Source organism: Arachis ipaensis, chromosome B4 (genome assembly GCF_059453495.1).
Source record: "Arachis ipaensis isolate K30076 ecotype BB chromosome B4, ASM5945349v1, whole genome shotgun sequence".
Classification (NCBI taxonomy): Eukaryota; Viridiplantae; Streptophyta; class Magnoliopsida; order Fabales; family Fabaceae; genus Arachis; species Arachis ipaensis.
Genome location: NC_142439.1, coordinates 14,253,420 through 14,314,367, shown reverse-complemented (window position 1 = coordinate 14,314,367; position 60,948 = coordinate 14,253,420). Strand labels below are relative to the sequence as shown.

General features: G+C 36.5%; 3 protein-coding genes across 4 annotated transcripts; all 3 read right to left on the bottom strand.

The window, feature by feature from the left end:
• Positions 1–11,642: 11,642 nt before the first annotated feature.
• On the bottom strand, positions 11,643–13,951 carry LOC107636052 (ferritin-like catalase Nec2). Its single transcript, XM_016339588.3, has 3 exons — positions 13,629–13,951; positions 12,608–12,839; positions 11,643–12,021 (listed from the first exon to the last, which is right to left on the bottom strand). The coding sequence occupies exons 1-3, from the start codon at positions 13,949–13,951 to the stop codon at positions 11,644–11,646; spliced, it is 933 nt and encodes a 310-aa protein (XP_016195074.1). The 3' UTR covers position 11,643.
• A 3,345-nt stretch (positions 13,952–17,296) lies between these two features.
• On the bottom strand, positions 17,297–20,416 carry LOC107638876 (protein REGULATOR OF FATTY ACID COMPOSITION 3, chloroplastic). The gene is made up of 5 exons (XM_016342276.3): positions 20,070–20,416; positions 19,291–19,345; positions 19,131–19,187; positions 18,764–18,841; positions 17,297–17,957 (listed from the first exon to the last, which is right to left on the bottom strand). The coding sequence occupies exons 1-5, from the start codon at positions 20,310–20,312 to the stop codon at positions 17,485–17,487; spliced, it is 906 nt and encodes a 301-aa protein (XP_016197762.1). The 5' UTR covers positions 20,313–20,416; the 3' UTR covers positions 17,297–17,484.
• A 1,174-nt stretch (positions 20,417–21,590) lies between these two features.
• LOC107638877 (Chaperone DnaJ-domain superfamily protein) lies at positions 21,591–26,938 on the bottom strand. Of its 2 annotated transcripts, none has more exons than XM_088483046.1 (10): positions 26,609–26,938; positions 25,424–26,328; positions 24,557–24,686; positions 23,956–24,404; positions 23,662–23,742; positions 23,476–23,574; positions 22,950–23,108; positions 22,673–22,759; positions 22,476–22,547; positions 21,591–22,150 (listed from the first exon to the last, which is right to left on the bottom strand). In XM_088483046.1, the coding sequence occupies exons 2-10, from the start codon at positions 26,240–26,242 to the stop codon at positions 21,821–21,823; spliced, it is 2,226 nt and encodes a 741-aa protein (XP_088339172.1). In that variant the 5' UTR covers positions 26,243–26,328; positions 26,609–26,938; the 3' UTR covers positions 21,591–21,820. The 2 variants fall into 2 exon arrangements, with proteins under 2 accessions (XP_088339172.1, XP_088339173.1); XM_088483047.1 differs by having other exon boundaries at positions 25,424–26,462; positions 26,609–26,925.
• Between the last annotated feature and the right edge of the window lie 34,010 nt (positions 26,939–60,948).

Sequence of the window (60,948 nt, the reverse complement as noted above, 5' to 3'; positions counted from 1 at the left end):
TTTGCATGTCTCTTGTTTAGCTTCCCTTGACCCTTCAAGTGTTTGAGGGATTCATGGTCAGTATGTACCACAAATTCTTTAGGTAGCAAATAATGCTGCCACACTTCTAAAGCTCGCACCAAGGCATATAGCTCCTTATCATAAGTTGAGTAGTTGAGACGGGATCCATTCAACTTCTCACTAAAATAGGCGATTGCTTGCTTTTCCTGCATTAAAACAGCACCTATACCAATTCCGGAAGCATCACATTCGATTTCAAAAGTTTTAGAAAAATCCGGTAAAATAAGAATGGGGGCAGAACACAATAATTCTTTCAAGGTGTTAAAGGCAATTTCTTGTTCGTGATCCCATTTAAAGTTAACATGTTTCTTGATGATTTCAGTTAAAGGTGCAGCAATAGTAGAAAAATCTTTAACAAACCTCCGATAAAAACCCGCAAGACCATGAAAACTTCTAACATCAGAGATACTCTGAGGTGTGGGCCATTCTCTAATAGCCTTCACCTTCGCGTCATCTACCTCAATCCCTGTAGAACTTATCACAAAACCTAGGAATACGACTTTACTCAGACAGAACGAGCACTTTTGGAGATTAGCATACAATTTTTCCTTTCTAAGTACCTCTAAAACAGATTGAACATGCAAAATATGATCATCAAGGCATTTACCAGTTAAGGAAGATAAGGAAATTAAAAAAAAAAGATAGATAAAGGGTTTTTCCTACTAGACCTCTAAGAAACCTGTTCTTAGCAACCTAGGTCACCGGAAGGGGCTCCCTACTAGACCTTCAAAGAACTTGTCCTTGACAACCTAGATCAGAGGGATGAAAATTGAATCACTCAATCTTCTCCATGCAATCAGCGAAGCAAATCACTCACCTCACTCAATCACACTTAAAAAAACGTGCATAAAGCACTAAGAAAATTTTATTCATCAAAGTTATTCCAAATGGTCTCACCAGAGGTGTTTAAATAGGATCCTAACAAACTAACTAAAAGATAAGATAACTAATTTAAATCAGATTTGATCTTATTAGATTAGATCAGATTTGATTTAAAATTTTAAAATCCTAAAGATATGATAACTAATTTAAATCAGATTTGATCTTATTAGATTAGATCAGATTTGATTTAAATTTAAAATCCCTAAAAATACTACTAAGCAAATCAGGAGTAATTCAAATCTTTCAACAAACTCTAACAACAAAACAAACTAACATAAATGCCTAAAAATTCGAAAATTAATAATAAATTATGTCTCTAATTGAATTTGAAAAGTATTATTGGGCTTCTTGCTGTCCTGACTTAGCCCAATGGGCTTTATGAGTTGTCGCCCTTTCAGCACCACTGTTTTTGAGACAGACTCTTGGTCTTCTAGATGTCCAAGACTGGCATGGCACAATTCTTCTAGAATTCAGATCCTTGAATATGACAAGATTATCATTCCGTCCCTTAGCTCTAAGATTACGAAAATGTCCTCCTGACCACATATCAGGTACGGAATGTAGAGGTGGAGGACAAATGTGAAGTCGTGCCATTCTTCGCAATAGAGAGCGAGAAGAGTTTTCTATTTTACGACATAAACTCCAAATTAAATAATTAACATCTTTATCCTATCCAAGTACTATATATTTTCTTATATCTTAATATAACAAAATAAAAAATAACAAAATATTGATTTCATTGTCATATCAAAATAAGACTATTCAAAAGGTTCATACGATTTTTTAATCAAAATAAAACCATTTATAATACGATTTTTTTTTATATTTTATCACTCTATTTTTATTATTAAATCTGTATTTAACATTGTATGTGGTCTGAAATTTTAGTTTTAACTGAAATTTTAATTTTAATTTTATTTTTTTCACATATGTTTGGTTTTTATATAGTTTGCTATTTTTTTTATACTACAGCAAGTGTTAGACCCAACACAATATACATGAGACACATTTTACATTCTTTTTCTCTTTTCACCTACCATATCATATACAATAAAACACTAAACACTAACTATATAATTATTTTTTCACCCACCAAGATCCTACACAACAAAATATTTTATTTTATGTTTATTTTTTTACACTACCCACGCCGTATACGTGAAACAAAGCCTGAATCCTCATTTACATGAGATAATTAAGTTTAAAATACAATTTTATTGTTCCTTATTTGATATAGTACAATAATTACACTTTAAATAAAAAAATATCAGTATATTATTATATATAAGAAACTGTCTGATATAATAAAGAGAGAATAATAAAATTATAGTTTAAACTTAATTATCTTAATTAAATGATGATTAAGGATTCATTTCACATAAATTGGTAGTTTAAAAAAATTTATATAACGTAAAAATATTTTGTTGTATAGAATATGGTTGGTGAAAAAATTATTGTATGATTAGTGTTTAATGTTTTACTGCGTATAATATAGTTGGTGAAAATAGAAAATAAATATAAAATGTGTGTCATCTATTTTTTGGTTGGGGTCTAAAACTTGCTGTGTTATTAAAAAACATTGCAAATTATACAAAAACAAAACCATATGTAAAAAAAATAGAACTAAAACTAAAATTTCATACCACATCCAATGTTAAACACAAACTTAACACTAAAAATTGTTACTGAGTGTTTTATATAATTTAGGTAACGTGCCCAAAAATTAATATATTGAATGTTCAACAAAAAATCATTTTAGTATATTTTTGTCTTGACTAGTAAAAAAATTTTTGGCTCATACGTCACGGTTATTACACAGATCTTATATATATTTTTAATGTATTGATTGTAGGTTGAATGGAAGAAGAAATACAACGCACAAATCTCCTTAAATTGTTTATGACAGAAGACAATGACAAAGATGCATTTATATTTTAATATTCTTAATTATTACGAATTTTATAGTTTTTTTTTATATAATCTTGACACAGGACATGAATACAACAATTTATAATTGACAGATAAATAATATATAAAATTAAATTTTTTTAATTTTTTTATATTTAAGTTATAATTTATTGATATAGAATTATACATTATATTTCTGTTAATTAACTCAGACATGAACTTTTGGTGTCTCCAGCTTCAACTTCAAAAATAGACTATATTATTAATGAATCGATCCATAAGCCAAACTCATCCTTAATTAGGATATATATTATGAATGAATTTCATATATTTATAAATCGAAGATACTCATCTCGATTTGTCTTTACTTCTACTAATTTAAATCATATTGATTCAATTTAGCACCAAAAAAACTAAATCGAATTTGGTCAATTCAATTTACATAAATTTTTGCAAGAAATTTGTGCATGGGACATGCACTCGTAACTTTTTTTATTTGGGACTTTTCGATAACACTAAATCCTACTTGATTTATTAATATTATTTATCCAAAAAAATATTCTGTCTTTTAAGCTTAAGCTTAAGCTTAAAATAATATTTTTATTTTCTTTTATTCTTTTAAATTTTTTCCTGCTTATAATCATTTAACATCCAACTCAAAAGTAAGGTAAACTCAAATAAAAATAAAAAAATGAAAAAGATATTTAACCCAAACAGAATTTTAATTTTTTTTTTCCCGCTTTCTTCTTAATTATGGAGCACTACAATTACATAAACAAACTTCTTCTTTTTCTCTTAATAAAACTCCCTTAAAACTCCATATAATTTTAGAACACAAAATCACGTATTAATTTAATTAAGTCATTTATCTAAATTGATTCTTAAATATGTGTTGGTTCCTTTCTTTTATTTAGTTCTACCTTTCTTATTTTCTGAATTAACATTTATTTATTCAATTCCTTTACCCTTTGACGTGCAATTTGTTAAAAGTAATACCATATCATTTAAAGAAATAATTTAGCAATGGAAATGATGTTCTAAATCGACAATCATTCATAAAAGTATTTGTAATTAATTTAAAAAAATACGGTAAAAATTTAAAAATATCAACAACAAAATTAGATTCTTATTTTAAACTATTATTTCCTTACCTTTAACATTTGTTCATTTATTATTTTGTTAATAAATTTTTTGCTAAAAAAATGTGTTAATATAAAAAAATTATAATATTAAATGATTAATTCATTCAAAAGTAAATCTAAAGAATCAACAACAAAATGAATTTATTATTTTTCCAATTTTTTTTGTTTACTGTTATAGAATGTCATGAAAAAAAAAAACCAACTATATATATGACATCAAATTTTTTAAATTTGCATGATAATACAGTAATTTATTTCATGTTAATCGTGTATAAAAATTAATTATTAATTTAAAAAAATTTAAATACCAAATCATATGCTTAATAAAAATATATTTTGTCATTATAAAGTATTTAAAATATATTTTTAAAACAAATCAACTAAACATATTTTTAATATTTTCTATATCTGAAAATCTATCTTCTTTTTTAAAAAATTGTTAAAAATTTTATACTGTGAAAACTGAAAAGTTAAACATAAAATTTGTTTTTGTTAAAATAAAAAAAAAATCAAAAAAGAAAAATAAAACAATTCGCAACCAAATGCTTTCAAAACCTCCATTCCACACGTGCTTTTCATTGCTGCCTCCAATTAAACAAACTGTCTTTATCTCACCTGCAATGAAAGAGCAGAATTTACATTCCATGATTTTCCATACATTGAACAATAGTTTGCTTGTACACCACATGACTAAATCTTCTTTATATTTATAATCATTATCCTATTTTAGCAGGACACATCACGCCATTCCTGCAGAAGATGAAATCTACACAAAATTTGTTACCTGTCACCTACAATAGAGAGATTGCTTTCGGCGTGAAGCCAGTCATCAATAATAAAATTCGCTGCTACATCTGCGTTGATGTATCTACACACAACTCGGACTAGGAGGCGCGAATGGAATAATACTGAAACGTAGGGGTGTACATGAGCTGGATCACACCGGGTTTGACTTAACTCAGATCCGACTCGAAATATAGACCGGGCCTAATTTTTAGACCCTAATCCGATTCTAGACCCGATGAAACCTACGCACCTTTGGGTCGGGTGAAAATTGGATAAAAACCAGGTGAAAATTGAATTTTTAGCATGTAAAAATCACCTAATCTCCAACCAATATTTCACAATTCACATAGTAAAATTCACTTAAAAAATATAACAAGAACCAACCATTCTCTAAAATTAAAGCATAACCATAATCAATACTAATATTGTCTAATAGCACCAAATATTTAAATAAATACAAATAACACAATATTATGCATTAGTCTAAAGTCTTATGCAATTTAAACATAAAACATTAACTTATAATCTTATAATGACTAATAACACAAAATGTTAAGGTTTACAATATTTAAATTTCACATATGAATAGCCATCATCCATCACTAATAACACAAAATATTAATTGTGTATAATGACCGGGCCACCGGATCGAATTCGGGTGACCCGAGCTATGGCCCAAACCCGACCCGAAATAATGACCGGGTCTATTTTTGAGACCCTTACCCAACCTTAGACCCGATAAAATCATACTAAATTAACTCCTAAAGTATTCGGAACCGAACCAAATCTTCAGACCGAGCCGAACCATATACACCCCTACTGAAATGCAAGTTCCGTTTGATCCCATCCATGACACATCAATGGCCACGATCTAACTATAAAATCTAATGATGGAAGACACTTCCAGACGTTTCCGATTTTTTTTATCCTCACTCTTGACCACGCGTTGGCACAAAGGGTTTGTACAAATACATTCTAATCCTAAGATTTTTTAAAAATATTGTAACCCTGTGGTGTGTGCCTCTTGGTCCCACCACCATATATGTGAAGGGTAAATTATTGAAGTTTTTGAAACTTAATTAAAAAAAAAGTGAAAATAAAATAAATAGTATCTTATTTTTTAACATTTATTTTGTATTTTTATTTTTTAATAATTTTTTACCTTCAAACATCTTATAAAAACAATGAAAATGCTAATTGCACTTATGCATTAAATAACATGTCCACCGTTTATCACTCCTAATTGGTTATGCAGTTAGTAGGACCATCGTTTACCTTCCATTTATTCCGAATTACATTATTTTTTTTGTATGATATTTTGATTGAATTTACGTTATAATAATATTTCACTCATATTCTAATTATTTTTTGTAAATTTAATTTTGATTAAAAATAAAATTATGTTAATACGACTTATGTTTAGTAATTTTTATATTAAAATAGATGATAATAAATTAAATATTATTTAAATTATATTACTGAAAATTACTTTTACAAGACAAAATACTAAAAAAAAATATAAATTTAAAGAATTAATTTATCTTATCTTATCATATTAATTTAGATTTTTTAAATAAATTTTATTAACCAACTTTATAATAACAATTAATATTTACTTGTTAAATTAACAAATACATATTCTAATAGACAAAATATCAAAAACAAAAAACATATATGAATAATATATCAAAATATACTTTATTAAATTATATTATCTATAATTTTTTTATTATTCTTAGTTTTCTTTTATTTAGTATTCTTTTATACTGTAGATTTTTATTACTTATAATTCTATTATTATTTATAATTAATTTTTTATTTATTTAGTATTCTTTTTTATTTATTCGCTAACCCCTCCATTATTCATAACTATATCGATCTATTATTACAACCACTAACACATGCTTATAAGAAACCAAGTTATACCAATCAAAACCACATGGGAGATCAGGTTCAAAACTCCAGAAAGGGCAAAACTCCAGAAAACTCAACTCATCGTTCCTTGGTTAACGGGAGATCAGGTTCTTGTCTATCCTTGCTCTGCAATTTACTAGCGCCACCACATAAGCTACCTTGACGATCTCAGCCATCCACATATTTAATTCAATATCTACACGGTTTAGAATCATGTCATACCAGTATATCAAAAAAGTACACTGATACATTGGAAAATCTTCCTATGTCATAATCTATATAGTATATAGTATTGTAAAATAGTTTTGACTTCTCAATAGTTACAATAATCTTGAATCTACTACTTCCTCCAAAAAAAAAAAGTAATATAAGATAAATTTTTTTAAAACAATATGATACACAAATACACAATCTTCTTCTATAACGATATTCCTCGTTTCACAATTCCCTAATAATACACTTTTCGTTTATTACTTTAATGTTCAAAACAATGTGGTACTTTCTGTTTAAAAGTGTGTTGAAAATAAATTATGATTATAATATTCTTAATTAGTTATTGATTTTTGCCTTCCCCCCCTAAAGTTTGATGAAAATAAAACATACAATATGTAATTATAATTTTGGGATCAAGAATATTAATATATAAGAAAATATGTTAGAACTATAAGAATATCAAATTTGACATTGAAGGTAAAGTTATGATAGGTTCAATTTGTCAAAGAGGGAGTTGAATGGATCAAATATAATATTTATTAAATTTCTGCTATCTGTAATTAAACTTTCATAATATTTACGCATATTACAGAAAATCTAATATAATGGTCTCAAGCATTTCTTCTCTTTTCTAATTTATCCCGTGATACTAAGAAAGACAAATTAACAAGACGCAAATAACAGAATTTGAATGTTATGCAATAGATATATAATGCGTTAAGAAGATAGAAGAAGAATAGTAAACGACTAATAATATTTATGGTTAATATGTATCTTCAGTCCCCGCAATGTAAAATTTGTCATGAATATCAAAATGAGGAATACTAGGGGTCAGTAATTTTGGTATTTTGTAATTATCAATTGGTCGTCAATAATATTTTTAATGGTGTGAAATTACATCCAATGATAAAAAATCACTTACTTTTCTTTTGATGGTTAAGTGTTGGCCAAAAAACATAAAAATTACTGATTCTCTAAACTTTTCCTTTATGAAAATAAGCTATAAATACCAACGTCATAAACTCATCAAGATAAAAATGATTGCAGCAAAATTATAAGCCAAGCACAATGCAAAATCGACAAGACCAGAGCATATATTATAACATCCGAATTTTTGAAAATTAAATAGTGAGTTATTCATGATTTATTATTTTATAAAAAATTATTCTCCTAAAAATAATTAAATTAAATTGTATGATATTTTGAGTTTAAAATTTATTAAAATTTTTAAATTATTTTTTATTGTAATAAGATATTTCAAACAAATATATATATACTATTATTATTATTATTATTATTATTATATAAAGTTCTTTAGTTACATTAAGTAAAGTTCCTTAGCTACATTATATTATATATATATATATATATATATATATATATATATATATATATATATATATATATATATATATATATATTAGTTGGCGGAAAGCCATTAAGAAAATGGTAAATAAACAAAAAGAAACAAATGAGACTTATGTATGCATTGACACACAATCATTTTCATCTCATTAGTCATCATCATCCAGCTTTAGCTAAGCTCATTTGCATGCACGATGAGCAATAGAAGAAGAAAGAGTGACCGAGAGAGAAAGAGAGAGAACCGTAACCACCAAAACTTTCGGTTTCGATTTCTTGAAATTCGTAACTCCAATTAAAAATTTAATCTGGTAAAATTGTTCGTATCCTCTTTTTTTACGTATTGGTGTCATTTTTTATCAGTAGAAGTCGACAATAACGTAGTTTTTCTGTCCTTTGTGTTCGGCCAACTGAAATTCTAGGAGGCACAGATGATTTTTTACGCTTTTTTCTTCAGCAGCTCAGTTAAAAAATTTCTCCGGAACTTTCGTTGATTTTAATTTCATACGGAGGTAGGAAATTTCATTTTTAAAATTATAAGTTTTTAATTTAAGAATGCCAAAATATTTATTGAGTAATTACAAATAATTTACACGTATTTTATGTGTCTAATTGATGAAATTAGTTGTAATTGTGAGTGTTGGTCAATTTGATATTGTTTGTTAAATTGAAATATGAATTGAGTTTATGAATTGGGTTTGAATTGAGACTGTGTTTGATGTTGGAATTTAAGGTTATGAAAGTGGATGGTAACTGATTTTGGTATTAGTATGATGGTGAATAGATACTGAAGAAGGACTGGTAAAAATATGCGAGAAGGTGATTTTGGTTAGTATTAAATGTTAAACAAGTATGGTCGGAGGGATTTGTAAAGTTTGAATGAAAAAATGAATTTTCTTAAATTTCAAAAGCAAAAGATTTGAAACAAGCTAATTTTATTGAAATTGAAAGAGGCTTAACTTTAAAGAAAATGATTTGATTCTATTTGATATTTTGAACGGCATGAATATTGAAACTAATTTGTTACTTGGAAATGTTTTATAAAGGGTTTGAAAGGTGGTTAGGTTGGAACCCTTGAAGGGTGGCAAAGCCCGAATTTTAGAAGAAATGCTGCCGAAATTTTATAAAATTTGAGGTTTTATTTGAAAAGTTATTTTATAAGATTTGGTTTTGGAAAATTAAATTATTTGAGATTTATTTAGTTGAAAAAAGGTGTATTCTATTTTTAAACTCGATTTATTAAAAAAAACATAATGTTTTAAATCCAATTTTGTAAGGAGAGATTTTGTTTTAAGGGTTGTTTTGAGCTCGGTCTTTTAAGAAAAGGAATCTCTGCCACAGAAGAGCAGAGAACAAGGATTTAAAGAATATATTAACTTAAATAGATTGTCTGCCACAGGAGAGTAGATGTGACATTGTTTGGGCCTTAGTGCCAAATATAAAGTGGGGACGCCCACACACTGAGAACTATTTTTTAGATGTACGCTTATTGATTTGGAAAGTCACATTGTATGCGGCCTAGCCGTACGACTTATAAGCACACTGTATGCATCTAAAAAGCCATATCTAGGACTTGTGCCCGGATAATGTCGGGAGCGGGTAGGCAACTGACACATGAGCTCATGGCCTGCGTTAAGGATAGACATGCATCATGTTGTTTGCACATTTGCATTTGATTGCACTTGCTTGTCTTATTTTTTTGTGATTGTGCTGTTTGTCTTGTTGTGACTTGCTTGTACATTGAATTATTGAATCTCTTGCTTGTACTATTTATTTGTGAATGTATTAAAGTGATTACAAATTGACATTTGACTGAGGATTAACTATGTGGTTGAGAGACGGGTAATGTGACTAGTTTTATATTTAAAATTTGTTGTGAGTTTAGATATTTTAAAAAGAGGTAATTAGTTAGCTAAAGTAGAACCAAGAGTATTTTCAAAAGGTTTGATAAAAATATAGTTTTATTGAGTAAAGTTAATTATTTGCACTTTATTTCATTACTTTTACGGCATTTCCATTCCCTACTAAGAACGTGTGGTTTGTTCTCACCCCAAAATCTTCCACCCTTTCAGTGACACAGGTTCGAAGACTCAGCTTGAAGTTGCGGACGGTTATTAGTTTTATTTGAGTTAAGTTATGAGTTGAGTTGCTTTCATAGAATTCCTTCGCCTTTGTTATTTTATATTTTATTTTATACAGAGTGATAGGAATGGTATTCGAGTTTAATATTAAATTTATTTGTATAGCGCTTATTATTATTAATGAATATTAGTGTTTGAAGATCTCTTGATATGTGATTTTAGTTAGTAAAAATAAGATTTTTTTTTCTTCTGATTTTTTTCTCAAAAACTAAAACGCGATATCGACGTAAAGGCTCAATAGCAAATTTATAATAAAAAAAATCAGATCTGTAATGCCTTACTTTTGGTACGATCATGACGTGTTAAAAATTAGGGTATTACATATATATCATCTATTAAAAATCTTAACGGCTTTTGCTTTATATAGTGTCCTCTCAACTCTGATCTCATCCTAGCTTATGTTGCTTAAACCTTATGTCCCAGCTTGTTACAAGCATATTATATTTTTGTGATACATTACATAGCATATTAAGAGGAGGTTGTTTGACAGAAAATTATATTTATCATATTGTTGATTTAAAATTATACATTTTCCTTTGTAAAGTAACATAATAATATAGTTATTATTGAACATTTTCTACATAAATCTTTTCACAAAAATATTAATAAGTGTATATAAAAATCAGCTATCATCATAATTAATCATTATATATTTATATATAAATACATCTAATATTTAATTTTTTTAATATATATTTTATATTCTAATATATATTTTATATTAATAATTAATTTTTTATAGTTAATTTTTATATATACTTAACATTGATTAATTTTTCAATCCTTTTCACCACCATGTTTCTGTTTTGAAATTAAATTTTAAAATAATAAAAAAAATACAAGGGAATCATAAAACTAATTAATTAAGGAAAAAGGAAAAGTTTAATTACCTACTAAATTTATAGGATATATCATATATGTATAGAATATGTTTTCAAATCATATGATCTTTTTTATATTCAAATTTTCTAATAACCCGGTACATATAATATAACATGCAACCAATAATTGTTCAACAAAATATAGCATTGTTGATTATTTTATGGTGAAAACTTAGGTGCAGTCAACTTCATGTGAAGTTGATAATTGAAAGCCGTTAGATAAAAATTTAGTCAAATTAGTTAACAACTTTCAACAATCAGCTTCACGTGAAGCTGACTGGAGCTGAGTTTTCAGCTTATTTTATTCATTAGATGATTATAACTATTTATAACATATAGATATCGTGATTAGCATCAAAGAAGCCGAAAAGAATCAGCTAGAACACCAGAAGCTCCATTAGGGAAGAAACCACCAGGAACACTTTCATTTCCGGTGCCATAAACTATCCTCAACAATGCTTGTGGAGATCTATCATATGAAAGAGAATCATTGTTAGCAGAAAGAACATTGCCAGTGACTCTGCCCTCAGCACCTTGCTCAATAGGTACAACAAGGCCTTCATCTTTCACACCTTCCTTCCCTAACCGGTTCCGAAGATCCGAGATTCGATTCGTAAACTCTGCCACACTCACTCCATCATATGGCGTTACTATCTCGTCTCGCCGTTCGTATAGCAGCGTTCGGATAATCGCATCTTGCCCGGCGTCTATACTTAGAATTCTTGCACCAAGCTGCACTTGCATTGCACCATCAAATACTGTCAATTAGGTCTGTAAATATATTTGATTATTTTAGGCTTCAGAGTTTATAATTTTTTTTTTATTATTAGGTTTAATTCTTAACCATTAGATTAAGTTCTTACTTTGTTTCTAACTTTGAATCGTATTATTTTTATGAAATGATATTTTATTTTGTCGTATTTTAATTTTTTATTAAAATTAATTTTTTTTAAATATCCTTTTTTATTATAAGTTTTTTAGATAACGGTATAAATCATAATTATAATAAGGTGAAAATTCAGATGCAATTAACTTCATGTGATGAAGTTGATAGTTGAAAGCCGTTAAATGATTTAAATAATTTGACTAAATTTTTATCTAATGGCTCTCAGTTATCAATTTTACGTGAAGTTACTGCACCTAAATTTTTACCAATAATAATAATAATAATAATAATAATAATAAAAGAAAAATAGTAATTTTAGAAAAATAATTCAATTTTGACTAGAAAATAAAAAAATATATATTAAATATTAAAAACAAAGTTAAAATTTAAGTGTTTAACATTAAAATAATACTTTATAGTTATTACTATTACCGTTTTGGCGGCTGGAGTTAGGAGCAGTGCATTGGCATTAACTAAGCCAGTAAGACCAATATATGGAAAAAAATAAGATGCAAGCAAAAAGTTTGTGTCATTGGCATAGGGATCAAATGGAGGCACAAGTTGTCTTCCAAAGGCATTATCCATGAATTCTGCAAAAGTTGCTGAGCTTATATTCACCAATGGCCTTGCGATCCCACCATTGATCACTGTCCTCTTTATTGCCCTGCAACCAAAATTAATGTTACCAAAGTTATATATAATATTATGTGTATATTAAAATGATAGTATTAGATATCTAAAATTATATAATTATTCTAGAGATAATTAATGAATATTAAATAAATTAATTTTAAAATACTTGAATTGATTTTATTATCTCCAAAATATTATTATAAATTGAATAGGTATTAAATCAATAAAATGAAAAATTTAAAGTTTAAAAGTTCAACTAAAATTAAATTAGATATAATAAAATAATATATTTATATATAAATTATATATTTTTTTAAATTTATATTTTATTATTTTAAATTATTAATAATTAAATGAATTTAACTAATGAACTGATTTTTTTAATCTGTTTTTAATTTTTTTTTATCCAATTTGTTCCTAATTTATTTTTTATTTGAACCAATCTGATTTGTTAACTGATTTAGGTTAATTCGATTCGGTTCGATTCCCATCATGATAATCAAAAATCAGTTATACATATTAAATATTTGTTAAAATATAAAATATATATTAAAATTATATAGAATGAAATAGATTTAATTATTTTATTGATTTTAATTTTATTAAATTTTTAATTAAATTTTTATATTTTTTTAATTAAGTCTTTGTATTATATTTAATTTTGTAATAAATTATTTTTTATATTAAAAATATTAAAATTAACAGAATATTTCTTTTAAAATATATACAGTCAAATATCTAATTATAAATTTAATAAAAATATAAAGACTAACAGAATAATTAAGTGATACAAGATATTGATTGTTACGAGAGAACGAACCTTATACGTCCAACGTATTGGTAACCAATCTGGGAGAAAATATCCTTAACAAGGGGACTAAGATTGGCCACACTGGCACCAATAGGAGAGGGTCCACCATCTACTAAATTTGGAGCAACCTCGTCTAATCCAAAACCCAATGCTCCATGCAATAAGTACTCAGCAGTGCAGTAATCAAAATTCAAAGCAAATGCAAAAAGAAGATCTTCAGTTGATGCAATAATTGTGACTGATCTCACAAGAACTGCATTAGGAGAATAAGAGAGGAGCACTAGTAGTAGAGCAAAGAGTTTGGTGGATTTTGAAATAATCTTAACAGCCATGTTTTTCTTTTTAGAATATTTCTTTTTTGTTGATGTTGCATGCATGCATGTACCTCTCTATATATAACAATGAATGAAATGTCACGTGGCAAAATGCATGTTGCTTTTAGGGTAATTGAGTTTGAGGGACTAAACGAGTAGTCTTATATTATTCTTTTTTCTGAACTTCTGGTTGGGGTAGCTTTGAAAGATTAACTTGGATTTGTGCCTAGTTAGTTTATTTCGTACCTAGAGAGTGAAGCAATGATGAATAGTACCAAATACAAGAAAATTTCTTCGGTCTTCTAAGAGAAAATAAATACTCTTAGCTATACATAGTGTTTTAGTATATATAATTAGCTAGGCTATGTACATGGTACAAGGAAATTCTTAATTATCTAATTTATATACATGGGATAAAATATTGAGAATAAATTTTTTAATTTCGACCTATAATTAATTAATATTTTTTTTTCCTTTTACAATGGTCGTACCAATAATATTGGATCATCCATTATATGTGCGTGTATCGATAATTTTGCAAATAAATATAAAAAAAATTTTGTCTCTATGAAATTTTTATATCTAAATTATCTAAAATCTAGGGATAATAATATGGCAACTACTCCCATGAAGATGCCAAAAACATCTTCTCATGATGATCTTTATTTAAAAAGTGTAACTTATTTGTTTAGTAACACTTTGAATAAAAGTAACACTTTTACTTCAAATAAAAATTAAACCCTATAATCTATCATCCAATGATTAAAATAAAATATCTTCACATGATAACAATCATAAAATTTTCATTGGAGTACCCACCTAATAATATACCCAACCTACAAGTATCTATATACCCAACCTACAAGTATCTATCCATTTAGCAGTGCCTACTTGGATGGGAATTAAACTCTCTGATCTCTACAAGAAAAGGGAGTTTGAGTGCTGCTTAAAGTGGCAATAGGATGGATTTTTGTCCGTACTGATTCTGGTCCGCCTTCCAATAATTCGTATAAAATTTATTCTATTTTTATTTGTAAAAGGTTGAATTTTAATTTGTTTCTGTGAATATTCGTTCCGTCCTTACCTATTCTTATAATTATTAAAATCTAATAAATTAAATTAAATTTTAAAAATTATATAATTATCATCACATACATAATATAAATTTAGGTAAAAATTTAAATATGATATAATATTATTATTTTACTAATTATTTTACATATATTATATATATTATATATATTATATATATACAAAAACCAGTAGGAACAAGTATTACCTAAATCCAACCCCACCCCGTCTCACCCAAAATTTGGTGTGGCAGAAAATTTGCCCCGCACCAGAATAAGTAAGAACAGAGTAGGTATCTGTGAGTTCGAGTAGTGTTGATACCTCTAATGCTGCTCTCGTCAAATCTGTCTTTACCCATCCTATATTACATCTAATAAAAAAATATTTTATTATATATTTTGTATAATGATTAATTTTTATGTACATATAATATGATTGATAGTTAATATATCTAAATATTTAAAATACAATCCTATGTGTTTAATATATATATATATATATATATATATATATATATATATATATATATAATTTTTAATACAATTTTTTTTTGTATTTTTAAATATAGTTATAGGTATATAAAAATAAAATAAAAAACTTCTCTCTTCAATAAATTGTAGAAAAAGGTTTGAGTTAGCTAAAATTCGGCCCAACCCTAGTCTAGCGAGCATAATTATTTGTAATTTTTTACATGTCTATTTTAATTTTGTTTAACTTTGAAAATAATACTTGTTTGAATATTTTTAATTGCAAAATAATATAAAAATCCTTTTTTTTATCTCATTCCACCTATTAATTAATCAATTAAACCATGAAATATTAAAACATTCTCGGTTTACTTTATCAAGAATAATACGTGCAAACTAAAAATTAATTAACCATCATATATTTGTGTATCAATATATATATTTGTGTATCAATATATAATATATAATAAGATTTAATGGTGTTGTTTGATTTATATCGTCGACCACATCTGAGATAAGACTTTATTGTTATTATTTTTGTTGTATTTATGATAAATATATTTGTTGTTTAATTTATTTTTAGATAAATTTTATCTAATCTTCTCTAAAATAATATATAACTTATCTTCTATAACATGTCAACTTCTAATTGGATAATATTTTAATCTAATAACTAACTATATTTATAACTTGAATTACTTTAATTTAATTAATATTAATATTTTAACTATAATAAAGTTATTTTGTAATTAAGTTATTATTTAAAATAGATAGTTATATAATCTTTTAAAATATTAATAATCAAAACTTAATCTTTCATGTATTGTGCAATCAAAGAACACTCATCATTATTATGTATCTTCGGTCTCCACCACCAATACACATATCGATATGCAGAAAGTACTAAGCCATCCAACTTCCTACACTAAACTAGAAGACAGTATTGACACTATTGTTCCAATTTTACTTCCTCAAAATTGTGTATCAAAGTTTTGATCTTAAAGTGTTTCAATTTTCTGTATTAGAATAAAAAAAAATTTATATTAGTTTTAGAAAAAAGCATACACTTCAGCCTTGTTATTTTAATATTTTATAATGATACTCTATGATAGTTAAATAATAAATATTCATGAGTCATTATATATAATTGAATTGTAGCATCAACCATAGTCATCAGAACGATGGACATAAAATAAAATTTTCGTTAAAGGCTGAGAAAAGGCAAAAACAGAATGAGAGGGAAGGAGATTTTGAGGACAGCAGCGTTGCTTGTGTCGCGACGGAGATGCTTTCGAGGACGGCGACAGCATGATAGGGACGGAACACCCAATGAAGTGGTGATGCTTGGAAGACGCAATGATAATAAAGAATGAGAAGGAATAAAACTTATTATAAAGAGAGACAGTTAGAGTACCGGATTTGGAGAATGAAGTTTTTTATTTTTTTTTATTTTTTCTATATTTGGAGATGAAAATAAGCTCTGGTTATTAATATTTTAAGAAATTATATAATTATTCATTTTAAATAATAACTTTATTATAAAATGATTTTACAATTGTTAAGATATTAATTCTAATTAAATTAAAGTAATTTAAGTTACAAGTATAGTTAGTTATCTTATTAAAATAACATTCAATTAGAAATTAATACATCATAAAAGATAAATTATATGTTATTTTAGAGAGAGTTAAATAAAATTCACCTTATTTTTAATATGTATTTTATATTTTATTATATATTTTACATGTAGCTGATTTGATAGCAAATTTTTGTTGGAAATGTAGCGTGGTTGTTACTTTATTCTATCTCTTTGATTGAATCCAGATTAAACCAAGGAAAATAGATAAATATAAAACAATGAGACAACTATTAATAGTGGGCAACTCCAATCCTATAAAACAATTAAACAAAGTCCTAGTTACTTGGATCTATATATGCTTAATTAGAGCTACAAAGTATAGAATTGCTCTGCATTTTTTCCTATGTAACAAAATAAAGGTAACATACTAACATCTACCTAGCTACGTTCCCAGCCCTCAATTTTCTATCTGGCTGAATCATATTTGCTGATGTATCATTTCTATGATCTCTACCATCATCATCATCATAATCATCATCATCATCCACAATGATAATTTCGCCATCATCATCATCTTCACCATCCCAATCATCATCGAAATCCTCATCATATTCTGTTTCATATCCTTCATCATCATAATCATCATCTGCACCGGCGCGCAGAGTATGGAACTCGGGAGGAGGAGGACAATCTTCAGTGATCGCCTCGTCCCTCTTGATCACAAGATGCCTAATAACTCTTTCATCTTGGTCCAACATTGTCTTGAACTCGTTGATATATTTCGCGTCCAACTCAAAGTTCATCAAAATGTAGTGTGCATTTTTAGCTTTCTTTATTTTGTAAGCCAGCCTTCTCATACCCCAATCACTAAATCTCCACACTGTGCCTTTCTTTTCCCTCAAAAAGTCTGCAAATGTTTGCGAACATGTCCAGAAAACAATCACAATGAAAGAAAAAAGAAAAGAAAAGAATCCTTAATAAAACAATTTCACACTATCATCCAATTTCAATTGCTGACATGTTCCATAACTCCATTTCTATATAACAATCCATCATAACATGCAATAAGTCCTATTATTTCTATTGGATGGTAGTCTTCGAAGAAAATATACTTTTGCTAATCACTGTTAGCAACCATAAACTTTAAACTCAGCTAAATATAGCAGAAAACTTTTCCGAATTCTTACAAGAACCACTGTTACATCTAGCATCTTTGGAAGAATCCAATTAACAATTTACTTGTTTATGAATTCACACAGATTACATTTTACTACCCTCAGTTCCTTGGAGCATATAGAACTCCCAATATTCCCCAAAAGCGGATAAAGTATATTTAGTGGTTTTTTTTCCCTTTCTTTTTCCTTCTCATAACAATGTCTTCCTACTGAATAAATACGAACAAAGAAATCAAAACCTAGCATGTCTACCAAGGATTACGATTTGTTAAGTAACTTGGGTTTCAGCAAAATACGGTTAAAAACCATATCTATAGAGTTAATTAGACGGATCAATTACATAAAAACCTAGCCAAATCGGAGATCTTTTTGCGGCAGTCACAGACCAGCTGCTTCGGTCTAGCCACAGTTCAGCCATTTTTCAAATAGCTAGAGTAGGAAATGACCCCCTCAAACGGAAAACTATTGAAGTAATTCTACAGGCATTCAGGGAACATGAATGGCTAAAAATATACACACATGTAAAGGAAAATATTACCTTGAATTTTCTCGTTGACAGCTGCAACTTGTTCGTTGTGCTTTTCATGAATCAAGTAAACAATCTCATAATGGCGCACTGCACAGACAAAGAAGCAAGGCATTGTAAGGTAGAACATTTTACTTTCTCCATGAGAACTAGACAAACATTGGCAAAAAGCTCTTTCATTTTCCCACTTACTCGTGTAAAACAGATAATTTAGCAACCAGCTGTGTTCAATTACTTCGATAGATACAAATACATATGAAATTTTGACTATCTTTATAGAACAGGAAATTGATCAACCAAAAGAAATTCCATTTTCTTTGCCTTTAACTAAAAAGGACTTATAATTCTACCTAATAGAAAGGTAAACAAATCAACATACTTTGATCAACACTCGTATCGCTATCCAGCTCAAGCATAAGCGCTTCAAAAAGTTGTCCTGGAAAAAAAAATAAATGAAAAAAGGAAAAACAAATCATCTGAGAACAGTAATCCATAAGACAGAATAGAACCGAATGAATAGCAGAAACACAACCACTCACTTTCTTCAGCATCTTCGAACTCCGGCAGAACCTTGCCATCTTCCTGGATTGATTTCTGAAAATAGATAAAAACACAACATCCATACCAATGAGAAATTCCATCTCACAAAGAACAAATACCAACTCTAAAAAACTAAACAGAATAATATATACAAAACATGGAAATGATGCAACATAATCCTTCCTGAATCTCCGTATATAGATTCTAAACAAGTAACAACTGAACCGAATAATATAGGCAAAGCAGGGAAAGGATGCAACATATTCCTTCCGAGTCTCCCCAAAAGCTTGTCATGCTACACACCTAAACAATACTCCCAGAATTCTCCACCAAAAAGCAAGGTCATAGTTGGAAGAAACTAAATAGTATATAGTATAACTGTATAATTAATGATTCATCCAAGAGTCAATCCTCAATAATCATATCATACAATCTAGCAAGTTCTAAAGTTGGCAAAATTTCTTGCTCTCCAGCAATTCTTCCTATAAAAGAGAGTAGGAAAAGTAATCCATTTCCTTACCTTCTATCATGATTGAAATTCTTCCTTTTGAACAAAACAGAAAACAGATAAGAATTTTGCTTTTACAATAGAAAGAAATGACTTTCAAACACTAGAAGTGCACAGTAATAATAGAACCAAAGCAATTTATACCGCTACAAGCTTAAGGTGAACAAATATCCAAAAGAGTATCTTGTTCTGAACACAAGAAAATCCACAGAAAAACGAGAAAGAAGAAAAACAATTAAACAAACAGTTGGTGTGCGTAAAAAAGCTCACTTTTTTAAGGAGTACTGCTTCTGGGAAGAAGCCAGTGGACTCGCTGGGGTTGGAAACAAAGCTATGGCTGTCGTCTTTATTCTCTTTCTTGTGGGCACTCACAACCAGTGATGTAGATTTTCTTCTGGGCTTGGTTCGAATTGAAAATGGTAGAAAAGAAGAAGAAAAGGAAGGGTACCCATTTGCGGAGATGAAGAAATGGTGATTGGTGTTGTGAATGAGTGTAAGGGTGTTGTGAATCATGAGTGTGGGTTTTGGGAGAAGTGTTAGAACAAGATAAGAGGAACAAGAAGCTGCAGTTGCAGTTGTAGTTGTTCAAGTTTCTAAACAAAGAGTATGTTTTATTTACTGAAAAAATGATTTTATCGAATATATTAGTTACCTATTTTTTTTTTTTTAAATAGTAAAATAAAAATTTAAAAACTTACGTGAAAATATTTGTTGTTGTCTACACGAGAAACTAAAGTTTTTTATAATTCAATATTGCATTAAAAAATTTTAAAGGTTAAACTACATTTAAAATAATTTCACATATGATTATAGATTTTTAAGAGAGTAAATTCTTAAAATAAACAATGAGATGGTAAGATATTCACAAACCCATCCATAGGAACATGACAAATGTGAGCATGAGATGGCAAATTTTTTTTTGACAGAGAGATGGCAAATTGTTGACCGAGTCATTTTAATTTTATAACCATGTTAACTCACTTTGATGCTAACATTTTATATTAACAAAAGTAAAAATCATTTGCTATTTTTGAAAACTTGTTTTTCATTTCAACCACAAAATCATTTTTTACTATATTGCGAGATTTATTTTACATATACTTTGATCTATTTTACATATTTAAAAAAGTATTTCAAACCTACTTAATAGTATATCTCATTATTTATTTAAAGGTTCTTATTTTGGTAATCTCTTTATTAATGTCCTAAATTAGTTTCTAACTATATCTGTTTCGAATAAATTAGTCATTTAAAAAATTAATTTGATTTAGCAAAGTGATCAATTCACTTATCCATTTAAATAAATGTTGAAAAAAACAAGTGTTGAAAACTCGAATCCCACTTTATACAACCCATTAGCCAATGGCGTATCCTTATAGTATTTAAAATGTGACAAATTAATCTTTAATTTTCTAAATTTTCTAAATTTTGCCATAAACCATTTTTAAAATTGTCAAAAACTAATTTGCCAACAAAAATTGTTAAATAGTAGAGACCAATTTGAAGTATTACTCTTTTTTATTGCTCCTTTTAATTGAATGAGGTAAACTTTTACAATAAGATCGAGTTAGTTCATATTTAGACAAAGCCAAACGAAGATCTTTAAAAGAAGTTTGCCAAATAAAATCTAGGTTCATAGTCATAGTCTTATAGAAGCTCTTTAGAACTCAAATGACTGCTTTGAAAGAAATCATCCGAGTATGTGACATTTTCATCTAATTGCTTACAAGGCTCGTTGTTAATGGCTTGATCCCTGCTCTCAAATTTTTCATACTGAATTCCAAAATCAAGGGACGGAAAGCTTACTTTACTAGTATACCAAAAAATTATTTAGTCAAATAAAAATAGCTTGGAGATATGACACTATACAATGGGATCCAACTCTATTTGGGGGGCTTCATTAACAGATTATAACTACTCAGAAAACTTACATGCTTTTTCTTTATATAAGACTTCACATGTGCTCACTGTGATACAGCCATAATGATGAGGAAAAAAAACATGACCTTGTTAATTAGTTATCACCATTGCTTTTTCCCCTTTTTCTTTCTCTTGCTACTGCTGCCGCTTGCACCGGCACTACCATTGCCCTGGTTTTTCGTCCCGTTTCCAGGTTTGGAAGAGGGACTCTCCGCTGCAGCAGTGCCGTTGAAATTGTCGAATACACCAGCCTGTACGGCATTCTGCAACCACTCAAAGAATTCTTCCTCGGTCATGGTTTCTTCCATGTTAGGTGGCACTCGCGCACCTCTTTGACCTGAACTTGTTCCTTTGCCGGAATTGTGCTTGGTCATTAAACTAGTGTTGACGTGAAAACTTGGCTTGTGAGTATTTGCTGGACATCTCATACCCTGCAATTAAAGCGTCCAGGGTTAAAGCCTTATGGATCTTTAATCTCAGTAACCAAAACAAGGATCAAGGTGCAAGCTATGAACGGGGAGCAACCAAATATTAATGGTATTACGGAGATGACATATCACTATTTTACATACAATTCAACGCTAATCACATAAATCTTGTAATAATATGTTGTCCTAGATCAGTACACATATCAGAACAGTTCAATGCTGCAATATTTGCACAATCAGAGGCTTTTTCTTTGAAACCACCATTGGTATCTTATGTGAATAAATCCTTTCTACAAGCAAGTCCTAATAAAAAAAGGAACTTGATTACCTGACAGATATACCATTCAGTGGCATTATATATCCTGCTATCAGCACATACATATGCAGCAGGGGTATCAACCTAAAGATAAAACAATTCAAATTGTTAAGAAAAACAATGTTTCTTATGGTAAGTAATGCTCACAAAATGTGGAATTCAAATACAAGTTATAAGGTATCTCCACAGTCAGGAAAATGAATCTATACCTTCTGCAATAAGCCGAAAAGAAATGGTTGGGAAGATTGTTCCACCCATCCATCACCATCCTTTGCTTGATGGAAGTCTTGGCAATCCTTAAAAAAAAGAAAAAAGAAAACCCATAGGAAAATGTTAGTGCCATGCTAGGTAGAAGAATACTGTCTCAATAGTCAATAGGGAAAGCACGCCGACAGAATGTTGGCAATCTCTTGCAAAGATGTAAAGACTGCCAATTTATTTATTCTATGTAGGGTTTAAGGATTAAAGAAAAGATAGAGGAAACACCTGGCACCATCTAGCTCGAGACTTTTGTTTCTTAGTGTGTATCCAAACATGAAAGCCACCACATCTTTTGCAGGCTATCCGCCTCGAATCACCAAATGGGTCCTCACCATTTGCATCTGATCGTGCCAATCCTGAAGCAAAGAATCCGTGCCTACCATTCTGGAACATCAGTTGAAACCACAGCTAATGTTAGACAAGAGAATAATAACAATAATAATAAAAGACTATTGTCTATTAGGTTCAATAAATGGTCTGCAACATCAGAGTGTGTGCATGTGCACGCACACACTGCATATTTTGTTTTATCTGTAAGCCATAACAATAGAAACAAGATTATAAAAAAATTTATAACAATTGGCTGTTAAATGGGGCAATAAAATATAAACAAAATAGTTGCGGTTCTTATTCCCCCCAATACTCGTGAACTTTGATCCTGACCATGATGTCTTAAGAGTGATAAGAATAAGATAGAATTTCTCTGTAGTTTCCTCAGTACTCAAATATCTGTAAAAGGCATAAATCATACCTTTTGAGAATCATTATGAAATCTGCGAAATACACTCAAAAGCTCTTCTCTCCTTAACTCGTCATCGTATGCTTTTCGCTTCAAGGAATCCATAAGAATCTGAAAAATCATTATATACATAGAGCATCTTAGGGTTGGATTTTTCTTTTATGATTTGCAGGGTGAGCAAAAGCATAAAAAGTTTACCTCGTATGCATTCTGAAGTTTCTTGAAAGCTTCTGCAGCCTTTTCATTACCCATATTTTTGTCGGGATGAACCAACATTGCCTGATAACCAGTGAAAACAGGCTATTAGAAATAGCGAGAATTATCAAGTAACAATTAGTGATATTGAAGGAAATTTGACTTGCATAAGCAACTAAATATCCAACCAAACTCCAATAGCACAAAAGCTTAGACTCATTCAAAAAATATAAAAGAAAAGAAAAAAAAGAAGATTAAAAAAACAAATTTATAGATAGTTGTGATGAGAATGACAACCTTCTTCCTATATTCCCGTTTCAGTACTGAAACATCTATATTTTGATACCGCGTGAAACCCAATGCTGAATAGTGATCAGAGCAGTTCAACAATCGGACAACTTCATCTTCAGACGTCAAATCAGAATCCACTCCACTAGTTGAAGGGTCTCCTGCATTACGATCAGTAAATGGTCCAGGCCCATTTTCAGAGGAGGAAGGCTGTGTTGTCTCATCATTAGAGAAACCTGATTGAGCATGCATGCCAGCTCTTTGTTCAAAAGGATTGGACCTACTCTGTTGTTCGATGTTTTTCTTGAGGAAGTATATCAACACATCACTCGAGATAAAAGCTAAATTAAAAGCCAATAGCAAACGAAGCCACCCAACGTACAACCAAGCACAATAGACAGAATACGAGGTCATGATAAATAGTGCCAGACGTTCATGACTTAACATAAATGCCAATCCTGAATTTCAAATAGAGTCAAAGGCTTAGCAAGTTTGGCAAGAATTATATCAACATTTTCAATGCATATCTATTCTTTTGTAATATGATCCCTTGTAGAGGATAAGATAGATAGAAGACGTTCAAAGCAACAGACACAGGAAAAATAATCACCTCCGAGGATGACGAAAAATGTCGTGGTCCAAAAGCTACCATAAAACCACAAGAACACAACCCCAATGATTGCAACTACCAAAACTGCGAGGGTGAGCCCAACAAAAAATCCAATTAAGGCAGCTAGACCCTGATCAATAACAAATCCAGTCAGCTAGAATAAGGGGGAAACAAATATAAAACCTAATTTAAGAATGGGAGAGAATTAACATCGAATAAATACACAAAGCATCGAATGATAAAGGATTGTGAGGAGGTACATATAGTCACTGCTAAATTAAGTGTAACATTTAGGGAGGGTTCAAATTTTGAAAGTCAAATAATTTCCAAGACAATTGCAGTTCACAATAATTCAACCTATGTAAAAACAAAACCATCTTCTGGAAATGGTTTTCAGCTCACGTGAACATTTATTCATTGAGTAGAACAATACCATTCGGATTTTTCGTTTTCTTCTTTCTTTCTATTTTAATTTATTTCTTGCTGGATAATCACTTGCATATCTGAACAAAAAATTGCAATAAGAAGAAGTATATATTGGAAGTTGGAAACAGCATCCAATATGTGCAAGATTAACATAGTAAAATAAAATTAGTCAGGAATATAATTATAAAGCTATAGATGCAAGATAATGTAACAGTTTCCAAATCATACCTCTGATTAACCACCAGTGAACACTAGAATGCTGATGTTACATTGTCATAAGGGTAAAAACAGAAATTTATAACGGTTCAACAATATGACTAAGAAGATAAGATTGACTTGGTCGTATAATCAATTAATCATAACAGTTTCAATTGCAAAGATTTTCTCACTAGACAAACTGTAATTAAATAAGAAGAAATGACAATTGTGACTGGGCCTTACCAGGACAACAAGAAACTTGAGCATCCCTATCATACTAATCACAGAGAATACGCTGCACCATATAACAGAGAAGAAGGACGTTGTCCCCATACGTACAAATGAATCGAAACCCCTTATCGCACAATCCAGCCAAAACACCGATAACAGAAGCATTATGTTCCCAAGATGCATGAGCCATTTTAACAAAACAGGATACGCCTTCTTAATTTTCATTCTGAGATTATCACAGGTTTTAAGAGTGACATTTGCAAAGGATAAAAACAGTGGCTTCTGCCGGGTTAGCCATCCAGTAACTGCTGTAAAAATGGATAACACCGACAACCTTATACGCCTAATGATCACACGATCAGCAAGCTCAGAATTTTCCACCAAACTTTTCACTTTCAAACCATCAAGTAAACAGCTCAATCTACTCTTCATACTCTGTTGACCTAGATCACTCCCCGGCAAGGTCCCATTTTCCTCCTGTATTGGCACATCATGATTCAATCTTCCCCCACCTGAATCATTCCCTGAAGACATAGATTCCTCCATATCATGCTTTACGAATTCCTCTTGCTTCTCTTTCCTCAAAGACTTCTCATAATTTTGCTCACTGCTAATGTCATCACAAGCAGAAGCAACCTCACTTCCACTCTGCGAAAAATGGCTCGGGCTGTCGCCATTTGCTAATTCTTCCCCAGGATAAACCTTCACCTGAGTCCCTCCTTTGGCATGACCTTTCATACCTTCCCCAGGATAAACCTTTGGAAGAACACCCCCAGAAACCCCCTTTTTGTTTGCCAATCCATTCTTCTGCTGATTACCCTTCCGAGCCATTAAGCTATATTAAAACCTTGAGGAATCACCCAAAAGCTAGGGCTCAAGTTAAGCCATTTCAAACTCCATGTGCAGTCCTAAAACACCTGATTAGTTATGCAAAAATGAATGGTTACGCCCGAAATTAACGCATAGAGCCTATACCGCAAGAAAAATCGAAAATTCGATAGCTCATGCGATCAAAACCCTAAAAAGTCCCAAATTCAGCAAAAACCCAGTTCTTGATTTCATCAATTAGCAAGGACCACATAAAAAAATCCAAAGAAAAGAAAAAAATCAAAAGAAGCGTGAAAAAATAGTGAAGTATATATCGAATAACAGGAATAGAAATAGGGAAAGAGCTTGAGATCATAGAAAAGAACGAACCTTGAAGCGCGCTGCAAGACGATGATGAGACAGCAGAAGGAACAAAAAAGGGAAAAAAGAGGGGCAAGCAAGGGAGAGAAAGAGGGGAATTCGGAGCATAGAGAAACCCTAATTGGGGATGTAGAAATGAAGAAGGAAGGGGGAAAAAGAGTGTGTCTGAGACAGTGTGTGTGTGTAGGTGCGTCTGAGATAAAGAAAGAGAGGAAGAGAATATTAGGCGTTGGTGTTGGTGTTTGTGTTTAGCAGAGAGAGAGAGAGAGAGAAGGAGGCAGTAACGAAGTTGCGTTGTTGCGTTTCGAGCAAAATTGGATCCTGTCGTTCTACCCATTCTTTTATTGTAAGAGGTTTTTCCCTTTCTTTTTTTTTTCCCTCTTATTTTTAAGAAAAAATATTTACCCAGGAGCTCATTTTCAGCTCTCATCCACTCACAAAGTCACAATCTCACATGTCACATGTCAAATCTTTAATTAAAATTTAATAATTATATTATTTATACATCAAAATTAACTACCAAAATCTAGAATCAAAATAGCATAAGATTGTCATATGGCAGCAAGAACACAGATCTAATTCAAAGGTGGAAATTAATTTATTACAATCTAAATTAGAGGAATTTCGTTTAGTAGGAATTCATAGAGGCGACATCATTTCAGAAATAGAGGACAAACTTGAAAAAGCATTGCAAAATGAGAAATCTTATTGGAAAAATAAGTTTAGAGTCAAATTGCTCAAATTCGGTGATCAGAATACAGCTTTCTTCCATCAGAAATTTGGAAATCGAACCCAAAGGAATAAAATTTGGCGACTAACTGACAGTGATAGTGAAGTGGCTACTTCAAATGCTGGTATTGCTTCTATGGCTGAATCTTATTTCAAAGACACTCCTCCACTTGTCATGAGAACTCTGAACCTCTGTTTACTGATTTTTAACCTAAGATTACATCTCACATGAACCATAGGCTTTAAAGACCAGTGACTATGGAAGAAGTGAAATGTGCAACATTTTGCATTCATCCTCAAAGTGCTCCAGGAGATGATGGTATGACAGCAAAATTTTTTCAAAGCTTCTGGAACATACTTGGTGGTGATGTGTTTCGAGCAGTTAAGAGCTTCTTTTCAAGGGACAAAATTTTAAAGGATTTTAACCACACTCAGATCTGTCTTATTTCCAAGATTTCTGATGCTAAAGATATGACTCAAGTAAGACCAATAAGCTTATCCTCAGTCTTTTACAAGATTATCTCTAAAGTACTTGTACATAGACTTTAGGGTATGATGAATAGACAAATTAGTCCTATGCAGAGTGATTTTATGAAAGGCAAATTAATCTCTGATAATATCATAATTGCTCACGAGTGTATGCATTACTTGAAGAACAAAAAAAGGGGACTCGAAAATGAAATGGCGCTAAAATTAGATATGAGTAAGGCATATGATAGGATGGAATGGCACTTTCTTTGGTTTATATTGGAGAAGTTTGATTTTGACTCCCGGTGGATCATGTAGATTCGAGAATTAGTGACAACTGTTTCTTATTCTGTCATTGTGGAAGGACAACCCTATGGTTTCTTCAAACCAAATAGAGGTATTCGACAAAGAGATCCTATATCTCTCTATCTTTTTCTTTTCTGTGCAGAAGGTCTCTCCTTCTTGCTACTCAAAGTAGAACAAAACATACTAGTTCAGGGTCTTCAGATACATAAGCGATGTCCCAAGGTCAACCACCTCCTCTTTGCTGATGATTCCGTCTTATTCTGTAAGGCTAATCCTGAAGCATGTTCAAACATCCTGCATTTATTGAATTCTTATGAAAGCATTAGTGGCCAGAGGGTAAATCTTAATAAATATGCTATATTCTTTAGCCACAACACTCCCTCCATTACTCGTACACTACTGGCTAACTCTATGAATATTAATCATATTGGGGTTCAGGATAGATAGCTCGGTTTGCCTTCTACAATCTCTAAATCGAAAAATGATTCTTTTAGTATGATCAAAGAGAAGGTTCGGAAAAGTATCCTAAGGTGGAAGCGCAATCTTCTATCGTCAGGTGGTAGACAGGTATTGCTTAAGGCAGTGGGAGAAGCTATTCCTATTTATACATTGTCTTGCTTCAAGTTGTCTCATGGTTTTAATTTCGGAAATTCACTCTCTACTTTCTCAGTTCTGGTGGGGACAAAAAGGTTCTGAAAGGCGGATGGCTTGGATTAGCTGGGACACTATGACTCGCCCACGAAGAGAAGGAGGTCTTGGATTTAAAGATCTCAGAATTCAAAATCTGGAGCTTTTAGGCAAACAGTTTTGGTGACTCGTAACACAGCCTACTTCCCTATTATCCAAAATCTTAAGAGGTAAATACTTTAGCAATGGTAATGCTATAACGGCAGAAATTGAAATCTTACCTTCTTGAGGATGGAGGAGCATACTGAAAGGTCGAAATATTGTTGAAAAAGGTCTTAACTGGGCTGTGGGTACTGGAGAGAATATTCGAACCTTTGAAGATGTTTGGCTGCCTCCTCTATATCCTTTAATGATTTCTGACATGCCAAACAGATAGGCTATTTCTGAGTTGGTTCTAAGAGTTAAAGATCTAATTACTAAAGATAGGAATTGGAATCAGAATCTCATTCAAGAATTATTTTCCCAAGATGTTGCAGATATGATTTTGTCAGTTAAAATTCAACAGAGTAGGGACAAATTGCAATTAAATTTGAACAAATTCAAGTAATATGATACAGTTTCAGATTACAGAATTGGCTATTTATTTTACCATCCGCCTTTGGAGCTTTGCCCTAATTATATGCAGCAGAAAAAGCCAGTGGATTGATTTATGGAAGTTGAACTTGGAAGTTGAACTTGCCTCACAAAATTAAGCTATTTATCTGGAAAGCTCTCCATGGCCAGTTTCCGGTGCTTGCTCAAATTTATCACCGCATCCCATCTATATCGCCAATATGCCCCTACTGTCATAAAGCAACAGAAACAGTAACTCATTGTTTGATCAATTGCTCTAGAATTAAAGAAGTATGGTTTGAGAATTATCTTCGTGACTGTCTTCCCCCCAGAGTCCTAACGACTTTTGGACATGGTGGACTGCATCAACAGAGATGCTTAACCCGTTGAAGAATACTGACCGTAATCTTCAATTGCTTGCCATCATTTATTGGAACTGCTGGAAAGCTCGCAACCAGTTAATTTTTTAAGGTTCTACTTCAATGCCGTCTGTCATTCTAGCAAGCTCTGTCAAGTTACTCCATGAAATCCAAAGAACTCCCAGTTTAGATGTCATCTCCATGAAGCAAACTTTTAGTTTCATTCAATTTGATTTATAATTCTTTCTTCTTTAAGATTTTTCTTCGTTTTTCGACCATGCACCGTTGGATGAATACCTTCATTGTATTGTTTTGGAAAATCCCCACCTTTTCTTATGCTATCTTGCTTTTAGACATCTTTGTATTTCATTTTTCAATAATTAATGAAATATAACCTATTATCTTTGGGAAAAAAAATTAACTACCAAAATAAACAATTGTTATATATTTATGTATAAATATATATAGTTTAATTTATTTTTAATAATAACTAATTTTAATATATACTTAATAATATTATATTATTTTTACACCAAATAGTTTTGATATTTATATGAAAATACGATGGTTATTAATTATTTCTAATTAATAAATAAAAGAAAATGTCTATTATTTGTTAAGAATATATTAGTATTAAAATAATATTTATAAAGGATATATATCACATAATTGAAAAGTTAAAATTTATTATATTTGGTAGCGCCTTACCTAAAAATGTATTCATATAAAATTGATAGTTAAGATATATTTATTATTGTTATTATTAAGTATTTTGTTATCAAATGTTTAAGAATTTTTCATTTTTGTGTGAGTGGAGATTTGAATATAAAGAAAAAAAATAAAAGGATTCTTCCGTTAACAAATAACAATAGGGAAAACACCGAAAAAATTGGGACGTTTTCTGTATTTTTTATTTTTATTACATTTAATATATTAAAAATAGAATTTAATTTTTATATATTATTGATGTAAAAATTTTTTTTACACATAATTAATTATATATTTTTAAATTAATAAAATAATTAATTTTTAAATTTATTATTTAAAAATTATTTAGATACTTAAACTTTGATTGATGACTATATAAAATTCATTACACTATTCGTCATAAAATCAAATTCTTAAATTATTAAAAAAAATACCATTTAGATACATGTTAGTTAAAAATAAATAAATACAACTTTCAACCAAATATACTATCAATTTTGTAATGGAAGAGCATTGTGTCACGATCTTGGACACACTCCAATGCTACCGTGCCGACACTCGAACTTACTCAACCTCTTGAACTAAGACCAAGTCAGCCTAACCTTCAATACTTAGCAAGAAGCCAAGAATACAAGAGAATATAAGAGAAAGGAAGCTTTGGTGGAAAAACACTTTATTGCTCAAGTGTTTGTTACAAATGATTCACACACACAAACTCTAACTCTCACCCCCTATTTATAGCCATCCACCTCCTCAATGGATGGTTAGGATTAAATCTAATCAACGGTCCAGATTAATCATCTAGAGCCTTCTTTACAAATATCTATCCTACCACAACTTGCTAAATGTTTCTAGATTATTCCATTTCACTCTTTATACTTCTATATACATCTACACTCTTCTAGAATACTCTATGACCTTTCAGAGTCTTCTAGAACCTTCTAGGGTATTCCAGGACCTTCTAGGACATTCTAGAACGTTCCGGAACCATCTAGAGCATTCTCAAACACTCCAGAAAACTATACAAACACTGTTAAATTTAACCTTCTAAAATTTACCGTGACATTCTCCCCCACCTAATGCGCAAATGTCCTCGTCACGTTCTGTTCATGATAGCGCCCTAGGTGTTCTTGGAATTGCCATAGATTTTCACGAGTTTTCCAACTAGTTTCGGTTATCGGGAGCCCTTTCCACTTGATCAAGTATTGGATACTTGGTGGTACCCCTCTTCATCGCACGATGCGATTAGCTAAGATCTCTTCGATTTCTTTATCAAAGGATCTAATCACCACGGGCGGAGCACGACTCGAGTCACCTCTACTTGGTTCGTCTTGGTCTCCATGATATGGTTTAAGCATACTCACATGGAAGACCGGGTGGATCTTCATAGAGGGAGGGAGTTGTACTTTGTAAGCAACCTCCCCAACACGTCCAATGATCTCAAATGGCCATTCGTATTTGCGGATTAAACCCTTATGAACTTTGCGAAAGGCTTTAAATTGTTGTGGAAGAAGTTTGATCATTACCTTGTCTCCCACTTGATAGCTTGCATGCCTCCTCTTCTTATTTGCCCATTTCTTCATCCTCTTAGCAGATTTGTCGAGGTAAGAACGAGTGACATCTGCTTGTTCTTCCCATGACTTAATCATATGATAAGCTCCAGGGCTCTTCCATGAGTAAGAGGAAGAAAGAGAGTGAGGTGTAAGCGGCTGTTGTCCAGTCACAATCTCGAATGGGCTCTTTCCTGTAGACTCACTCCTTTGCAGATTGTATGAGAACTGAGCAATGTCTAGGAGTTTTGTCCAATCCTTCTGATTAGCGCTTACAAAATGCCTCAAGTAAGGCATTCACTCTCTCAGTCTTCCCATCGGTTTGAGGATGGAAGCTTGTTGAGAAATGAAGCTCCGACCCAAGGAGTTTGAACAGCTCTGTCCATAGTCGTCCTGTGAAGCGTGGATCTCGATCACTAATGATGCTCTTAAGCAATCCCCAGTACTTCACCACATTCTTGAAGAATAGTCGTGCTGCTTCCTCTGCAGTGCAGTCAGTAGGGGCAGGTATAAAGGTAGCATACTTCAAAAATTGATCCACTACCACGAGAATAGATCCAAACCCCTCAGACTTCGGTAAGGCAGAGATGAAATCTAGAGAGACACTTTCCCACGGTCGTTCTGATGGAGGTAGAGGTTCCAACAACCCACTTTAACACAAGACAAGTCTTCACATAGCTCTCCACTTCATCTCTCATTTGAGGCCAATAATAAGAAGATTCAATGAGTGTCAAGGTCCTTCGCTAACCTTGGTGACCAGCCACTTGGTGTCGTGACATTCCCTCACTAATTTTCTTCTTAGATTTTCCCATTTAGGGACTTATAGTCTTCTCCCTTTAATGTAGAGAAGGTCGTTTTCTAACCAAAATCTTTTGGTCTTACCTTCTCTAGCCAACTCTACCAACTTCTTGGCTAATGGATCGTGATGCAACCCTTCCTTGATGGTATGCACAATATCTCCTTTAACAATAGAAATGGCCGCCAACTCAGCCTTGCGACTCAGCGCATCTACTACCACATTAGTCTTGCCTGACTTGTATTCAAATTCGAAATCAAACTCAGCCAAGAAATCTTGCCACCTAGCTTGTTTAGGGTTTAACTTCTTCTGAGTTTGGAAGTAGCTTGTAGCTACATTGTCTGTCTTGACGATGAAGTGTGAACAAAGCAAGTAGTGATGGCAAGTTCTCAGACAATGCACTACCGCGGTCATCTCCTTCTCTTGGACGGTGTATCGCCTCTCTGTATCTGTTCCGAGGGTTACCTGAAACTGGAGGTTGATCTCGGATGAGATCTTCTGTGCTGGTCGGAGCTGTTATGTCCGACTTGTTGGACTGGCTGCACTGCTGATCCTTGGTCACCGGATGGTGGGGGGTACCTGCAAGAGACTCCGATGCTTAAGTTAGCATGGGTATTAAACAGGTTTTTATGTAGAATCAGAGTATGAGTTATACCTGGGTGCTCCAGTGTATTTATAATGGTGAGATGTGACCTTTTGGATAAGATAAGTTAGTTATCTTATCTTATCTTTATCTTTGAGTTGAGGTCAGCGTATCTTCAACGGAACCGCCTTCATTTCTATAGGCTTAGGCCGCCTTAGGATTCGGGTCGTGCTCCTCTATTTGGGCCCTTAATCTGGGCTCTCCTGTCGATTTGGCAGAGCTCTTTGAGAAGAGGTCGGATAGTCTGACCTGAAGAGGTCGGTCGCTTTATCTCGAATCATCCCAGGTCGGATAGCTCGACCCAGGGTATGAACAGTGCCCCTGCTTGAGCTCGATCTTCTTTTTGAGGTTGAATCCTTGACTTCGGTCCTTCTTAAAGTCGAACTCAAGCATTTGTCGATTCCTTTCTTTGTAAAGTCTTTTTTGAATGTAGAACGTTTTCCTCTAAAAGCGCGCGTTTTTGTATTAGTGCTTTTTTGGGAACGCAAGCGGTTTTAATATCCGCATTTAATTGGCATTAATTTGCCCTTCATTCTCTCTTGGCTTTTATTTTGAATTTCGCGATCAAAAACGGTTTCTCTTCTTCATTTCTTCTTCGTAACTTCTTCCTTTACTCTCTCGTTTTCTGTTTCTCTCATCTGCTCTCTGTCTTTCGCTTGCGCTTCTGCTTTCGTCGCTTGGCGTTTTTCTGGGCAGCCTTTGTCTCTGCGCTTCCATTCTTCCTCGAAGCTTCTTCCGTCTCCAGGTTAGTCCCATTTCGTGTTTTCCTCGTTTATTTTTTACTTTGCGATGGGGTTTTCCTTTTGATCTTCTTTTTGGAGAAAGTTTGGATCTTTCTGTTTTTAATCATGCTTGACTTGTTGCATGCTCTGGAATTTATTTGCTTTTTGGTGCGAATATATTTTTTTTGTTGCTTGAATCTTTTTCTTTTGCATGTTGCCGCCGTTTCTGTTTGTGCCTTGGCTGATGTTTTTTTGCTTGATTTCAAAAGGAAGTTTACGCCTTTGCTGCTTGGCCTTTTTTGACATTTCTGATATACTGTAGAAGTAGTGTTTTTTGCTGGTAAACTGTAGAAGTGTGGTCCTTTTGCGTTTTTTAACTTGATGGACGAAATGCTTGCTGCTTTAGGTCTTCTTTCCTTGTTTTGAGAGATACTGGGGTGTAGGTTTTTCCCAGAAATCTTGCTTTGTTATTGCCTTCAAAGGATGCCCCAAGACTTTTTGGTTTTAGTCTTGGGGTTTTTCTTTTGTTTATCCGCCCGTCGATATGTTTTGACCCGTGCCCGAGATGTTTTTTGAGTAATCCGCTCTTCTTTTCTTTTGTAGGATCTTAGTTGACCTCATGTCTTCCCGAAATAACGTCGTAGCGACGCCTTCCCAGGTGCCTGCGGGTATGGCCGATTGGGTGGACTCCATGGTTCTCATGTGTGTCTCGCTGGTTGACTCTGAGTTTTGTTCTCAGCTTAGGCAGTTTCACAGCATCTGTAGTAACTCTGGTGATGAGAAGAATTATGAGCTTGTTCCTCCTTCCTTTGACGAGAGAGTCTGTTTCTCGACTCGAGTTGTTGACAATCGCCCTTTCTTTTATGCTTACGATTTTTTCTTTGGTCAACTCGGAGTTACTCTTCCCTTTACTCCATTTGAAATCGACCTGTTATGGTCTTGTAATGTTGCCCCTTCTCAACTTCACCCGAACTCCTGGAGTTTTATTAAAATCTTCCAATTGCTGTGTAATAGTTTTGGTATTCCTGCTTCCCAATCTCTCTTTTTCTATTTGTTTGTCTTGACTAAACCTGGTGTGGTGAAAAAGAAGTCAGCTTGGGTCTCCTTCCGTTCTACCCAAGGAAAGAAAGTTTTTTCCATGTTTGACGAATCGTTTTAGGATTTTAAAAACTATTTTTTCAAGGTCCGAGCTGTTAAAGGATCTCGGCCCTTTTTCTTGGATGAAAATGATGAGCCCGCCTTTCCCCTAGAGTGGCAGAAGGATGTTAGGGTCTCTAGGTACTCTTGGGACATGTTGGATGAGGCTGAGCGAGCCTTTGTGACTGTTTTAGAGGAGCGTTGGGGTCAGCCTCCCCATCTTGACACAAAGAAGTTTCTAACCAATCCTTCTCTTCTTCAAACTGAGCTGGGTATCTTGTGTTTCCTTTGCTGTTTGCCTTATGATGCTTCTAGCTATTTTTTCGACTTGTTTGGTTTGTAGCTTGACTTCTATTTTATTTGCAGAGGCAATGAAGAACAATGAGTCTATGAAAGCTTTTAAAAGGGCACAGAAGGCGACTGCTGCCAGGAATGTTGTCGCCCGGGCTGCTGGGGTGGGGTCCTCCCAGCCCCGCGAGAAGCCGGCCGTGCCGAGCTCTCCCGGGGTGAAGAAGGCGATCCCGATACCTCGGGTTCGTTTGGTGGATCCTCCTTCTTCTTCTGTGGCTCCATCCGCCGCTCCTCCGAGTAAAAAGCAAAAGACTTCTGAGCCTTTCGACCTTAATGCTCCTGATTTTAACGCCATTGAGTTTATAGATCAACAAATTGGGCCATACGGTACCATTCCCATGGATGATGTGTCCATTCTCCATCATTTGGAATTTATGGCTCAGAATCATGTGAGGATGGCCTTTATGTCGGCTGCACTTCATCACACTGCCCATAATCTTCCTCTCCATGCTACCAAGGCGTTTATAGAGGAGGCGAAACGAGAGTTTGACCGGATGAAGGATTTGAAGGAGGAGCTCGAGGTGAAGGTGGTCAAATTGGAGAAGGACCTCAAAAATGAGAAGGCGAGTTCTGAGGCGCTGGCTGCTTCCTTGAGGTTGGCTGAGGATGCGGCCATGATGCACAAGGACAGCTATGTGACTTCCTATAGGGAGGGGAGGCGCCTGAGGGAAGAGCTTGACAATGCCCGGGAGGATTATGCTGAGCTCCAAGGTCACCTTGTTGGCAGCGTAACTGCTGCTTACGAGAACTTGAAAGAACAAGTCCGAATTATTGCTCCCGAGGCCGATCTTACCCTTTTTAGCTTGGATAATGTTGTCAGAGATGGCAAGGTTGTCCCTGACGATGAGGGTGATGATGATGAAGTTGTTCCTCCCCTTGTATCTTCCACCAAAGCGCCGACTTCTTCCGTTCCTCCTGTTGTGCCTGACCTGGATTGCCAAGTCCTGAATCGGGAGGATGGGACTGTTGATGCGGTGCCGATTCAAGCTCGCCCTCCTTCTCCTGGTCCTGATGTCACCAAGAAAGCTCATGATGCTGCCGAGAAAACTTCTGATGTTTGTTGATTGTAGTTGGCCCGACTTGTGGGCGTTTTTTGGAACTTTATTAAGATGTTAACTTTTTAGTTGCTTTTCTAACAACTTTTTATTTTTAAAAAATAGACAAGTAGCTTGCTACCCTTTGGGTAGTCAGTGTTGGTGGCCCTTCAAGGCCTTTATAACTTTATATAAAATCTGCTGATGTTGAACTCTCTCAATTCGAACTTTTTGAGTTTTCGACTCTTTGTAGTTGTAGGGGTCCAATTTGGTTTTCTTGCTTTGTATGTGTTCTTTAGTACTTTGTAACCGACTTCTTTGCGTTGGTCCCCTGATAGACTCCTTTTTGTAATCCTCTTTCTTGGACCTTCGTGAGGTCTCTTTCAGGGATTACTTGGATTTTTGTAGTGGATCAACTTCGTTGTTGTTTCTATAATCCTCTTTCTTGGACCTTTGTCGGGTCTCTTTCAGGGATTACTTTTATAACTTGTCCTTTGTAGGGGACCGACTTCGTTAGGTCGATCTCTTCTAAGTTATTTCGTAATCTTCTTTCTTGGACCTTTGTTAGGTCTCTTTCAGGGATTACTTTTATAACTTGTCTTTGTAGGGGACCGACTTCGTTAGGTCGATCTCTTCTAAGTTATTTCGTAATCCTCTTTCTTGGACCTTTGTTAGGTCTCTTTCAGGGATTACTTTTATAACTTGTCCTTGTAGGGGACCGACTTCGTTAGGTCGATCTCTTCTAAGTTATTTCGTAATCCTCTTTCTTGGACCTTTGTTAGGTCTCTTTCAGGGATTACTTTTATAACTTGTCCTTGTAGGGGACCGACTTCGTTAGGTCGATCTCTTCTAAGTTATTTCGTAATCCTCTTTCTTGGACCTTTGTTAGGTCTCTTTCAGGGATTACTTTTATAACTTGTCCTTGTAGGGGATCGACTTCGTTAGGTCAATCTCTTCTAAGTTATTTCGTAATCCTCTTTCTTGGACCTTTGTTAGGTCTCTTTCAGGGATTACTTTTATAACTTGTCATTTGTAGGAGGTCGACTTCGTTAGGTCGACCTCTTCCTAGGTTATTTCTGTAATCCTCTTTTTTGGACCTTTGTCGGGTCTCTTTCAGGGATTACTTTTATAACCTTTTTATCTTGGGCTGACTTTGCTAGGTCGAGCCCTTCTAAGTTAAAGTAATCCTCTTTAATAGGGTTGGCCAGACCTCTTTCCAGGGTTTACTTGTAACTTGGGTTGACTTGGTCCGACTTCTGAACGCCGGCCAGTCTTTAAGTTATTTTATTAGCTATCCGTAAGACCTCGTCAGGTTCTTTTTTAGATTGCTTTCTATAACTTCTTACATTATTCTGTGTTCATCTTTGCCGATTTGTAGAAAGTGGTTGGCATCTCTAGTTCCTCCTTTGGGTGAATCGCGTTTTCACCTTTATCGGACGACCCATCTTTATCGTGGTCGTGCAGTGAAATTGTTTTTCACTTTCTGCCGACCTGTAGCTTTATAATTGGATGATGAATACTTCAGATTAATGCGTCTTGAAATCTTTGTAGAATACCTAGATAAATTTTATTCAAAGAAAATGCAAATATATACATGTGGGAATTTTCTCATCTTCTTAAGTTGGGTATGATCTATGTCTCAACCTGGTGCCTCATTAAAAAACCTTTTCAGAAAAAAGAGCGCATCCACTGGTGAGATCCTTTACCTCTTCTTTAACTGTAGTACCTTCTTAGGTTGCAGGCGTGCCATGATCTTGGAAGCTCCCGTCCGTCGAGTTCGGACACTCTGTAGTAGCCCTTCCCGAGTACTTCTATGACTCGGTATGGTCCTTTCCAATTGGCTGCCAGTTTTCCCTCTCCGGGTCGAGTTGTTCCGATGTCGTTTCGGATTAAGATGAGGTCGTTTTCAGCGAAACTTCTTGGTACTACCCTTTGGTTATATCTAGAAGCCATTCGGCGTTTTAGCGCTTCTTCTCTGATCCGAGCTCTTTCCTGAACCTCTGGTAGTAGGTCGAGTTCTTCCCTCTGGAGTTGGGAGTTTGCTCTCTCATTATAATGGACTGCCCTATGTGATCCTTCCTCAATTTCTACTGGAATCATTGCGTCCGTTCCGTATGTTAGCCGGAATGGGGATTCCTTTGTGGTGGAATGTGGCATTGTTCGATATGCCCATAGGACTTGTGGGAGTTCCTCTGCCCAGGCTCCCTTTGCATCCTGCAATCTCCGTTTTAACCCTGCCAATATGACTTTGTTGGCGGTTTCGGCCTGTCCGTTAGCTTGGGGGTGTTCGACAGAGGTGTACTGGTGCTTTATATTCAAGTCGGCTACTAATTTTCTGAAGCCCGCATCTGCGAATTGGGTGCCATTGTCTGTAGTTATTGAGTACGGGACCCCAAATCTTGTGACAATGTTTCTGTATAAGAATTTTCGGCTTCTTTGGGTAGTGGCATTGGCTAATGGTTCTGCTTCGATCCACTTTGTAAAGTAATCTACCCCTACTATGAGGAATTTAACTTGCCCTGATCCCTGGGGAAAGGGGCCGAGAAGGTCGAGTCCCCATTTCGCAAAAGGCCAAGGCGCAGTCACGCTGATGAGTTCTTCTGGCGGGGCGATGTGGAAATTGGCATGTTTCTGACATGGTGGACATGTCTTTACGAATTCTGTAGATTCTTTCTGTAAAGTTGGCCAGTAAAACCCTACCCGGAGTATCTTTTTAGCAAGAGCCTGTGCTCCGAGATGATTGCCGCAAATGCCGCTGTGTACCTCTTCTAGCACTTCCCTGGTGTGGGAGGTCGGTACGCACTTTAGTAATGGTACCGAGATCCCTCTTTTGTATAGGATGTTGTTTATGATGGTGTAATATTGTGCCTCCCTTTTTAGCTTCTTTGCTTCCTTTTCTTCTGCAGGGAGCGTTCTTTTTTTAAGGTAGTTAATTATGGGGATCATCCATCCTTGGTCCTGGCCTGTTATGGTTAGGACTTTTTTTGTTTCTGAGATTGATGGGTTCTGTAGCATTTCCTGGATGAGGCTTCTATTATTGCCCCCTGGTTTGGTGCTGGCCAGTTTTGAGAGTGCGTCAGCTCGAGCATTTTGCTCACGAGGTATGTGGCAGATCTTGTATTCCCCGATTTGTTCGAGCTGTTGCTTGGTCTTATCCAGATATCTTTTCATGGTGGGATCTTTGGCTTGGTAGCGCCCTACTATCTGTGATGTGACCACCTACGAATCACTATAAATGTTAAGTTTTCGAGCTCCCACCTCTTCAGCCAGTTTTAGACCAGCTAGCAATGCTTCGTATTCCGCCTGGTTGTTTGAAGCCGGGAATCCGAACTTGAGGGAGAGCTCAACTTGGGTTCCGTGGTTGCTTTCTATTATAACTCCTGCGCCACTTCCCGTTTTATTTGAAGAACCATCCATATACAGATTCCACTCTATGGGGGCTTCTAGGGCATCTGTGAATTCGGCGATAAAATCGGCCAGGTATTGTGATTTGATGGCGGTCCGAGCTTCATACTGGAGGTCGAATTCTGACAGCTCGACTGCCCATTGTAGAATTCTGCCTGCTAAATATGTTTTCTGCAGTATTCCCTTTAAGGGCTGATTAGTTCGAACTTTAATGGTGTGGGCCTGGAAGTAGGGGCGGAGTCGCCGAGATGTTAAAACGAGAGTGTAAGCAAATTTTTCTATTTTCTGATAGTTCAGCTCGGATCCCTGTAGTGCTTTGCTAATGAAGTAGACGGGTTGTTGCCCGTTTTCGCTTTCTCGGACCAGTGCTGCCGCTACTGCCTTGTCTCCTACTGCGAGATATAGTATGAGTGGTTCTCCTTCTTGAGGTCGGGATAGGATAGGTGGCTGTCCTAAGAACTTCTTAAAGTCTTGGAACGCTTGTTCGTATTCTGTCGTCCACTCGAACTGTTTTCCCTTTCTTAAAGTAGCATAGAAGGGGAGAGATCTTATTGCGGCTCCTGCTAAGAATTGGGATAGGGCGGCCAACCTCCCGTTGAGTTGTTGTACTTCTTTTACGCAGGTTGGGCTTTTCATGTTGAGTATGGCCTGGCATTTATCTGGATTTACTTCGATTCCTCTTTGTGTGAGAATGAAGCCCAAGAATTTGCCTCCTTCTACCGCAAAGGTGTATTTTGCTAGATTGAGTCGCATATCATGCTTCCGAATGGTGTCGAACACCTGGGCTAGGTCGGTCAACAGTGTCTGTTCGCTTTTTGTTTTAATTAGCATGTCGTTCACATAAACTTCCATAATTTTTCCGATGTGATCCGAAAAGACTTTATTCATCAATCTTTGATAAGTGGCTCCTGCATTCTTAAGGCCGAAAGGCATTACGATGTAGCAGTAGTTCGCCTTTGGCGTTAAAAATGAGGTCTTTTCCTGGTCCGGTGGGTACATGGAGATTTGGTTGTATCCTGAATACGCATCCATAAACGAGAGATATTTATATCCAGAGGAAGCATCTATCAGGGCGTCAATACTCGGGAGTGGGTATGGATCTTTTGGGCAAGCTTTGTTGAGATCTGTGTAATCGGTGCACATTCGCCACTTCCCATTTGATTTTTTCACCAAAACGACGTTGGCTAGCCATAGTGGGTATTTGACTTCTCTTATAAATCCGGCTTCCAGCAGTGTCTGCACTTGCTCTTCCACAGCTTGGGATCGCTTTGGCCCAAGTTTTCTTCGTCTCTGCTGGACTGGTCGAGATCCTGGATAAACTGCTAATTTGTGACACATTAGTTTAGGGTCTATGCCTGGCATGTCTGCGGCTTTCCATGCAAAAAGGCCGGCATTGTCTCGCAAAAATTGTATTAGCAGTTCTTTTAAATCTCCTTTGAGGATTGTGCCGATATTAGTTGTTTTTTCCAAGGTGTCCCCGATCTGAATTTTTTCTATCTCACCCTCTGGTTGGGGGCGAAACTCTTCTCGTCGTTGAACTCCACCCAGCTCGATTGTGTGGAACTCTTTTCCTTTACCCCTGAGGTTGAGGCTCTCGTTGTAACAGCGACGCGTCATCCTCTGGTCTGCTTTTATTGTGGCTATCCCTTTTGGAGTTGAGAATTTCATGCATAGGTGTGGAGTTGAGACTATTGCACCAAGTTGGTTGAGCGTGGTCCGGCCTATGAGAGCGTTGTAGGCTGAGCTTACGTCGATTACAATGTAGTCTATTTTGAGGGTCCTAGATTGGTCTCCCTTTCCAAAGGTTGTATGCAGTGGTATGTATCCTAGTGGCCGAACCGGAGTGTCTCCTAGTCCGAACAGACTGTTTGGATATGCTTTAAGTTCTTTTTCTTCTAAGCCAAGTTTATCAAAGGCTGTTTTGAATAAGATGTCGGCAGAACTCCCTTGATCTATTAGTGTCCGATGTAGGTTGGCGTTTGCCAATATAATAGTGATAACCATGGGATCGTCGTGTCCTGTAATGATGCCGGTTGCGTCCTCTTTAGTGAACGTTATCGTTGGGATGTTGAGTGTTCCTTCCTCTCCTTCGACATGGTATACTTCTTTGAGGTATCTCTTACGAGAGGATTTGAAGATCCCTCCTGCTGCAAAGCCGCCATGTATCATGTGGACATGTCTTTCTGGCGTCCGAGGTGACCGTTCCGCTCGTTCAGTGTCATCATCCCTTCGTCTCTTTCTTTGCTCGTCATCTCGGGTGGCCAGGAATCGATCTAGTTTTCCTTCCCTTACCAATTTTTCTATGATGTTTTTCAGGTCGAAGCATTCGTTAGTGGAGTGTCCCCGGACCCGATGATATTCACAATATTCTTTTTGGTTTCCTCCTCCCTTCTTGCCTTTGAGTGGCCGTGCTGGGAGAATTTTTTCCGTATGGCAGACTTCTTTGTATATTTCGACCAAGGATGCCCTAAGAGGAGTATAGTTATAGTACTTCTTAATTTTTTCCCCTTGTCTGTCGTCTTTTCTTTTGGATTCCTTGTCTTTGTCACGGTAGGAAGCTCCCGATTTCGAGGATTCTCCTAATCGAGCATTTTCTTCCATATTGATGTATTTTTCTGCTCGCTCCTATACTTCGTCGAGGGTAGTCGGGTACTTTTTTTATATAGATTGGCTGAAAGGTCCCTCTCGTAGGCCGTTGATGAGTCCCATGATTGCGGCCTCCGTGGGTAAACTTTGTATGTCCATGCATGTTTTGTTGAATCTTTCCATGTAGTTGCGAAGGCTCTCCCGATCTCCTTGTTTGACTCCTAATAAATTGGGGGCGTGCTTAGCTTTATCTTTTTGAATGGAAAATCTGGCTAGGAATTTCTTAGCTAAGTCGTCGAAATTTGAGATGGATTTTGGGGGTAAGTTGTCGAACCACCGAATAGCTGTCTTTGTGAGAGTTGTTAGGAAGGCTTTACAGCAAACAGCATCTGGGACATCAGTGAGGTACATTTTGCTTCTGAAGTTACTGAGATGGTGGTTGGGATCCGTGGTGCCGTCATATAGAGCCATATCCGGGAGTTTGAAGTCTTTTAGAATTTTGGTTTTCATGATTTCCCTAGTGAAGGGGTCTTGTTCTTTGTGTGAATTCTCTTCGAGATTAGCGCGAGGGGCTTTTGATTTGAGATCGGCTTCCAATTGCTGCAGTTTTTCTTCCAACTCCCGACGTCGCCGCATCTCTCTTTGTAGATCTCTTCCGATTTCCCTTTGTTGGTGGGTTTCTTTTTCCAGTTGTTTTAGGCGATCTAGGAGTGCTTCTATGGCTCCTGAATTTGGTGAGTCTTTGTCTTGGTTGGTCTCCGGAGTGTCTTGTAGCGTAACGTTCGCGTTTTTGTGCGGTGTTCGATCCTCCAGACCTGAATCGTGATCGTTGTCATGGTTGTCCGGTTTGATGATGGGATGACTTCCAGGTTCCCCGGCAACGGCGCCAATGTTCCGAGGGTTACCTGAAACTGGAGGTTGATCTCGGATGAGATCTTCTGTGCTGGTCGGAGCTGTTATGTCCGACTTGTTGGACTGGCTGCACTGCTGATCCTTGGTCACCGGATGGTGGGGGGTACCTGCAAGAGACTCCGATGCTTAAGTTAGCATGGGTATTAAACAGGTTTTTATGTAGAATCAGAGTATGAGTTATACCTGGGTGCTCCAGTGTATTTATAATGGTGAGATGTGACCTTTTGGATAAGATAAGTTAGTTATCTTATCTTATCTTTATCTTTGAGTTGAGGTCAGCGTATCTTCAACGGAACCGCCTTCATCTCTATAGGCTTAGGCCGCCTTAGGATTCGGGTCGTGCTCCTCTATTTGGGACCTTAATCTGGGCTTTCCTGTCGATTTGGCCGAGCTCTTTGAGAAGAGGTCGGATAGTCTGACCTGAAGAGGTTGGTCGCTTTATCTCGAATCATCCCAGGTCGGATAGCTCAACCCAGGGTATGAACAGTATCATTCAACTTGCGACTCTCAAAGGCAATCGGATGTCCTTCTTGCATCAGAACCCCTCCAATAGCATAGTCAGAAGCATCAGTGTGGACTTCAAATACCTTTGAGTAGTCGGGTAGTGCTAGTACTGGTCCTTCTGTGATAGCAGCCTTCAACTCATCAAAGGCCTTTTGACACTCCTTTGACCATTTTCAAGAGTGATTCTTCTTGAGAAGATCAGTTAATGGTGCAGCCTTGGTAGAGTATCCCTTGATAAACCTCCGATAGTAATTAGCTAACCCAAGGAATGACCTCAATTCAGATACCTTATTTGGCGACTCCCACTATTTGATAGCCTTCACATTTCCTTGATCCATACAGAGAGTTCCATTTTTAATGATGTGTCCCAAGAATTGGACTTCGTCCCTTAGAAAGGAACACTTTTCCTTGTTCACATATAGGTTATTCTCTCGCAAGATCTTGAACACGGTTCGTAAGTGTTCTACATGTTCCTCTAAGGTATTACTATAAACAACAATATCATCCAAGTAGACCACTACAAACTGATCAAAGTAAGGTCGAAAGATCTCGTTCATCAAGGTACAGAAGGTCACAGGAGCATTGGTCAAGCTAAAAGGCATCACCAACCACTCATACGATCCATACCTCGTGACACACTTGGTCTTAGGCTCATCACCATAAGCAATTCTCACTTGGTGATATCCTGACCTCAAATCTAGCTTTGAGAACCACTTGGCTTTACCAAGTTGATCAAACAAATCGGCTATCAAAATAATGGGATATTTGTTCTTGATGGTTACCTTGTTAAGTGATCGATAGTCGATGCATAGTCTCAATGAACCATCCTGCTTCTTTTGTAACAGGACTAGTGCGCCATAAGGTGCCTTCGATGGACGGATGAACCCAGCATCTAGCAAATCCTTGAGTTGCTTCTTCAACTCTTCGAGTTCTGGCGGTGCCATCCTATACGGTGTTGAGGCGAGCGGCTTTACTCTTGACTCCAATTCAATCTTGTGGTCCACCTTCCTCTTAGGTAGTAGTTGTTTTGGCAACTCGGGAGGCATCATATCCTTATTTTCTTCAAGGACTTCTTTGATTTTGGGAGGGAAGTCTTCTCTTTCGGATGTTGACTCCTCTTGTAGTAGAGCCAAATATGTAATCTCTCTCTTCTTGAACCATTTCTTGAGTTGTATAGTGTAAGACCCATAATTTTTGAAAAAAATATTATTATGAGTTAATTTCAATTTATTTATTCATTAAAGACTTTATTTTTAGAAATTATTTTATTAAAAGTAATTAAATCAAGTTTTGATAATTAAATTAAAAATTTTACTTAATCTTATAATTATTGAATAATTTTATATATTTAAATTATACAACTTAAAAGTTGTAAAAGAATAAGAATTTCATACGATTTAGTTAAATAATTTAGATTTTGGAATTTAATACTTTAATTCTTATAAACAAAGAAAATTAATTATATTATTTTATATTTTAAATTAGAATATTTAATTAAAAACCAATTAACAAATTGATAATTAAATAATATTTTTAAAAATAATTTTAAAGGATTAATTTAGAATTTAATTTAATATAATATCTCTTAATTTTATTAACATTAAATAAAACCCCAATTTGCCCCAAATCTAATCCTAAATTTCCAATCAGAAACCCTAATTTTCTACCCTAACCTTAACCTAACCTAACCACACCTCACCGCCACTCACCACTCAACTTCCCTATCAGCCCCAAATACAATACAGCACTGGCTGTGAATAAACAAAAGAGAAAGAGATAGAGATCTGATAAGAGAAGAGAAAGAGAGATCGGAGGGAGCAGAGAAGAGTGAGGGAGCCGCTGCCAACTGGTCGCCGCCGCACCCGCCACCTACGACGTCCGTTCTTAGCGCTGTCAGCTGTGCCGTCGTAGAAGAAAGATGCGACAGAGAGAGAGGGTCCGCGGAGGGTTGCCACCGTTCGCACTGTCAGCTTCGCGCAGGGGAAACCATGGCCGTCGAGGGTCCATCCACACCATCGCTGAAGCTTGAACGCCGCTGCAACCACCGCGTGTTATCATCTTTAGATCCGCCGTCGTTTGAGTCACGAACAGGGCAACGCGCGTCGCGGAGTTGCCGTCGCCGCCGTGTTGATGGGCTCACCATCGTTCTGCTCGCGCGGCTACTGCATTGGCGGAGCTCCTCGCCACCACTGCTGGCGCCGAAAATCGCCTTTCAAGCCTATATCTGTTGGTAAGCCCTAGCCCTGGTTCAGCTTCTTCATCTGTTAAGTTTACCTTTACCGTGAGAGTTGTCGCTGAGAGAGATTGTCTGTGCCAGGTTGTACGATCACCGCGAGTTTCTCTGCCGCCATTCTGCTTGCTGCCGCAGAAGGTTCATCGTCGTCCTTGCTGTTGCTGCCACGGTCGCCGGTGAGTCATGCATCGCCATCAGAGCCGAAGGTAGCACCAACCTTATTCTGGTTTTGATTCTCCTATTCTTGCACCTGTGATAGTATTAATGGTACTAACGAGCTATTAGAGTTGCTGCTGTTGCTGAAATTAACAAAAAAGGGATCATCGCGTTTAAATTCGACGGATTCAACTAACTGAGGTAGGGACATTTTTTTTAAACTTGTTTTACTTTCCAGAGTTGTTATAAATCGATATTAATGCGTAAAATACATTTTTGTGATTTCGTGAATCTTATGAGTTGAATTGAGTTGTTTTGGATGAATGAGATTGTTAGTTCGATTGATTGATTGATCAAATGAGAAAGTTGAATATTCTAACTAGTTGGCTGATGTTGTTAAAGTGGTTTTCCTTGAATTATTGGAAGATATTTAATATTAGCATTTAGTTTAATTTTGGAAATGATTTGGTTTTAGAAAAGATTTAATATTGAAACTTGATTTGATATTGAACCTGATTTAATATCGGAATTTAATTTTAAAACAAATTTGGAAAAGACTTAATATTTGAAAACAATTTGTTTATTGAGAATGATTTGCTATTTTAGAAATGAATTGAAAAGGGTTTGAGAAATGGTTTGGTTTGAAACTATTTAGAGAAGACTAAGAATTCTTAATTATTGATTGATGCTGTTGGTTGAAGTTGGTTAAAATTGCGATTTATAGGATTGGTTGATTGAATTCTGGATTTTGTAACTTCCTTGGGTTGAGCGTTGTTGTTGTGATAATGGTTATTGCAAATGATTTGACTGATTAACAGGTGTTTGGTTTGGTTTGGTTGGGACCTGATAAGGGTGGCAGAATCTGAGTTTTAGAGGAGATGCTGCCAAAATTTTTATAAAATTAGAAGTTTCGTTTGAAGTAATTATTTAAAAAGATTTAGTTTTTAAACGTTATATGTTTTAAGATTGATTTATTTAGAAAAGAAAGAATCATGTTTTGAATTGAGATTGTTGATTAATGGAAAGAAGGATGATGAGGATTGATTTGAAATATGATTTTTGAATGAATTTGGAAATGAGATATGGATTGACGAATGATGATGATATTGAGAATGGCTTAGATATCGATGAATGATGAATGAATTATTCATGTGGCTTATGAATTTGAATTATCTGAAATACGGGTTTCCCTGGGTAGATGCAGTGGCTTGCCACCACTTGCTCCAGGTTGAAACTCGATACTCTGTTGACCCTATGACGTAAGGGTGACCGGGCACGTATAAATTCTCGGGAATGGTACCCCCATTGAGCAATTTGATATATATATATATTGAGAAAAAGCTATCCATAGACTCATGGGATGCGCGTCGGGGGACAGTCTAAGGTTTTCGGACTTGTCGGATTGGCTGGATAACCGACAGATGAGCTCATTAGCTATAGGACAGGCATGCATCATATGCATTTGTATGTTTTGCTTGGGTTTGAACTTGTTTTGGTTTGCCTAATTGTTAAACTTTTCTTAACTGCTACCTGAACTATTTGCTGTAACTGTTACCTAAACCCGTGCTCTCCTTGTCTGTCTTGCCTGTGTTTGTCCTGGTGTACTACATTTGAGAATGAACTTTGGTGCTAAATTGATGATTGTGTTAATTGATCGCGTGGTTAGTTTCTGATTGAGATCTTCTTATAAGAAAAGAAAGGTTTTGGATTTCTGAAAGATTAAACACTGTTTCTTTGAAAAGGTTTTGAGCGATTAGCGATTGGTTTTTAAAAGGATTCATAAGGCAATAATAATCACTGAGTTTGAAAACAGTTTTCTTATTAAATATCTTCTTATGACAATTCTGAAACTCCGTGGTGAGACCATGTGGTTAGGTTCTCACCCCCCTTACAGCTTTACCTTTTCAGGAATCGGATGAAGAAGCATTATGAAGAGTTATACTGCGTTTTGGTTTACATGATGTTATATTAATTAGATTATTTTTCTTCCCTCGTCTTTGTTATTACAATTTTGTAAGAGGGATAGGAGTTTTATGTTTTACATGTATATTATTTTATAAGCTATTAGGTAAGAAATCTTGTATATGAATCTATGCCTGTTTGTTTTTTTTAGATAAAGTATTTATTTCCGATTTTCAAAGAAATCAGCAATACGGTGTCGAGTCATAGGCTCCTAATTTAATATTAAGTATATATAAAGTAGTCGTAATACTTCTTGCTATCAGAGTGGCGCAGCCAGAAGCGTGGCATTCTGGTAGTGAGGGTGTTACACATAGCAGAAAGTATCGGTGGTCCGTCGACTTTAGAGACTGTAGGGACCATGCATGGAGACCCTTTTTCCATGACGCATACTACGTCGTAGTATGGCATAGGTATTATATTTTCCTTCCTTTGCAAATTGAGCTCGATGACCATTTTAAAATTGTCCGTGGGTGCTACTGAGAAATCCACAAGGCCCTTCCAAGAACCAAGAGTCATCTCAACCCCTTTTGCTACTCCCTTAAGGGATTCACCCTTGGTATTCACGGGTTTGAACCAGTCATTCTTTTCGGTGATCTTCAACCCAAGCCTCTTTGCTTCATCAGGCGTGATGAAGTTGTGTGTAGCACCATTGTCGATCATAGTCAAGACAGGTTTTTCATTGATAAAGCATTTGACATACATCAAGACTTTCTTTTCTGCAGTGCTTGTCTCTTTGCCCTTCACAGCATTTATGTGTTGGATAGATCCAACACACTCAGTTACTTGAGTTTGAGCTTCTCGTTCGTCGGCGATAGATGCCAAAGTCCTTAGCTTAGGACAATCCTTCATTTGGCGTGGTCTCTTGCACACGAAGCATCCTCCTTTGGGCGCAAAAGCCTTCTTCTTTTCTTCGTACTCTTTCTTTGAAGAGTATTTTCCTTCCTTCTTGGTTGAGAAACTCTTCCCTTGTCTCCCCCACCTTTAGCAGAACTAGGCTTGGAGGAAGACATGGGTTTAGAGTCTCTTCTATGATACTCAATGAGTGATTCGGCCACCACGATGGCCTCATCGACATCCTTAACATTCCTTCTTTTTAGTTCTTGCTTTGCCCAATGTTGGAGTCCATCAATGAAGAAGAACAATGCATCCTTTGATGCTAAGTTGGGAATTCGATGCGTGAGAGTAGTGAACTCCTTTACGTAGTGGCTAATCGTACTCTTATGCTTTAACTCCCTCAACTTCTTCCTTGCTTGATAAACTACATTCTCATGGAAGAATTGTCTTTTCAACTCCCTTTTGAAATCTTCCCATATGGCTATGTTGCAAGTACCCTTTTCCATATCTACGCACTTTCTCCTCCACCACAAAGTAGCATTATCAGAAAGGTAGAGAGCTGCAGCGCATACTATTCCGAGGGTTACCTGAAACTGTAGGCCGATCTCGGATAAGATCTTCTGTTTTGGTCGGAGATGACGTGTCCGGCTGGCTGGTGACGGCCGGAGCTATTGTGTCCGACTTGTTGGACTGGCTTCACTTCTGATCCGTGGTCACCGGAGGGTGGGGGGTACCTGCAAGAGACTCCGATGCTTAAGTTAGCACGGGTATTAAGCAGGTTTATTGTAGAATCAGAGTATGAGTTATACATGGGTGCTCCAGTGTATTTATAATGGTGTGGAATGACTTTTTTAGATAAGATAAGTTAGTTATCTTATCTTATCTTTATCTTTGAGTTGAGGTAAGCTTATCTTCAAGGGAACCGCCCTTATCTCTATAGGCTTGGACTGCCTTTGGATTTGGGTCGTGTTCCTCTATTTGGGCCCTTTACTGGGCTTTTCTGTCGATTTGGCCGACCTCTTTTGAGAAGAGGTCGGATAGCCTGACCTGAAGAGGTTGGTCGCTTTGTTACTGAACATCTCGGGTCGGATAGCTCGACCCAGGGTGTGAACAGTGCCCCTGCTTGAGCTCGGTCTTCTACTTTGAGGTCGAGTCCTTGACATCGATCTTTCTCTAGTGAAGCCGAACTCGAGCATTTTGTCAATTCCTTTCTTTGTAGAACCTTTTTTGAATGTAGAACGCCTTCCTCTAAGAGCGCGCGCTTTTATATCAGCGCTTTGTTCTTGGGAACGTGCGAGGGTTTAATACCTTCTGTTCCGAGGGTTACCTGAAACTGGAGGTCGATCTCGGATGAGATCTTCTGTACTGGTCGGAGATGACGTGTCCGGCTAGCTGGTGGCGGCCGGAGCTGTTGTGTCCAACTTGTTGGACTTGCTGCACTGCTGATCCTTGGCCACCGGAGGGTGGGGGGTACCTGCAAGAGACTCCGATGCTTAAGTTAGCACGGGTGTTAAGCAGGTTTTTATGTAGAATCAGAGTATGAGTTATACCTGGGTGCTCCAGTGTATTTATAATGGTGTGATAGTGACCTTCTTAGATAAGATAAGTTAGTTATCTTATCTTATCTTTATCTTTTGAGTTGAGGTCAGCTTATCTTCAAGGGAACTGCCCTTATCTCTGTAGGCTCGTACGGCCTGTGGATTTGGGTCGTGTTCCTCTACTTGGGCCCTTTATTGGGCTCTCCTATTGATTTGGCCGACCTCTTTGAAAAGAGGTCGGGTAGCCTGACCTGAAGAGGTCGGTCGCTTTGTCGCCAATCATCCCTGGTCGGATAGCTCGACCCAGGGTATGAACAGTGCCCCTGCTTGAGCTCGGTCTTGTTGTTGAGGTTGAGTCTTTGACTTCGGTCTTTCTCTAACGAAGCCGAACTCAAGCATTTTGTCGATTTCTTCCTTTTGTAGAATCTTTTGAATGTAGAACGTTTTCCTCTAAAAGCGCGCGCTTCTATATCAGCGCTTTGTTCTTGGGACCGTGAGAGGGTTTAATACCTTCATTAATTGGTATTAATTGCCCCGTTTTCTCTTGGCTTTTATTTTGAATTTCTCAATCAAAAACGGTTTCTCTTCTTTGCTCTTCTTCGTAACTTCTCCCTTTACTCTCTCATTTTATTTTTCTTGCCTGAAATTCGCAGTTCCTTCCCGCAGCGTCTGTTCTGCTACTGCTTTCTGTGGAAGAGGGGCAATTTCCAGATTTCTCCTTCGCAATTTTTCGCTTCGAGGGGTGGCTTTGTTGCTTCTGCTCTTCAGCTTTCTTTCGAGGTTTTCTTCTATTCTCCAGGTTCGATTTTTCTTCCTCTGCTTCTTTATATGTCTGGTTTTTAGAAAGTTTGACTTTTGCTCCGAGAAAGTTTGGATCTTTCTGCTTTTACTGTGCCTGATTGTTGCGTGTTCTGGAATTTCTTCGTTTTTTGTGCGAATCTTTTGCTTTTCTTGTTGCCTGAATCTTTTTTAGGGCTTTTACATGTTGTCACCATTTTTGCTTGCGCCTTCGATGGTTTTTGCTTGATTCTGAAAAAATGTTGTATCTTTGACGATTTTCCTGCTTTTGGCTTTTTGGTGTTTGCTATGCCCATTTTGTTGGTAAAACTGTAGAAAGATGGTGGCTTTTGTGTTTTTTGCTTCTTTTGCGTTATTTGAGACCTTCTTTTGGTGAATGCTGGGACGTAAGCTGTAGGGATTTCCTGAAATCTTGCCTTGTTTTTGCCTCCAAAGGATGCCCCAGGACTTTGGTTTGAGTCTTGGGGTTTTCCTTTCCTATGTGTTTGACTGTGTCATTTTTGTCGAGTTATTTTGCCCCTCGTCCGAGATGTTTTTTAGTAATCCAATCTTCTTTTCTTATTTGTAGGATTAGTCGGCATCATGTCTTCTCGCAATAACATTGTAGAGGTGTCTTCCAAAGTTCCCGAGGGGATGTCTGATTGGCTGGACTTCCTTGTCCTAATGTGTGTCTCTGTCGTGGATGCTGAATTTTGTGTAGAACTAAGGAGGCATCATAGGATTTGTAGTAGCAGTGCCTTGGAGAGGGATTATGAACTTGTAGCTCCTGATTCTGATGAGAGGGCTTGCTTTTCTACTTTTGTCGAGGGGGAGCGTCCCTTCTTCTATGCTTACGAATACTTCTTCAGCCAGTTAGACGTTACCTTTCCTTTTACCGCTTTTGAAACCGACCTGTTGTGGTCATGTAACATTGCTCCATCCTAGCTTCATCCGAATTCCTGGGGTTTTATCAAAATATTTCAACTGCTTTGCCAAGAGTTAGGCATAACACCTTTTGAAACTCTTTTCCTTTATCTTTTTGTCTCGGCCAAACCCGGCGGTTCCTCGAAAAAGAAAGCTTCCTGGGTTTCTTTCAGATCGGCCCAGGGGCATAAAGTTTTTGCCATGTATGATGAGTCGTTTAAAGATTTTAAGAACTATTTCTTCCGAGTCCGTGCTGTTGAGGGGGTCCGCCCCTTTTTTCTTGATGAAAATGACGAGCCTGCTTTTTCTCTAGAGTGGCAAAAGAATGTGAGAGTGCCATGTTATACATGGGAGATGCTTAATGAGGTTGAGCGGGCATTTGTAGTTGTTCTTGAAGATTTGTGGGGGAAACCACCCCATCTAGATACTAAGAGATTTTTGAGTGATCCATCTTTGGTTCGAACTGCTTTGGGTACTGTCTGACTTGTTTTTATATTTGCTTCTGAGCTTTTCTTCTCCTATGTTGTAACTTGTCTTTTGTGGTTAATTCTGTGTTTTCAGAGATGTCGAAAAATAATGATTCCATGAAGGCCTACAAGAAGGCGAAGAAGGCTGCTGCTGCTAAAAACATCTCGGCCAAGGCGGCCGGGGAGGGATCTTCCCAAGTGCAAGTGAAGCCGCCCGTGCCGAGTTCTCCTGGGCCGAGGAAAGTGATCCCGACTCCTCGGGTTCGTCTGGCCGAGCCTCCACTGTCTTCAGCTGCTACTTCTGGTGCTCCTCCCAATATGAAACAAAAAACAACTGAGGTCTTCAACCTTGACGCCCCTGATTTTAATGCAATCGAATTTGTAGATCAGCAGATCGGTCCCTACGTTTCCCTCCCCATGGATGATGTGTCAATCCTTCGCCATCTGGATTTTATGACCCGAAACAGTGTTAAAATGGCATACATGGGGGCTGCCTTGTACCGAACTGCTCAGAATCTTCCTCTCCATGCCACTAAGGAATTTATAGAGGAGGCTAAACAGGAGTTCGACCGGATGAAGGGCTTGAGGGAGGAGTTGGAAAATGTCCGAGCTAATTACTCTGAGCTCCAAGGTCATCTCGTTGGCAGTGTGACTGCTGCTTACGAGAACCTGAAGGAGCAGGTTCAGATTATTGCTCCCGAGGCTGACCTCACTCTCTTTAGCCTGGAGAATGTCGTCAGGGATGGTAAGGTTGTCCCTGATGATGAGGATGATGATGATGTTGAACCTCTCCCTGTTCCTTCTGCCAAGGTGTCAACTCCTACTGTTCCTCCTGCTGAGGTCGGTCCTCCCGCTTCTGATCCTGACTGCCAGATCTTAAACCGGGACGATGGTACTGTGGATGCTATTCCTCTCCAGGCTCGCCATCCTTCTCCTCAGACTGATGCTATTAAAAAGTCTTCCGATCTTTAGTTTTTAGATATCTGTGTAGTTGGCCCGGCTTGTGGGCTTTTAACTCTTTATTTTGTGGTTGGTATCTTTTGATGACACTCTTTTTGGTTGCTTTTAGCAACCCATTAAAACAAAACACAACGAGTAGCTCCTAAGCTTTTGGGTTTGACCCTGAAGTTTGTTTATTTTGTGTCGCGCTTGTTTGCATCTGTCTTAATTCCTTACTGCTCAGTCTCTTTGAACTCTTTTGTATATGCGTGGATCCTTAGTCCATAACCGACTTCTTTACGTCGTCTTTTTCCAAATTATTTTGTAATTGGCCGACGTCATCATGTCGATTTTCTCAGTTATCTTTAGTAATCCATTCTTTAGTTGGACCTTGTTGGGTCTCTTTTATGGATTACTTTCTGTAACTTTGTAGCTTGGTTGGGCCGACTTCATCATGTCGGTTCTTTCTAAGCTATTTTTGTAATCCTCTTTCTTGGACCTTTGTCAGGTCTCTTTCAGGGATTACTTCTATAACTTTTTGTTGTAGGAGACCAACTTTGTTAGGTCGATCTCTTCTAAGTTATTTTTGTAATCCTCTTTCTTGGACCTTTGTCAGGTCTCTTTCAGGGATTACTTCTATAACTTTTGTTTTTGTAGGAGACCGACTTCGTTAGGTCAATCTCTTCTAAGTTATTTTTGTAATCCTCTTTTTTGGACCTTTGTCAGGTCTCTTTCAGGGATTATTTCTATAACTTTTTGTTGTAGGAGACCGACTTCGTTAGGTCGATCTCTTCTAAGTTATTTTTGTAATCCTCTTTCTTGGACCTTTGTCAGGTTTCTTTCAGAGATTACTTTTATAACTTGTTTGTAGGAGGTCGACTTCCTTGCGTCGTCCTCTTTCTAAGTTATTTTTGTAGTCCTCTTTTTTGGACCTTTGTCAGGTCTCTTTCAGGGACTACTTTTATAACTTTTCATTTTGGGCTGACTTTGTCATGTCGGGCCCTTCTAAGTTAAAGTAATCCTCTTTAATAGGGTTGGCTAGACCTCTTTCCAAGGTTTACTTATAACTTGCGTTGACTTGGTCCGACTTCTTAACGTCGGCCAGTCTTTAAGTTATTATTTAGCAATCCATAAGACCTCGTCAGGTTCTTTTTCGGATCACTTTCGATAACTTCTTACATTATTCTGTGTTCATCTTTGCTGATTTGTAGAAAGTGGTTGCTATCTTTAGATCGTCTTTTGGGTGAATCGCGTTTTCACCTTTATCGGACGATTGTCTTTATCGTGATCGTGCAGTGAAATTGTTATTCACTTTCTGCCGATCTGTTGCTTTATAATCGGACGATGAATGCTTCAGGTTAATGCGTCTTGAAAACTTGTAGAATATCTAATATATATTTTATTCAAAGGAAAGTGCAAATATATACACGTGGAAATTTTTCATCCCTTTATGTTGAATAGTGTTTGAGTCTCAACTTGGTGCCTTATTAAAAAACCTTTTCAGGAAAAAGAGTGCATCCAATAGTGATATTTTTTACTTTTTCTAGCTGTAGTACCTTCTTAGGTTGCAGGCGTGCCATGATCTGGGAAGCTCTCGTCCATCGAGTTCAGACAATCTGTAGTAGCCCTTCCCAAGTACTTTTACAACTCGGTAGGGTCCTTTCCAGTTTGCTGCCAACTTTCCTTCTCCTGGTCGAGTTGTTCCGATATCATTTCGGATTAGGATGAGATCATTCTCTGCGAAACCTCTCGGTACTACCCTTTGATTATATCTGGAAGCCATTCGACGCTTTAGTGCTTCTTCCCTGATCCGAGCTCTTTCTTGGATTTCAGGTAGTAGGTCGAGCTCTTCCCTCTGAAGTTGGGAGTTTGCTTCCTCATTGTAGTGGACTACTCTGGATGACCCTTCCTCGATCTCTACTGGGATCATTGCCTCCACTCCATATGCTAGTCGAAAGGGTGATTCATTTGTGGTGGAGTGTGGCGTTGTTCGATATATCCATAGGACTTGTGGAAGTTCTTCGGCCCAAGCTCCCTTTGCATCTTGTAGTCTCCATTTCAACCCAGCCAATATGACTTTGTTGGCGGCTTCTGCCTGTCCATTGGCTTGAGGGTGTTCGACGGAGGTGAACTGGTGCTTTATATTCAAGTCGGCTACTAGTCTCCTGAAGCCTGCATCTGTGAATTGAATGCCATTGTCTGTGGTGATGGAGTATGGAACCCCAAACCTCGTGATATTGTTCCTGTATAGGAATTTTCGGCTTCTTTGAGCGGTAGCATTGGCTAGGGGCTTTGCCTCAATCCATTTTGTAAAATAGTCTACTCCAACTATGAAGAATTTTACTTGTCCTGATCCGTGGGGAAAGGGTCCGAGAAGATCAAGTCCCCATTTTGCAAATGGCCAAGGCGAGGTTACACTGATGAGCTCTTTTGGCGGGGCGATGTGGAATTTGGCATGTTTCTGACATGGTGGACATGTCTTTACAAATTCTATAGCCTCTTTCTGTAGGGTTGGCCAGTAGAATCCCGTCTGCAGTACCTTTTTGGTGAGAGCTTGTGCCCCGAGATGATTGCCACAAATACCACTGTGTACTTCTTCTAAAACTTCACTTGTATTGGAAATCGGCACACATTTTAGTAGTGGTATTGAGATCCCTCTTTTATATAGGGTGTTGTTTATGATGGTGTAGTACTGAGCCTCCCGTTTTAACTTCTTTGCCTCTTTTTCGTCCATGGGGAGTGTTTCTTCTTTGAGGTAGTTAATTATAGGAGTCATCCATCCTTGATCCCGATCTGTTATGGCTAGGATCTTTTCTTCTTCCGAGATTGACGGGTTCTATAGCATTTCCTGGATGAGGCTTCTATTGTTGTCCCCTGGTTTGGTGCTGGCTAGTTTCGAGAGTGTGTCAGCTCGGGCATTTTGTTCGCGGGGTATGTGGCAGATCTTATATTCCCCGAGGAGTCCAAGTTGTTCTTTGGTTTTATCCAAATACTTTTTCATGGTGGGATCTTTGGTTTGGTAGCTCCCCGTTATCTGTGAGGTGACTACTTGTGAATCACTGTAGATGTTGAGTTTTTGAGCTCTAACCTCTTTAGCCAGCTTCAAACCAGCTAATAACGCTTCATATTCCGCCTGGTTGTTTGAAGCCGGGAACCCGAACTTGAGGGAGAGCTCAACTTGGGTTCCTTGATTGCTTTCTATTATCACACCTGCGCCACTTCCAGTCTTATTTGAAGAGCCGTCCACATAGAGATTCCATTCTGTGGAAATTTCCAGGGCATCTGTGAATTCTGTGATGAAGTCAGCTAGATATTGTGATTTGATGGCCGTCCGAGCTTCATATTGGAGGTCAAACTCGGATAGCTCGACTGCCCATTGTAAAATTCTGCCTGCCAGATCTGTTTTCTGCAATATTCCTTTTATGGGCTGGTTGGTTCGAACCCTAATGGTGTGAGCCTGGAAGTACGGGCGAAGTCGTCGAGACGTTAGAATGAGGGTGTAGGCAAATTTTTCTATTTTCTGGTAGTTCAACTCGGATCCCTGTAGCGCTTTACTAATGAAGTAGATGGGTTGTTGCCCACTTTCGTCTTCTCTGACTAGTGTTGAGACTATTGTCTGGCTTCCTACTGCGAGATATAATATGAGCGGTTCTCCTTCTCGTGGTCGAGATAAGATAGGCGGCCGTCCTAAGAACTCCTTGAAGTCTTGGAATGCTTGTTCACATTCTGTCATCCATTCGAACTGCTTTCCCTTCCTTAAAGTAGCATAGAAGGGGAGAGATCTTATTGCTGCCCCTGCTAAAAATCTGGATAGGGCGGCCAATCTCCCGTTGAGTTACTGCACTTCTTTGACACAGGTGGGGCTCTTCATGTTAAGTATGGCTTGGCATTTATCCGGGTTTGCTTCAATTCCTCCTTGTGTGAGCATGAAACCTAGGAATCTGCATGCTTCTACCGCAAAGGTGCATTTTGCAGGATTGAGTCGCATGTCGTGCTTCCTTATAGTGTCGAACACTTGAGCCAGGTCGGACAATAATGTATCTTCGCTTTGTGTCTTTATCAACATGTCGTCCACATAGACTTCCATGATTTTTCCAATGTGGTCTGAGAAAACTTTATTCATCAGCCTTTGATAAGTAGCTCCCGCGTTCTTGAGACCGAAGGGCATCACGATGTAGCAGTAATTTGCTTTCGGCGTTAAAAATGAGGTCTTTTCTTGATCTGGTGGATACATGGGGATTTGGTTGTATCCCGAGTATGCGTCCATAAATGAGAGGTATCTATACCCGGAGGAAGCATCTACCAGAGCGTCGATACTTGGGAGTGGGTAAGGATCTTTCGGGCAGGCTTTGTTGAGATCGGTGTAATCGGTACACATTCGCCACTTCCCATTTGATTTTTTCACCAAGACGACGTTGGCTAGCCATAGTGGGTACTTGACTTCTCTTATGAATCCTGCCTCCAGTAGTGCCTGTACCTGCTCTTCCACAGCTTGGGATCGCTCTGGCCCAAGTTTTCTTCGTCTCTGCTGCACCGGCCGAGATTCTGGATAGACCGCCAACTTGTGGCACATGAGCTTGGGGTCTATGCCTGGCATGTCTGCGGCTTTCCATACGAAGAGATCGACATTATCGCGTAAGAATTGTATCAGTAATTCTTTTGAGTCTCCTCTTAGGATCGTCCCGATATTAGTTGTTTTGTCCGAGGTGTCTCCGATCTGAACCTTCTCTATCTCGCCTTCTGGTTGCAGACGGAGTTCTTCTCGTCGCTGAACTCCACCAAGCTCAATTGTATAAAACTCTTCTCCTCTGCCTCTGAGGTTTATACTTTCGTTATAACAGCGATGTGCCATCTTTTGATCCGCTTTTATTGTAGCTATCCCTTCTGTAGTTGGGAATTTCATGCATAGATGTGGGGTCGAGACTATTGCGCCAAGTTGATTTAGTGTGGTCCGACCTATTAGGGCATTGTAGGCTGAGCTCACGTCGACCACAATGTAGTCTATCTTGAGCGTCTTAGATTGGTTCCCTTTTCCGAAGGTTGTGTGTAGTGATACGTATCCTAGGGATTGTACTGGGGTATCTCCCAGTACGAACAAGCTGTTCGGGTATGCCTTAAGCTCCCTTTCTTCCAAGCCGAGCTTGTCGAAGGCAGTCTTGAATAAGATGTCGGCAGAGCTCCCTTGGTCTATTAATGTGCGATGTAGATTAGCGTTTTCCAGTATGATAGTGATGACCATGGGGTCGTCGTGTCCCGGGATGATGCCGGATACGTCCTCTTTAGTGAATGTTATCGCAGGGATGTCGGGTGCTTCCTCCTTTCCCTCGACATGATATACTTCTTTGAGATATCTTTTGCGAGATGATTTGGAGATCCCACCTCCTGTGAATACGCCGTGTATCATGTGGACGTGTCACTCTGGTGTCTGAGGTGATCGTTCAGTTCGTCCGGCATCTTCGTCCCTTCGTCTCTTTCTTTGGTCATCATCTCGGGTAGCCAAAAATCGATCTAATTTTCCTTCTCTCACCAATTTTTCTATGATATTTTTTAAGTCGAAGCATTCATTGGTGGAGTGCCCTCGGACTCGATGGTATTCACAGTATTCCTTCCGGTTTCCTCCTCCCCTTTTGCCTTTGAGTGGCCGCGCTGGGGGGATTTTCTCTGTATGGCAGACTTCTTTATATACGTCGACCAGGGATGCCCTGAGAGGAGTGTAATTATGGTATTTTTTGATTTTCTCCCCTTGTTGATCTTCTTTCCTTTTGGATTCCTTGTCTTTATCTCGGTAGGGGGTCCCAGATTTTGAGGTTTCTCCCAACCGAGCGTTTTCTTCCATGTTGATATATTTTTCTGCTCGCTCTTGGACTTCGTCTAAGGAGGTAGGGTTGATAAACCCATATTTTATGACATATTTTATGCTTAGTTTGAGTGATTTATTCAACCCTTTACCCACTTATTCATATTAATTGCATGGTTTTACTTTTCCTTCCTTATTATGTGATGTATGTGAAAGACATGTTTCCTATGCTTTAAAATTAATTATTTTAATTACCTTTATTTCCATTCGATACCGTGATTAGTGTGTTGAGTAGTTTCAGATCTTCTAAGGCAGGAATGACTCAAAGGATGGAAAGGAAACAAACAAAAATGGAAGGAAAGCACAAAACGGAGTCCTTGAAGAAACTGGCATCCACGCGATCGCATGGGCGACGCGGACGCATGCCAAGCGCGAATCAACAGCGACGCGGCCGCATGACTGACGCGACCGCGCGCCGTAAGCAGAACACATATGACGCGGCCGCATGACCAACGCGACCGCGTGACAAGAAAAGCTCCGAATGACGCGACCGCGTGACCCACGCGGACGCGTGACAGAGGCCACGCACCAGAAATTGCAGAAAATGCTCATAGCGAATTCTGAAGCCCTTTTTGGCCCAAATCCAAGTCCAGAAGGCATAGACCAGAGGTTATAAAGTGAGGGAATGCATCCATTCAAGGGGAGCTCGCCAATTTTTACTTTCCATGAATTAGAATTAGTTTTGGAGAGAGGTTCTCTCCTCTCTCTTTAGGATTAGGATTTAGATTTAGGATTTTTATTCGCTTTCAGGATTATCTCTTTTGGTCAGGTTCAATATTCCTTTTATTTACTTTTGCAAGTTACTTTATGAATCCTTTCATGTTACAGATCACTCTTTTATTAATGTTATTTGAGGTATTTCATTTTAATATTGATTTCTTTTATTTATGCTATTGTTGATTTTACTCTGAAGACATTTTTATTCCAGTAGATTTACTTTCTCTTTTGGTTTTGGTTAAGAAATCAGTAACTCAGGAGTTGTCAAACTCAAACACGATTGATAATTGTTATCTTGTTAATTGAATTGAGCTTCAATAATCCCAATCTTTTCTTAGGAACTAAATAGGATCCGAAGATCAAACCAATTAATCCATTGACCTTCCTTTATATTAGTAAAGGCTAATGAAGTGGAATTAAGATTCAATTATTATCATCATTGATAAGGATAGCCAGGATAGGACCTCTAATTTCTCATACCTTGCTAAAAGTTTGC

What these genes read in the sequence shown, in the direction of transcription:
- LOC107638877 (XM_088483046.1), bottom strand. Translation starts at nt 26,242, where the DNA reads ATGGCTCGGAAGGGTAATCAGCAGAAGAATGGATTGGCAAACAAAAAG. An exon ending in AACGGGAATATAGGAAGAAG is followed by an intron (nt 23,743 to 23,955) that starts GTTGTCATTCTC and finishes ACTGGTTATCAG; the next exon opens with GCAATGTTGGTTCATCCCGA. An exon ending in TTCATAATGATTCTCAAAAG is followed by an intron (nt 23,109 to 23,475) that starts GTATGATTTATG and finishes CTGATGTTCCAG; the next exon opens with AATGGTAGGCACGGATTCTT.
- LOC107636052 (XM_016339588.3), bottom strand. Translation starts at nt 13,951, where the DNA reads ATGGCTGTTAAGATTATTTCAAAATCCACCAAACTCTTTGCTCTACTA. An exon ending in CAATACGTTGGACGTATAAG is followed by an intron (nt 12,840 to 13,628) that starts GTTCGTTCTCTC and finishes TTTTGGTTGCAG; the next exon opens with GGCAATAAAGAGGACAGTGA. An exon ending in TAACTCCAGCCGCCAAAACG is followed by an intron (nt 12,022 to 12,607) that starts GTAATAGTAATA and finishes ATGCAAGTGCAG; the next exon opens with CTTGGTGCAAGAATTCTAAG.
- LOC107638876 (XM_016342276.3), bottom strand. Translation starts at nt 20,312, where the DNA reads ATGATTCACAACACCCTTACACTCATTCACAACACCAATCACCATTTC. An exon ending in GTTCGAAGATGCTGAAGAAA is followed by an intron (nt 19,188 to 19,290) that starts GTGAGTGGTTGT and finishes TTTTTTTTCCAG; the next exon opens with GACAACTTTTTGAAGCGCTT. An exon ending in CGATACGAGTGTTGATCAAA is followed by an intron (nt 18,842 to 19,130) that starts GTATGTTGATTT and finishes TTGTCTGTGCAG; the next exon opens with TGCGCCATTATGAGATTGTT.